The sequence below is a fragment of the Phocoena sinus genome, chromosome X (genome assembly GCF_008692025.1).
Source record: "Phocoena sinus isolate mPhoSin1 chromosome X, mPhoSin1.pri, whole genome shotgun sequence".
Lineage (NCBI taxonomy): Eukaryota > Metazoa > Chordata > Mammalia > Artiodactyla > Phocoenidae > Phocoena > Phocoena sinus.
This window is the reverse complement of record NC_045784.1, coordinates 79,973,242-80,045,330: the sequence shown is the minus strand read 5'-3', so window position 1 is coordinate 80,045,330 and position 72,089 is coordinate 79,973,242. Positions and strand designations below refer to the sequence as shown.

The 72,089-nt window shown below is 35.5% G+C and overlaps 1 pseudogene; it reads left to right on the top strand.

Annotated features, from left to right (window-relative positions):
- Positions 1-42,075: 42,075 nt before the first annotated feature.
- Positions 42,076-51,031, top strand: LOC116747131 (annotated as a pseudogene).
- Positions 51,032-72,089: the final 21,058 nt, after the last annotated feature.

The following is a 72,089-nucleotide window of genomic DNA, read 5'->3' as shown; positions in this document are numbered from 1 at the left end:
AAAGCAATCTACAGATTCAATGCAATCCCTTTCAAATTACCAATGGCATTTTTTACTGAACTAGAACAAATAATCTTCAAATTTGTATGGAGACACAAAAGACCCTGAATAGCCAAAGCAGTCTTGAGGGAAAAAAAATGGAGTTGGAGTAATCAGACTCCCTGGCTTCAGGCTATACTACGAAGCTACAGTAATCAAGACAATATGGTACTGGCAAAAAACAGAAACATAGATCAAAGGAACAAGATATAAAGCCCAGAGATAAACCCATGCACCTATGCTCAACTAATCTATCACAAAGGAGGCAAAGATATACAATGGAGAAAAGACAGTCTCTTCAATAAATGGTGCTGGGAAAACTGGACAGCTACATGTAAAAGAATGAAATTAGAACACTTCCTAACACCATACACAAAAATAAGCTCAAAATGGATTAGAGATCTAAATGTAAGACTGGACACTGTAAAACTCCTAGAGGAAAACATAGGAAGAACACTCTTTGACCTAAATCACAGCAAGATCATTTTTGATCCACCTCCTAGAGTAATGGAAATAAAAACAAATGGGAACTAATGAAACTTCAAAGCTTTTGCACAGCAAAGGAAACTATAAACAAGACAAAAAGACAACCCTCAGAATGGGAGTAAATATTTGTAAATGAATCAATGGACAAAGGATTAATCTCCAAAATATATAAACAGCTCATGCAGCTCAATATTAAAGAAAAAATCAAGCCAATCCAAAAATGGGCAGAAGACCTAAATAGACATTTCTCCAAAGAAGACATACAGATGGCCAAGAAGCACATGAAAATCTGCTCAACATCACTAATTATTAGAGAAATGCAAATCGAAACTACAATGAGGTACCACCTCACACCAGTTAGAATGGGTATCATCAGAAAATCTACAAACAACAAATGCTGGAGAGGGTGTGGAGAAAAGGGAACCCTCTTGCACTGTTTGTGGGAATGTAAATTGATACAGCCACTATGGAGAACAGTATGGAGGTTCCTTAAAAAAATAAAAATAGAATTACCATATGATCCAGCAATCCCACTACTGGGCAGATACCAAGAGAAAAACATAATTCAAAAAGACACATGCACCCCAATGTTCATTGCAGCACTATTTACAATAGCCTAAATGCCCAATGACAGACTAATGGATAAAGAAGTTGTGGTACATATATGCAATGGAATATTACTCAGCCATAAAAGGGAACGAAATAGAGTCATTTGTTGAGATATGGATGGATCTAGAGACTGTCATACATAGTGAAGTAAGTCAGAAAGAGAAAAACAAATATTGTATATTAATGCATGTATGTGGAACCTAGAAAAATGTTACAGATGAACTAGTTTGCAGGGCAGAAGTTGAGACACAGATGTGGGAAACAAATGTATGGACCCCAAGGGGGGAAAGCCATGGGGGGGGTATGGTGGTGTGATGAATTGAGCGATTGGGATTGACATGTATACACTGATGTGTATAAAATTGATGACTAATAAGAGCCTGCTGTAGGAAAAAATAAATTAAATAAAATTTAAAAAATTAAAAAAAAAAGCAGACTCATAGATAAAAAGAACAAACTAGTGGTTACCACTTGTGTGGGTGGGCAGTATAGGGGTGGGGGAAAAAAGGGTTATCATGGGTTTATATGAAGTCACGTGTGTGAAACTTTTGGAAATTGTAAAGCACTATAAAATTTTTAAAATCTTTCATTCAATAAAAAATTATTTACAATTCAATTATTTTAATACCTATAGAGAAGTAAGTCAAAACTGTGATTTTGATATAGAAAATTAAAAAAAAAGATTTTCAAATACTTGTGCATAAAGGTTGCATAGCATCTTTTCAATTTTTTTTAGATGTAATCTCATTGGTTTATTCACTTTTAGAACTAAATTGAATAAACAATTCATGAATCCATTGATTGTTTTACCAAGTTATAATTACTTCATTTACTTGAAGCAACATAGTTGATTCATGAAATTGTTTTGACTATCATATTATTATGGAAAAAATATGAAAAGGGTGAATTCACTTATTCTAAATTAACAAAAACAAATTAATAATTTAGGGCAGCAGAGTGCTTTTAATTTGGTACTTTACACCAATAAGTACTAAAAGACTATGCAATTACTCTGAAATATTAATACACAACACTACAGTTCCAATTTTAGACAACACTTCAAAGTAAAGAAAGGTCCTATACAACATGTATGAAAGAAGCGTACTGGAGAAAGCCTCTGCTCCATCCCTTCACCCTCCATAATTAACAGTACATCAGAAAATATATGCTGTATTTAAAATAAAATATAAACTTAAGATATTATGGATGTAGAAATCAAATATTTTCTGCAATTTGTAACTGTATCTTGTAGCTATCCCAATGGTAGCTACTATGGAACAAGAATAATGTGGAATAGAACAAGAGGATCTGCCAAACTTGAATCTTAGTAGAAAAAAATCCAATGCAAAGAATCATTCCCTGTTTTTTAGCTAAGGAACACACTCTGGTCTTCATAAGAGGTGTTAGGTTTTAATATAATCAAAACTCAACATATTGTAGTTTGTGTAAACTTTCTTAATTACTTCCATAATAAATAGTCCAAGGCTTTGGAAATTTAGAATGTTCTGTGATGGATTTGTATTAAGTGGAGGAGATATGGTGGAAATATATTGATTGTGTTTATTTGCTTTTGCTTTTCTTCCATCAAAGTGCAAATTTGTGTCCTTTAGATGCCTGGATTAAATGGTTTGTCATACTAAAATTAATTAGCATTTAGGAGGTATGAGATTTAAATACAATTGCTTTTAATTTGTTCTCAGACCTAAAAAGGGACATTAGTGGAAAAACTGGTAAAATCCAAATAAAGTTTGAAGTTTAGTTAGTACTAGTGTACCCATATTGATTTCTTAGTTTTACCTGGGCCATATAGATGTGAGATACTAATAATACCATGTCTTAGTCTGTTCCAGCTTCTATAACAAAATGCCATAAACTAGGTGTCTGGTAAATAACAGAAATTTATTTGCACAGTTCTGGAGGCTGAGAAGTCCAGGATCAAGTCACTGGCCGATTCAGTATCTCGTGAAAGCTCACTCCTTGTCAGAGCAAGAAGACAGCCATCTTCTTGCTCTGTTCTCACATGATTTAAGGGGGTGAGGGAGCTCTTTGGAGTCTCTTTTATGAAAGCATTAATCCCATTTAAGTGGGCTCTGTAATCATGACCTAATCACCTGCCAAAGGCCCTGCCTCCAAATGCCACCACATTGGGGATTGTTTCAATATATGAATTTTGGGTTAATGAAATATTCAGTGTATATCTTTCTGTCCCTGTTTCCCCCAAATACATGTCCTTCTCACATGCCAAATGCAATCATTCCATCTCAGTAACCCTGAAAGTCTCAATTTGTTTTAGCATGAACTCAAAAATCTAAATCCAAAGTCTCCTCTAAATATCATCTAAATCAGATATGGGTGAGACTCAATGTTTGATTCACTCTGAGGCAAATTCCCTTCCCACTGGGAAACCAAAAAAGTTTTGCATTTTCAAAATACAATTGTGGAATAAATATAGGATAGATTTTACCTTTCCAAAAGGGAGAAATAGGAAAAGAGGAAAAAGAAGGATAGGTCCCATATAAGTCTTAGAGCTAACAGGGCAAACAACATTAACTTTTAAAGCTCAAGAATAATCCTCTTTGGCTTGATGTTCTGCCTTCCAGGTCCACTGGGGTAGCAACATCACCCGCTTGGCTCAATGAAATCACCCTGAAGTGTCTCTTCTAAGCTGGAGTCCTGGGTCCATGACTTTATCAGGCAGCCATGTCCTTTGAAATCTAGTTAGAGGTAGCCATAACCTCCAGGCCTGTTCATTCTGTGCACCAGCAGAAATGGCACCACATGGAAACCATCAAAGATTGCTACCTGTGCTCTTTGGTGGGGTGGCTCACACCCCACTGGGACCCACTGGAGTTGCACCTGGGGCAGCTAAGGGGCATAGTACCAGCATGTGGGGGAGTGGAGCTTTCAGTGTGATGCAACACTAGGCAGTGCAGTCAAATGTCCCACAGGTGGCCACAGGTGGCCCATCTTATGAAATCTCTGTCCCCTAGCCCTGACACTCTGGGCCTGTCAGGTGATTGGCAGCCCTGATGAACTCGGAATTGCCTTCAGGGTCATTCTTCCATTGTCTTGAAAAATAGCTCTTGGCTTCTATTGAGATGGCTGATTCATCCTAATCTCCTATGGTTGCTTGGCCACATCTTACCATTTTTTACAATATGCTGAGAGTTTTACAAATCTTTAAGTTTTGCTTCTATTTTGCTTAACAGTACCACTTTTATGTCATTTTTCTCTTTTCACATTTTACTGTAAGCAGTCAGGAGGAGCCAAGCCACACCTTCATTACTTTCCATAAAAATAGCTTCAGCTGAATATTCAATTTCATCACTCACAAGTCCTACATTTCAGAAAACACTAGAACATTAACAGAATTCAGCCAGGTTTCTTTGCCACTTTATAACCAAGATCACCTTTCCTGTAGTTTCCAATAACATGTTTCTCATTTCCACCTGGGACCTCATCAGAATAGCCTGTACCATCCATATTTCTACCAACATTCTGTTCGGGATTACTTAGCTATTCTCTAAGAAGTTAGGGGCTTTCTCTACAGCTCTTTTCTTTCGGAGCTCTCATCAGAATAACCTTTAACTATCTGTTCACAGAAATGTATGCTTTTCTAGCATGCACCTCAAAACTCTTACAGCTTCTACCACTACCCAGTTCCAAAGCTGCTTTCACATTTTAGGAATTTGTTACCACAGCATCCCACTTCTCAGTACCAATTCTGTCTCAGTACATTCAGGATGCTATAGCAGAATATAAGATAGATATTTAGATAAATTGTATACCAAGATGTTCCAGGTTTATCATCTACATTTCCTAATCCAGATCTGAAATTATCAATTTCTCCAAGGAATCCCAATTTTTTTTTTAGTGGGAAATGATATTTGCAGATCAGAATTTGGAGGATGTTGGGTAATTACCTCAATATTTTGAGAACTGTTAAATAAAGGGAAAAAATAAAATATTGCAACTTTCTGTGTGACTGGTAAAATTATTTAAGATACTTTCCATATTTATTAAGTAGGCGTACATTTAAAGAATAACTTTGAATATTAAATATGTATATTCTAGTGACTGAAATACAGTATTCACCCAGTAAGCATGAGAAGAAAAATAAAAGTTTGTCATGAGAAATAATATATCTACAGATACATTCTATCTATCTATCTACATCCCTAAAGAAACCACAAGAAAACTGGTAGAATATAAAAAATGAATTCAGTAAAGTTGCAGGTTATAAAACCAATACACTATATCTATATAGATAGATATAAGGAAATATTCAGCCATAAAAAAGAATGAAATTTTGCCATTTGTGACATCATGGAAGAACTCTGAGGGCATTATGCTAAGTTAAATGTGCCAGAAAGAGGAAGGCAAGTACCATATAATCTTACTTATGTGTGAATCTAACAGTGACAACAACAAACAAAGCTTGGAGAAACAGAACTAATTTGTGATTGCCAGAGGTGGGGGTTGTGTGTGGCAAAATGGGTAAAGGAAGTCAAAAGGTACAAACTTCCAGTTCTAATATAAATAAGTCATGAGGATGTATTGTACAGAATGGAGACAACAGTACTCCAATAATAATACTGCATTGTACGTTTTAAAGTTGCTAAGACAGTAGATCTTAAAAATTCTCATCACAAGAAATAAAATTCTGTAACTATGTGTGGTGATGGATATTAACTAGACTTACTGTGGTGATCATTTCACAGTATATAGAAATATCAAATAGTTATATTATACACCTGAAACTAATATAAAATTGTATGCCAATTATACTTCAATAAAAAGTAAGACAGAATATAGACCAATGGAATAGAATAGAGAGCCCAGAAATAAACCATTGTATGTATAGTCAATTGATTTTTGACAAGGGTGCCAATAACATTAAAAGGAGAAAGGACACTCTTTGAAGCAAATGGTGCTGGGAAAATTGGGTATCAACATGCAAAGAATAGAGTTGGACCCTTACTTTAGAGCATATGCGAAAATTAATTAAAATTGGATTCAAGACCTAAACATAAGTACTAAAATTATAAAACTCTTAGAAGAATATGTAGAGCATATCTCCCATGGCATTGTATTTGGCAGTGATTTCATGGATGTGACATTAAGCACAGGCAAAATATGAAAAAATAGATAAATTTGATTCATAAAATTAAAAATTTTGCACATCAATGTGAACTGCCAAAAGAGGGAAAATGCAACTCACAGAAAGGAAAAAATATTTGCAAGTCATATGTATAACAAGGAATTAATATCCAGAATATATAAAGAAGAGTTATGACTCAACCCCCAAAAAACAAACAATCCAATTAAGAATGAGCAAATAACCTGAATAGATATTTCTCCAAAGAAGAAAACAAATGACCAATAAACTCATGGAAAGGTGCTCAACATCACTATTAGGGAAATGCAAGTCAAAATCACAATATGTTACTACTTCACACACATTAGGTTGGCTATTATAATTTTAAAAAAAAAACAACAGAAAATTATAAGTGTTAGCAAGGATTCCTGGGGAATTCCAGGATGGAATGCAGAATGTGACGAAACAATCTAACTGCCTTATAAATGTATGAAATATCCTCAGTGAAGTCTGGAGCAAAAAAGCTGCTGACTTACGTAACTTTAGAAATGAGTTGGGTCTTTAAGTCTAAAGGGAAAAGAAAAATGCACATAAGCACTGAACTTTAGGTGATAAAACTGATTTCTACTGAGGTAGAATGTTAACAATTCTGATATTTCGTCCCTTGCTTATATGTAACCTCCCACTCTAACAAACAGTGAGAAACCTGGATCCCGACATCTGTCATTTATTTATTTAATTGTTCAATTCCAGTATATATGAATAACTTTCATTTGTTAGCCCAGAGATTGTCTCAGCTCTGCAGAGAGCTTCCTGCACACTCAACTCTCAAAGTCTTCTTCCCATGAAACCAAACCTGTAATAAACTTTTACCATTGAAATGATCAACCTTATTAATTTAAAATGTTTTTCTTTTCAAATGTGTCAGTTTCTTCCTTTTATTCTTTAAAAATGATTTTTATTATTTCTGAGCTAGTCTTAAGCAGTGACAAGATTATTTCATTAAACTCTGAGGTGCGGGCTATATACCTTTGCTGTTTCCACATTCTTGAGTATGACTTCTGCTTAGGTTCATCAAAAGTGATGTACATACAGATTATTGTGCATGTCTATATTCATACAGTTAGAGAAAAAACATTAAATGACACTTTTTAAAGCATGGTAGAAAGAAGACTTTTTGTTCAAGGAGGGGAGGACAATGATGTTAAGTATAAGGATCACTGTGATGGTATTTTGCAGTGGAGGAGAGAGATTGGGCTCAACTCTGAATACAGCATGGGCAAGTGAGTATCAATAGCCAGAGAGCAGGGTGGGGTCAGTGGGTGAAAAATTACTAGAAGTACATCAGGGGTAAGAGGGGTATCTGGCTAAACTGACTTAAAGGATTGTTGCTGAAGGCAGGCTGGGGTGATCACACATAACCAGGAAGATAGTGAAGGGTGAGGAACTCAACTGATATCAAGGGTGATCAGATATGGAGGATAGGATATTATGGCTAAACTCAGACAGAATTCTTCATAAAATTGGACAATGCAGAGAAGAACACATAAGCCCAAAAATCAGGCCTAATTGAAAAAGAGTTCAAGGGACCCTGAGAAGAATTTGAACAATGACACAATCTTTGTCACTATCCAGCTGTAGAGATGGTAGTACAACATCTTAGGAGGTATAATGGTGGTTATATATAATGGTTTAACTCAATGAAGATGCCAACTAAAACTGTTCTGTGTAGCAGCCTTCAGATCAAATCACATGTATTTCTTGTTTGAGGATATCCTCCTGTTTGTATTTTAAAATATATCAATATCATGTGCTTCTCACATTGGATCACATCAGCTGAGGGTTTAGGAAATTATCTGGTTAATCAACTACAAAGTAGAGGGCAATTTTGAATTCAGAAATTCTATCTGTTCCCTCAAACATAACCTGGTTATGTTAAGGTATCTCAAGAATACCTTTTCTTTTCTTATTTGGAAAAAGTTTAATCACTAGTTCTGTTATACACGAAAGAGACAGGTATCAGACAAATTGAACACAAATTAATGAAATTAGTTGAAAAATTACCTAATTATATATTTTTCACTGAGTTTCTGAAATAGGAAGTCATCATCCAACTTTTATTTTTTAAAGTTAAGATTAGATATTGAATTAATCTAAAAATTTACAGAATCAAATGTTAAGCTATAATTTTTGAGCATTTACCTTTTGCCAGTAATTTGCTGAACGGTACTTTTACAATATCTCATTTCTTTCCAGAGCAATATGAGAAGTATTTAGCAATATTTAGACTTTATAGATGAGAAAACTGGAGCTTTACCTATTGTTCTTAGACTTAAAGAATGGGTATAAGTTTTGCAAGCAGATATGCATGGAAAGAGCATTCCAGGCAGAACAAATAGTAGTGCAATAACAAGGAGTCACAAGTAGGCATTTCTTTTTAGGGAAACTACATGTAATTTAGCCTGAGTAGAATATAAGTGATGAAAGAGAAGAAAATGAGGTTGGTTATGCAGGCAGAGACCAGAGGGCTATGCATACTATGCTAGGGTGATTTTATATTTATTTAATTGGAAGTCTTGAAAAAATTTGAACCAAGAGGGTTACAACCTCAAGTTTATCTCTTAGATAAAAATAGCCTCATATTTCAATTGGCTGCTGGCAGAATCTAAAGACACAGCAACATAAATGGGCACAAGCACACATTTTGTTGGTAAAGCTACATAACTTTTTTTTTTTTTTAACATCTTTATTGGGGTATAATTGCTTTACAATGGTGTGTTAGTTTCTGCTTTATAACAAAGTGAATCAGTTATACATATACATATGTTCCCATATGTCTTCCCTCTTGCGTCTCCCTCCCTCCCACTCTCCCTATCCCACCCCTCCAGGCTGTCACAAAGCACCGAGCTAATCTCCCTGTGCTTTGCGGCTGCTTCCCACTAGCTATCTACCTTACATTTGGTAGTGTATATACGTCCATGCCTCTCTCGCTTTGTCAGAGCTCACCCTTCCCCCTCCCAATATCCTCAAGTCCGTTCTCTAGTAGGTCTGTGTCTTTATTTCTGTCTCACCCCTAGGTTTTTCATGACAATTTTTTTCTTGAATTCCATATATATGTATTAGCATACGGTATTTGTCTTTCTCTTTCTGACTTATTTCACTCTGTATGACAGACTCTAGGTCTATCTACCTCATTACAAATAGCAGAATTTCGTTTCTTTTTATGGCTGAGTAATATTCCATTGTATATATGTGCCATATCCTCTTAATCCATTCATCCGATGATGGGCACTTAGGTTGTTTCCATCTCTGGGCTATTGTAAACAGAGCTGAAATGAATATTTTGGTACATGTCTCTTTATGAATTATGGTTTTCTCAGGGTATATGCCCAGTAGTGAGATTGCTGGGTCATATGGTAGTTCTATTTGTAGTTATTTTAAGGAATCTCCATACTGTTCCTCATTGTGGCTGTACCAATTCACATTCCCACCAGCAGTGCAAGAGTGTTCCCTTTTATCCACACACTGTCCAGCATTAATTGTTTTTAGATTTGGTGATGATGGCCATTCTGACTGGTGTGAGATGATATCTCATTGTAGTTTTGATTCACATTTCTCTAATGATTAATGATGTTGAGCATTCTTTCATGTGTTTGTTGGCAGTCTGTATATCTTCTTTGGCGAAATGTCTCATTACGTCTTCTGCCCATTTTTGGATTGGGTTGTTTGTTTCTTTGTTATTGAGCTGCACGAGCTGCTTGTAAATTTTGGAAATTAATCCTTTGTCAGTTGCTTCATTTGCAAATATTTTCTCCCATTCTGAGGGTTGTCTTTTGGTCTTGTTTATGGTTTCCTTTGCTGTGCAAAAGCTTTGAAGTTTCATTAGGTCCCATTTGTTTATTTTTGTTTTTATTTCCATTTCTCTAGGAGGTGGGTCAGAAAGCATCTTGCTGTGATTTATGTCATAGAGTGTTCTGCCTATGATTTCCTTTAAGAGTTTGATAGTTTCTGGCCTTACATTTAGGTCTTTAATCCATTTTGAGCTTATTTTTGTGTATGGTGTTAGGGAGTGATCTAATCTCATACTTTTACATGTACCTGTCCAGTTTTCCCAGCACCACTTATTGAAGAGGCTGTCCTTTCTCCACTGTACATTCCTGCCTCCTTTATCAAACATAAGGTGACCAAATGTACGTGGGTTTGTCTCTGGGCTTTCTACCCTGTTCCACTGATCTATGTTCCGTTTTTTGCCAGAACCACACTGTCTTGATTACTGTAGCTTTGTAGTATAGTCTGAGGTCAGGGAGCCTGATTCCTACAGCTCCATTTTTCATTCTCAAGATTGCTTTGGCTATTCGGGGTCTTTTGTGTTTCCATACAAATTGTGAAAAATTTTGTTCTATTTCTGTGAAAAATGCCAGTGGTAGTTTTATAGGGATTGCATTGAACATGTAGATTGCTTTGGGTGGTAGAGTCATTTTCACAAAGTTGATTCTTCCCATCCAAAACGTGGTATATCTCTCCATCTATTTGTATCATCTTTAATTTCTTTCATCAGTGTCTTATAATTTTCTGCATACAGGTCTTTTGTCTCCTTAGGTAGGTTTATTCTTAGATATTTTATTCTTTTTGTTGCAATGGTAAATGGGAGTGTTTTCTTGATTTCACTTTCAGATTTTTCACCAGTAGTGTATAGGAATGCCTGAGATTTCTGTGCATTAATTTTGTATCCTGCAATTTTACCAAATTCATTGATTAGCTCTAGTAGGTTTCTGGTAGCATCTTTAGGATTCTCTATGTATAGTATCATGTCATCTGCAAACAGTGACAGCTTTACTTCTTCTTTTCCAATTTGGATTCATTTTATTTCCTTTTCTTCTCTGATTGCTGTGGCTAAAACGTCCAAAACTATGTTGAATAAGAGTGGTGAGTGTGGGCAATCTTGTCTTCTTCCTGATCTTAGTGGAAATGCTTTCTGTTTTTCACCATTGAGGATGATGTTTGCTGTGGGTTTGTCATATATGGCATTTATTATGTTGAGGAAATTTCCCTCTATGCCTACTTTCTGTAGGGTGTTTATTATAAATGGATGTTGATTTTTGTCCAAAGCTTTCTCTGCATCTATTGAGATGATCACATGGTTTTTGTCCTTCAGTTTGTTAATATGGTGTATAACGTTGATTGATTTGTGTATATTGAAGAATCCTTGCATTCCTGGAATAAACCCCACTTGATCGTGGTGTATGATCCTTTTAATGTGCTGTTGGATTATGGTTGCTAGTGTTTTGTTGAGAAATTTTGCATCTATGTTCATCAGTGATATTGGCCTGTAGTTTTCTTCCTTTGTGACATCCTTGTCTGGTTTTGGTATCAAGGTGACTGTGGCCTCGTTGAATGTATTTGGGAGTGTTCCTCCATCTGCTATATTTTGGATGAGTTTGAGAAGGATAGGTGCTAACTCTTCTCTAAATATTTGATAGAATTCGCCTGTGAAGCCATCTGGGCCTGGGCTTTTGTTTGTGGGAAGATTTTTAATCACAGTTTCAATTTCAGTGCTTGTGATTGGTCTGTTCATATTTTCTATTTCTTACTGATTCAGTCTTGGCAGGTTGTGCATTTCTATGAATTTGTCCATGTCTTGCAGGTTGTCCATTTTATTGGCATAGAGTTGCTTGTAGTAATCTCTCATGATTTTTTGTATTTCTACAGTGTCAGTTGTTACTTCTCCTTTTTCATTTCTAATTCTATTGATTTGAGTCTTCTCCCTTTTTTTCTTGATGAGTCTGGCTAGTGGTTTATCTATTTTGTTTATCTTCTCAAAGAACCAGCTTTTAGTTTTATTGATCTTTGCTATCGTTTCCTTCATGTCTTTTTCATTTATTTCTGATCTGATCTTTATGCTTTCCTTCCGTCTGCTAACTTTTGGGTACTTTTGTTCTTCTTTCTCTAATTGCTTTAGGTGCAAGATTAGGTTGTTTATTCGCGATGTTTCCTGTTTCTTAAGGTAGGATTGTATTGCTATAAACTTCCCTCTTAGAACTGCTTTTGCTGCATCCCATAGGTTTTGGGTCATCGTGTCTCCATTGTCATTTGTTTCTAGGTATTTTTTGATTTCCTCTTTGCTTTCTTCAGTGATCACTTCATTATTAAGTAGTGTATTGCTTAGCCTCCATGTGTTTGTATTTTTTACAGATCTTTTCCTGTCATTGATATCTAGTCTCATAGCATTGTGGCTGTAAAACGTACTTCATACAATTTCAGTTTTCTTAAATTTACCAAGGCTTGATTTGTGACCCAAGATATGATCTATCCTCAAGAATGTTCCATGAGCACTTGAGAAAAATGTGTATTCTGTTGTTTTTGGATGGAATGTCCTATAAATATCAATTAAGTCCATCTTGTTTAAAGTATTATTTAAAGCTTGTGTTTCCTCATTTATTTTCACTTTGGATGATCTGTCCATCGGTGAAAGTGGGGTGTTAAAGTCCCTTACTATGAATGTGTTACTGTCAAATTCCCCTTTTATGGCTGTTACTATTTGCTTATGTATTGAGTTGCTCCTATGTTGGTTGCATAAATATTTACAGTTGTTATATCTTCTTCTTGGATCGATCACTTGATCATTACATAGTGTTCTTCTTTTTCTCTTCTAATAGTCTTTATTTTAAAGTCTATTTTGCCTGATATGAGAATTGCTACTCCAGCTTTCTTTTGGTTTCCATTTGCATGGAATATGTTTTTTTCCATCCCCTTGCTTTCTGTCTGCATGTGTCTCTAGGTCTGAAGTGGGTCACTTGTAGACAGCATATATATGGATCTTGTTTTTGTATCCGTTCATTCAATCTGTGTCTTTTCATGGGAGCATTTAGTCCATTTACATTTAAGGTAATTATCGATATGTATGTTCCTATTTCCATTTTCTAAATTGTTTTGGGGTCGTTATCGTAGTTGTTTTCCTTCTCTTGTGTTTCTTGCCTAGAGAAATTCCTTTAGCTTTTGTTGTAAAGCTGGTTTGGTGGTGCTGAACTCTCTCAGCTTTTGCTTGTCTGTAAAGGTTTTAATTTCTCCATCAAATCTGAATGAGATCCTTGCTGGGTAGAGTAATCTTGATTGCAGGTTTTTCTCCTTCATCACTTTAAGTATGTCCTGCCACCCCCTTCTGGCTTGCAGAGTTTCTGCTGAAATATCAGCTGTTAACCTTATGGGGATTCCCTTGTGTGTTATTTGTTGTTTTTCCCTTGCTGCTTTTAATATGTTTTCTTTGTATTTAATTTTTCACATTTTGATCAATATGTGTCTTGGCATATTTCTCCTTGCATTTATCCTGTATGGGACTCTCTGTGCTTCCTGGACTTGATTAACTATTTTATTTCCCATATTAGGGAACTTTTCAACTATAAGCTCTTCAAATATTTTCTCAGTCCTTTTCTTTTCTCTTCTTCTTCTGGAACCCCTATAATTTGAATGTTGGTGAGTTTAATGTTGTCCCAGAGGTCTCTGAGACTGTCCTCAATTCTTTTCATTCTTTTTTATTTATTCTGCTCTGCAGTAGTTATTTCCAGTATTTTATCTTCCAGGTCACTTATCCGTTTTTCTGCCTCAGTTATTCTGGTATTGATCCAATCTAGAGTATTTTTCATTTCATTTATTGTGTTGTTCATCGTAGTTTGTTTCATCTTTAGTTCTTCTAGGTCTTTGTTAAATGTTTCTTGCATTTTGTCTATTCTATTTCCAAGATTTTATATCATCTTTACTATCATTATTCTGAATTCTTTTTCATGTTGATTGCCTATTTCCTCTTCATTTGTTAGGTCTGGTGGGTTTTATCTTGGTCCTTCATCTGCCGTGTGTTTTTCTGTCTTCTCATTTTGCTTATCTTACTGTGTTTGGGGTCTCCTTTTTGCAGGCTGCAGGTTCGTAGTTCCCATTGTTTTTGGTGTCTGTCCCCAGTTGCTATGGTTGGTTCAGTGGGTTGTGTAGGCTTCCTGGTGGAGGGGACTAGTGCCTGTGTTCTGGTGGATGAGGCTGTATCTTGTCTCTCTGGTGGGCAGGTCCACATCTGGTGGTGTGTTTGGGGGTTTCTGTGGACTTATTATGGTTTTAGGCAGCCTCTGTGCTAATGGGTGGTGTTGTGTTACTGCTTTGCTAGTTGTTTGGCATAGGGTATCCAGCACTATAGCTTGCTGTTCGTTGAGTGAAGCTCAGTGCTGGCATTGAGATGGAGATCTCTGAGAGATTTTCACCATTTGATATTATGTGGAGCTGTGAGGTCTCTTGTTGACCAGTGTCCTGAAGTTGGCTCTCCCACCTCAGAGGCACAGCACTGACTCCTGGTTGGAGCTCCAAGAGCCTTTCATCCACATGGCTCATAATAAAAGGGAGAAAAAGTAGAGAGAATGAAGTAGTAGAAGTAGGAAGAAAGAAAGTATGGAAGGAAGGCAGGAAGGAAGGAAGGAAGGAAGGAGGGAAGGAAGGAAATAAGAAAGAAGATAAAGTAAAATAAAGTTATTAAATTAAAAAAATAATTATTAAGAAAACAAACTAAAAAATTACAATCAAATCCGGACAGATAGAACCTTAGGACAAATGGTGGAAGCAAAGCTATACAAACAAAATCTCATATAGAAGCACACACATACACACTCACGAAAAGAGGAAAAGGGGATAAAGTCATAAATCTTGCTCTCAAAGTCCACCTCCTCAATTTGGGATGATTCTTTGTCTAAAGGAGGGAAGGAAGGAAAGAAAGATAGAAGATAAAGTAAAATAAAACAAAGTTATTAAAATCAAAAATAATTATTAAGAAAAAATTAAAAAAAAACAAAAAAAAAAACGGAAGAATAGAACCGTAGGACAAATGGTGGAAGCAAAGTTATACAGATAAAGTCTGACACAGAAGCATACACATACACACTCACAAAAAGAAGAAAAGTGGAAAAAATCCTAAATCTTGCTCTCAAAGTCCACGTCCTCAATTTGGGATGATTCGTTGTCTATTCATGTATTCCACAGATGCAGGGTACATCAAGTTGATTGTGGAACTTTAATCCGCTGCTTCTGAGGCTGCTGGGAGATATTTCTCTTTCTCTTCTTTGTTCTCACAGCTCCCAGATTTGGCTCCGCCTATGCATGTAGGTCACAGAAGGATGTCTGTTTTTCACTCAGACAGGACGGGGTTAAAGGAGCCGCTGATTCGGGGACTCTGGCTCACTTAGGCCGGGGGTGATGGAGGGGCACGGAGTGCGGGGTGAGCCTGTGGCAGCAGAGGCCAGCGTGATGTTGCACCAGCCTGAGGCTTGCCGTGCGTTCTCCCAGGGAAGTTGTCCCTGGATCCCAGGAACCTGCCAGTGGTGGGCTGCACAGACTCCCCGGAAAGGAGGTGTGGATAGTGACCTGTGCTCGCACACAGGCTTTTTGGTGGTGGCAGCAGCAGCCTTAGTGTCTCGTGCCCGTCTCTGGGGTCCACGCTTTTAGCCAAGGCTCGCGACCATCTCTGGAGCTCCTTTAAGCAGCGCTTTTAATCTCTTCTCCTCACAAACCAGGAAACGAAGAGGGAAGAAAAAGTCTCTTGCCTCTTCAGCAGCTCCAGACCTTTGCCTGGACTCCCTCCCAGGTAGTCGTGGTGCACTAACCCCTTCAGGCTGTGTTCACTCCACCAACCCCAGACCTCTCCCTGCACTCCTACCAAAGCCCGAGCCTCAGCTCCCAGCCCCGCCTGCCCCGGCGGGTGAGAGACAAGCCTCTCAGGCTGGTGAGTGCCGGTCGGCACCGATCCTCTGTGCGTGAATCTCCCCGCTTTGCCCTCCGCACCCCTGTTGCTGTGCTCTCTTCCACAGCTCCGAAGCTCCCTGCCTCCGCCACCCACAGTCTCCACCCGTGAAGGGGCTTCCTAGTGTCTGGAAACCTTTCCTCCTTCACAGCTCCCTCCCACTGGTGCAGATCCCATCCCTATTCTTTTGTCTCTGTTTTTTCTTTTGTTCTTTTGTCCTACCCAGGTATGTGGGGAGTTTCTTGCCTTTTGGGAGGTCTGAGGTCTTCTGCCAGCGTTCAGTAGGTGTTCTGTAAGAGTTGTTCCATGTGTAGATGTATTTCTGATGTATCTGTGGGGAGGAAGGTTATCTCTGTGTCTTACTCTTCCGCCATCTTCCCCTTGTCCCTCTACTTAACTCTTTAGGTAAAAGGAAATTGGAAGTTGGGGCCACTAATGTATTTTTGATTGCCTGCATATATCATATAAATTGTGAATACCATATTAGTGGAATAGTTTTTCTTTTGAACATGGACTTATTATATATTTTATTTCATTGTAGGTTGCCCTCTATGAAAATAGCTAAAGGCCAGGAGTTGTGGCTTTGCCTAAGCCTTTACTTTAGATAGGACCAAAACAAAATAAGCTGGTAGGGATTTCAAACACCTGACATTTGAGTAGTTTAATCTGAATTATCTGTTAATCAGTAAATATCTGGTCTGATCATTCTGTAGTTCAGTTATTGTGGTTGACTTAATTACTAACTGTATTGGATGACTTGAAATCTTTGCTCCCAGAAATACAAATGATATTAGTACTATCACCACTTTTATATAAAATGTCACTAATGTACATCCAATTCTAGTGTGATAATCCCTTCACTAATGCCAAAATTAATTTAAATTACAAGAGACTTGAATTTTTCTCAAAAGCCAAAAACTATCTCAAACTGAGCACAAAATTTAATCCATATCAATTTTTGCTCGAGACACATGAAACTTTAGAAAATGCAGTCTAGTTTCTGTCTAGTCAAATATTAGATAGCAAACATATTCAGGAGATATAGTATTAAAAGACAAACTGGAGCATATTAAAAATTTTAAGTTTATTTGAGCAAAATTTGATTTGGACCGGGCAATGAAAAACCGGAAGTGGTTAGGAGAACTCACCAAACAGGAGCTCAGGGAGAGACTTTTATAGAAAAAAGTCAGAAGTGAAGTAAGAAAATTATTGATTGGCTATAGCATAAAGCCTACTTGGCTGTTTGTGATTGGTTGTCCTCAAGTTTTAATGTTTTAGCTTTTCTTGCTGTCACATTTTGTAAGAGATAACACAAACTTATGACTAGCACACCCAGATAGAATAAAGTTGTATGTCTGCCTTATATTTGATATTAATAATTCTGAAGATATGCCTGTTTTAATTAGACAACAGACAAGCTAGCTTTTATGTAGCAAAGATTATCCTAGATCATGTGAACTTGAAAACATTTGGGTTAGTTTCTATATTTCTGAGAGTATACTTAATTTATCTAAGTGCTTATTTTTCTTTAAACCAATTAAATAAAGCTCTTCACAAATTAATTTTGGCATACCATCTGAAGGTAAAAAATGTCACACATCTATAGCATACATAAACATGCATACAAATGCAAACATAGATCTTACAGCTTTCATTTTTAAATTTTAGCCATGAGACATGTACATCAATGCAAATCTCACTAGTTTGTAAAAGAACAGTTAGGTCCAAATCACGTTTTTGGTAGATGGAATAAGTTAAGTTTACTTCCTCAGATGCCAAACTTTTTACTAATATTTGTGGAAAAGAGTGTTGAGTTTTTATTTCACTAATTTCCAAATAGCTTCTTATTTTCTAAGAATTCCCTATGTGAAGTTTTCATTTTAAGATTTGGCTCTGAGTTCTGAAAGAAGACCAGGTCAGATATATACCTCTCAAAAGCACAGAGTAAGAATGTAAGTTTCTCCAAAAAAAAGCTTTTGTTTCCTAAATCCAGATATTTTACAATATCTGTGAGTTTTTTGAGATGAATAGAGGAAGTTTAGGGATTGATTAAAAATGATAGATGGATGTTGAATTGTCTCTAGAGCTGCATTTCTTTTCTTGCAAATACTTGATTTGTAAGACAAGTACAGTTGTTTTTAATTCCTCATAGAATTGGGTTGCAACCTGAATGATATCATGAAGCTGACCTACCCATTTACTTATATTACCTTCAGGTTACTTCTTTATGAGAGGGAGAAAATGTTCATCTAAACTGAAAAACAAAAAATTCCTAAGTTCTAGATTTGGATCTGTGTGTCTCTGGAATGTTTTAGCAAATCCTTCCACAAGAGCTTCAGAATGTTTTTCTTTCCCTCTCGATACATAGTTTCACTTTAGTTTAAGAGAGAAGACCTTAAAAAAATTCCTCTGACTCTTTTTTGTTTGTTTTCCAGACACTTAATATCAGCTTCCAATTGGGGCAATATCTGACTTAAAAAAAAATCCTTTTAAGTGTCTTGTCAAGTTTCATCTGGGACAAACAGTAAATGTTCCTGGCAATATTTAACAACCACAAGAAGTGTACCAAAAGGATACTACCCTCCCAGAATCCAGGGCTACTCTCAAAAATAACCAAAAGAATGAAAGAGAGCTGGCAATAATTGGTGGTGAGGCAGGAGATAGATGGACCCCAGGCTGAGCAATTGGAGTTTGTCCCCTGTGGATAGATACTCCAAGATGAAGATAATAGCAGGAGCTAGGAGGAGCTGAGCCCTGCCCAGATAAAAGATAAAGAGACCACATGGAATGTAAATTGATACAGCCACTATGGATAACAGCATGGATGTTCCTTAAAAATCTAAAAATAGAATTACCATATGACCTAGCAATCCCACTACTGGGCATACACCCAGAGAAAACCATAATTCAAAAGACACATGCACCCCAATATTCACTGCAGTACTATTTAGCCAGGTCATGGAAGTAACCTAAATGTCCATTAACAGATCATTGAATAAAGAAGAAGTGGTACATATATACAATGGAGTATTACTCAGCCATAAAAAGGAACAAAACTGGGTCATTTGTAGAGACATGGATGGACCTAGAGACTGTTATATAAAGTGAAGTAAGTCAGAAAGAGAAAAACAAATATTGTATATTAACTCATATATGTGGAATCTAGAAAAATGGTACAGATGAACCGGCTTGCAAGGCAAAAATAGAGACACAGATATAGAGAACAAACGTATGGACACTAAGGGGGGAAAGCGGGGGTGGTGGTGGTGGGATGAATTGGGAGATTGGGATTGACATATAGACACTAATATGTATAAAATAGATAATAAGAACCTGCTGTATAGCGCAGGGAACTCCACTTCGCTGTACAGTAGAAACTAACACAACATTGTAAAACAAATATACCTCAACAACAAAACAACAAAGATACCACGTATTTCTTATTCTCGAGGTCAAGGAGACCTTCCTGACTATACATGCACAGAAAGTCTCCTCAGGGGCCAAAAAGGGAGGGTGTGCCACCCCATAGTAAGTGATGTCAACCTACCCATATGTCTCTGCACTAGAATCCATCTTGGTTAAGAGATGCGTACACACACAGGGGAGGACCCTGAGATTAACCAAATATAGACTCAGAGCCAGGCAAAGCAAGATAATTGGCAGAGGAAACCCAGAAGAACTGCCCCATACCATTGATTCAAACTACCACGAGGGTACGACTCTCTCTCTGAGCCTGCCCTGTGTGCCTATTCACACGTACTCTTTTTTCTCCTAATAAACACTTTACTTGTTTCACTACTTTCCACCTCTTTGTGGAAATTCATTTCTACAAAGACGATGGGCAAGGACCTTGTCACAGGCTACTAGCTCTCGTGGTCTAGTGGTTAAGGTTCAGTGCTCTCACTGCTGTGACCTGACTTCAATCTCTGGCTGGGGAATCAAAATCCTGCTTCAAGCCACTGCAGGTCAATGCCACCTGAGATCAGCAGGACCCTAGCTGCAAATGGAGTGCAACCCATATTTCTCTCTAGCCATATTTTGGGGGCTCCCAACCTGACAGTTGCCAAGACAAATTCTTAGAACACAAAATGAGATAGACAAGAAGGCAATAGCTGTCTCTGGGAGAGAAAGGATCAATAACCAATGAGTACCCAAAAGCAAACTCAGGAGTCACAATCAAAGTTCTAATTCTTACAATTTTTTTTTCCCTGCCAATCTTAATTTGGAAAGGAAGGGACAAAATGAAACTTTACCTTCCTCTCTAGACTGTGCACCGCAGATAGAGATCAAGGATAGCTGACTCTGATAAGAATTCTCACTCTTGGCTGGCTTCTGCCAGTTTTCTCAGTATACCATCTGCAGGCTCTGGAGAAAGTGGGGCATCCCAGCAGGTCTCATCCTGATCATTAGAAACTGTAGAGGAGAAAAAATAATTTTTCATCTACCCTTTACATGGGTGAGTGGTTGGCTGAAACCCCTTTTTCTCTAGGGCACCTTGTAAGTGGATAAGCTTAGCTAGGTGACAAGTTTTCCACTGCAGCTACTGTAATTCAAGATTTCCTTTTGTAAGTTTAAGCTATTTGTTCAGCCTTAAAACAAAGTTTTATTCATTTGAAGCTTCACACTGAACCTGGTCCAGTTTGAGACAGACCCAGTCCAACCCTGGACCCAGCACAGTTTCTAAGTGGAATCCAGTCCAACTCTGGCTGGTATCTGGAGCCAGTCCAGAAGAAGAAATGCTCAAATAAAGCCCATAACACAAAAGCTGCAGAACTAGCTTCCTAGAGGGACTTACCAGTGACCTCCAGAGGCAGCAAGAAAGCAGTGAGATCAAGGGGCTCAGTGGGTTACCTTTGCCTGGTTGCTTGTTGCTCCTTGGGATCACAGGGGGTCTCCTTCAGTTCTCTTTTCTGACACCAAGACTGTTGAAAGATAAACTGAGGCATATTAAAATCTTTAAGAGCTTAGTTGAGCAAAAATCTATTTGAGTTGGGCAGCACCAAACCGGAACTGATTAGGAGTGTCCCTGGACAGGAACTCAGGGAAATACTTTTACAGAGAAAATATGGAAGCAAGGTAAGGAAATTATTGTTTGGCTATAGTTTAAAGCCTAATTGGTTGTCCCTAAGTTTCAATTTTTAACCTTTAATTGTTTACAGGCTTAGATTTTGGTTTGCTTACATAGGCTGACACAGCATCAGGACCACAGTCTAATGGCCTCCTTGTTTAATTAATCACATATATATATATAATTTTAAGTATATATGCTAAATATTGTTTTATATTAAATTTATAAGGGTTTTCATTTCTACCAGTAATTTTTTGCAATAGATTTCTGAAAACTTAGAAATGAAAAAGAAAGTTGAGATGACTCAAAATAGCCTTTAGATGGAGCTGTTTCTCCTTAGAAATCACTACACAGACACATATTTTATTTGGCAGATCAGAAAAATAGGAATAGCTTAAATAATGCCATAGCACAAAAATGGATTTTTAAAAAACATTTAGCATGCCTAAAAGAGAATATAATAAAAACTCACTTTAAACCTGCTCAAGTTCTCACTAAACTCTAAAGAAACTTAAATTGAAACCAACTCACAGTGCTGTTTGGTACACACTCAAGTCAGTTTCAGTGCTGATAAAGTTCTGAAGGTTTTATAAACAATAGAAAGTGTTAGTATAAAGTTATCTGCTTAAATTTCTTAGTTTAAAAGAATACTCAAGGGAAAATACCATAATTTTAATGAGACAAAAACACACCCCTGAGTAATCATATTTCAAAGGCAGAAGCGTACATTTGGGGCATAGCGTGATCTCTGGTAAACTGATTATTAGATAAAGCAGACAAAACTTGTACCTAAATAAGGAAGAAAAACATTAGAAAAAATATAGGCAAATTATGAACAGTTATCTAAATATTCAAGGCTGATTTTATATTAATCATCTTGAGACTTCTTAAAAAGATTGACATTCTGGAACAGGTTACATTAGGAACAATAATGTGAATATTTCCTTAGTTTATTCCCCACCGTACAGTGGACAAAGAAGGACCTTAACTGCAGTTTTGTGCTTGGAAGTTTTTTTCAGAGAATAAGTGTTTTCAACCAAAGCATGATAAAAATTCCTAAAAATATTCAATCTTTTCCTTCCCTCCAAAATGGACATGTATGCATGTGTATATACACACATGCACACACAGGAAGGTAAGGAGAAAGCTACTGAATATTTTTGAGAAATATGATTTGATTGTTGTTTTGGAAGCATACGTTGGTGGCACTGTATAGATTTATTGGACTGAGGAAATCCTATAAACAACAAGATTACTTAAGATACTCTTCTATAGTCTTAAGTGAGTGGTTGTGAATGCCTGATTTAGTGAATAGAGAGTGTAAATGAGAAAAAAAGGAGATCAGAGGCATTATTGAGGTAAGAATTGTTATGAATATACTGAGCTAGTAGGTGATCATCTGCAAGTAGAATTCGTACTGACAAAAATAATTTATTATTGTTTGAGGTGAGTAATGCATCAAAGAAAGAACACATTGCAGAAAATAAATTTTGAGGAAAATATTTTATGTTAATAATGTAAAGGGCTGAAAACAAACAAGAATAAATAGTGTTATATTGTGCTGCTTATTATAGGCTTCTATCACAATTGAATAAAGCTAGAACCAAATAAACTGGTTCTGAGGCACTCACAGTTCAAGCCAAAACCAGAAGCATTTGAATTTAACTAAGAAAATATTTCTTATTCAAAGAAGCCTCAGCATTTTAACTAAAAGGAAATTAACAAGCTTCAGGTAACCATTCTACCATTTCCATGCTTATCATATCTCTTTAGTTATGTATCTCTTCATATATGCACACATGTATGAGGGTAAAATCACCTGATTCTAATGGATTTTGAACTTTATATGACAATAATTTCTCATTTTAAATGTCTCATATTTACTTTTTCTTTCTAAATCTGCTTTTAAAATAAGGATCCATCATTTCTGACTCATTCAGCCCAGAATGAAGTTATTTATTATTAACATCTTGATTAAAAGATATTTATATGGTGATAATCATATATTATTAAACACTACTTCATAATAAGATCTGCTTTATTTTAAAAAATACAAAGTGATTTTTCTGTTGAATTTATATTTTAAAATATATACATTTTATAAACTGAAAATTTTCTCATACAAATTTTAGTCTACAGTCATATGATATTATATTATCGTGGTAATGGGTAAAATAAAAATCAGTGATCTGTATATTATATCTACATCTTGCTAGCTGTGACAATTTACGGTAATGTTGTGAGAGTATTAAAATGTGATGACAGTCATGTGAAAAACTGTGCTCAAATAATCCTGCTTCTCTGAGAGATCTCTGAATATATATGTTAAAATGTGGCATAGGGCCAATGAGAAATAAGGTACATTGTCATTCTTACCTGGGGCAGTCCACAGTATCACCCATCACCCAACCCAAAGCAGTTTAGGCTTAAGATTGCAGTAGGAATTCTATTCTGTTTAAGTGTAAATCAAAAGCTTGGACTCTTGTTATCTTCTGGTGAGCCATATTATACAGGAGCACAAAATAATGGTGAGCACACTTAAGCGGGCAGAGAGAGAGAGAGGGAAAGAGTGAGAGAGAGAGAGAGAGAGAGAGAGAGAGAGACTGATTGATTATAGATCCTCTTGACAGAAAACCCTGCCTGGGTTTGTTTCAGTACAATGCCTCTGCCCATTTGTAAGTACATTCTAATAATGATGCAATCAAATGTGTACCCTTTCTTCTTGTGGAGAAGCAGACACTTTTGTTTTCCTCTCAATAAACATCTGCAAAAATATAATCAGAGCATCTGGGTTTTTGACTGAATATTAGCAACTGTCATCCAAATGTTTTGGTATCTTAAAAAGAAAGGCACAAAGGCTAAAGCAGCCTGAGCAGCTTTAGAATAAGGAATGTTTGAGGGATGGAAGATGAGAAGGGACCAGTTATAATAGAGCCTGTTATTTGGGAAAATAAATGCTAACCAATTACTGACTACTAAAAATAATTCAATTTAAAGTATAAATAAATTTCAAAGAAATACAGTTTATACATGTCAAGAAAGCCCAACCAGATTTCATTAGTCAGTAATTTAAACTAAAACAAAATTAATGCTTTGTGAGGAAAGTTCAAAAATTTCGAAGTTAGCATACTGATATTCATTTCTAAAAGCTATTTGGGTTTGTTATTTTTATTTTAGTAAAACTGCTTCTTTTCTTTCATTTTGGTTAAAAGGAATGACAATTATAAGTGATGGGAGCATGTACCCACTTCAGTTTTCCTAGGTGGTAGATTATTCAGCACTTTTAATATTCATGATGGCAATAAAACACGATTCTTCCTTCCTATGAGAATTAAATAGATTTGTCACTGTTACAGAAAGTACTTTCTTTTCATTTCAATGAAGAAAGCACCTGCCATTTGATGCTGAGATCTAAGATGAAAAATTGAAAGATGCACATATATATAAATTATCCAAATTTCTTTCACACACTCTCTAGCCCTAACTTTTCATGAACTTAACCTGCAAAAATATAGGTTTTACCACTACTTAAAGGCCTTTTCCTTTTATTTTTCTGCTACATGAAACAAAAGTACTGTTTTTTAAAAAGTAACTGGTAACTTTTTAACTTTTTATGTGACTTAATCCATGTATTTAAAATTGACAATTATTCAATCAGATGCAAGTTATAGCACAAACACACACATACACATAATACTCAATATTTTGGATCAAGTGAGGCAATGATTAATAATATGAGATTGCCTAAGTAAATTGTGATACATTTATGAAAAGAAATACTTAGCTACTAAGAAAGCTGCTAGGAAAGTATAATTCTTCTCATAAAAAGCATTAAGTAATTAAAAATATATAGCCCATTATAAGAAAAAATATATAAGTACATGCATGAAAAATAGTCTGAAATGATATGTATTCAAATTTTAATGGTGAATTTCTTTGAGTCATGAAATTTGTGTATTTTTGGTATTTTCTTCTTTATAAATATGTGCATTTTCTAATTTTTCCGTACTGAATATGCATTAATTCTGTAATTTTGAAAAACATGTTTGAATGAATACAATTTTTAAAAAAATGAACATACTGATTCATTCTGAGAGTAGCATAATGGTGCTATTTACCAATTAAACTTGCAATGTCTAATTGCATCAGATCATTGGGTTAGTTAGAAGATGAATGTGGTAAGCTGCAAATAAACTCTATGTAGGCAACGTTAGACTTGCTAATAGGGAGCTGCTAATGTAATATTATTTCAGGAACTAAAATCTGCATACACACACACACTTAAACAAAAAAAATCTTTCCACCCACCTTTTGTGGTCTGCCACCTAAACAGAAAGAGTTTAATTGGAAATGCCTCTAAAATGCAAATAGCTTTTTCTCATACAGACTGAAGGGCACCAACTGCCTGAAGTGCAATGGTAGCCCCTGAAAAAGGGGCAAAGGAGGCCAAAATAGCAGACAAGCAAAATGCTACTACAACTACTACTATTACTAGTACTACTACTTCTACAACTACTACTATTACTACAATTTCTAGTTACTACAACTAATGCTCATAATAACAATGGCTATAAGCTGCCATGTGTTTTCCATGTACAAAGCACTTCAAAAAATTATATAATTCAATTTTAATAATTCTATAAATTGTAAACGTTATTATTCTCATTTCACAATGGGGAACTCAGAAAGGGTCAATGAATTGCTCTAGGCAACAGCTAATTCACAGTATAGCTTACACTTGAACCCAGGTTCAGCTTAAAACTGAAATCATAGCTCTTTCCATTTTGCAACATTGCCTCTTATAGAACTGTTCATTATTCCCAATGCCAAAACTGCATATGATTTTCATAAAACTTTCCCTTTGCAATAGATTTTTACACCCCCATGGAGTCTGATAGAGAACTTCTTTGGATATATTAATATATCATCAGTGTCTACCTTGTCCTGTAATCATTTTATTGCTTCTGAATTATTATGTTATTTGTAAATAAATACTTATTCATTTATAGTAAACAATTTTGAGTGATCACACTTCATGTTATCTATACTCTGCACTCCATGTCATACTAGATGGAAAATCAGGAAGGACCAAGCTTAAAGTATACTTGCACTATAAATAAAGTAAAGTTTTATTAGTATTAGATGCTACTGGGGTATAAAAATAATCAATTATACATTCTGATTTTAAGAAATGTATAGTGTAAGAATAGTCTTAATTTAATAAACACAATATATACTCCTTATATGTGTCAGAGACTTTTAAAAATAAAATATTATTATAATTAAATTATAAATAATTTTATAAATTATATATTTTAAAATAATTTAATTATAAAAATTAATTAACATAATTATGTTATATTTGTTAACATATTAATTCCCCAGAATAACCCTATACAGAATGTACTATTTGTATCTATATTTTACACATAAAGAAACTGGTACATAGAGAGGAAAGTAATTTGCCCACAGTCACATAGTCAGTAAGTGGTTGGCTGGAAGTCAAACCCATGAAGTTTGGATTAATAATTGTGTGCTTAATTGGTGGGATTATATTTCTATCCAGAGTGCTGATTAAACTGTAATGCCTACTATGCTATATAGGGCTAATAGAAAACACGTGAGAAGTTTAGAATTTCCACAAATTTAGGAAAAGTCAGATTATTCTGTAGTCATGTAAACAAGTAAGTAACAGAGCTGGTTTTACATATGTTCAAAAGTTAACATAAACTCTACCTCAGTGGTGTCAGGACAATATAATTACAAACAAAACCTTCTCCCAACAGTTTTATTATTGGATAAGCATTGAACCAGAATGTGATGTGCAACACAGACAATCCCTAAGGGATTGCAAAGACAGAAATGAACCTCATTGCTTGTTTATACAGCCAAGCGCGTACAACCTATTACATACATGTTTTCAAAATACTGTAGACAGTAACTAGTTCTCAAGTAAGAGGACTTGAAGACATCTTGTGTCACACATAGTTTTGCTTAACTTTATCATGGTAAATGGGGAGATCCCCTGTGCTGGATTTATCCAGAGGAGAAACAAACTTACCATTGCAAATTGGAGGAAGGCACCCACTAAAGACAGGCTCTTAGTCTTCCCCAGGAACTGAGAGATAGGTGCACTATTCCCTTGATGCTTGCATTTCAAAAAGATGATTCCCAGGTCCTTGAGGAAATATTCCTGAGATGAAAGACAGGCATGAGGCTTATTTAATCATTATGAAGATTTACATACATTTGAAAAGGATGGAGAAATAACTTCTGAAAAAAAAGGAAGGGGGCTGAAGTCTTTCTCTACTTTCAACAGGGAGAATTAAGCCTCTTATTTTTAATTTGTATCTGTGCTTAGAGTGGACACACTTCTCTAAGGCAAATAATCAGTATGTTTTTTTCTTCTGAAAGTCAGTCAATCAGGGACAGCTTCATTCTGATAAATACGTCTTGGAATGTCAAACAATCAATAACAGTTTCACCCGAGTAAGCACATTTCTACAGATGATGACAAGTTAATCACATCTCTGATTTTCCATCAATTTTTGTACTCCATGCTTTCCAAAAGCTCTATATAATATCAAATATCTGCTCTGCTTGGAGAGATATGATGAGCATATCTCTCCCTTGCCACAGTAAGCAATAAATTCAGCTTTGTTTCATTTTCAGATAGTGAGTGATGATCTCTTCATTCTTTAACATATGATATAGGAAGTAGGAATGATAAGATTTTAACTTATATTTTAATTTTGTTCGAAGTGACTGACCTGAATCAGCAGATCCAAGAAGACTGATACATGTAGTAGTACCACAGAGTTTCAAGAACTAATGGAAATCATGCAAAAATTACCAATGGTCATATCCTCATCATTCTTGGAAACCAACTGTGAAAAGGAGGAAATTTTTTAAAAAGAGTATTTTAGTCTCTAGTATGTGCCAGGTATTTTGTTATATGTTTCACATGTAATCTTCAGGGCAACCTTCTGAAGTTTTTGATTAAATTGTATCTATCTATCTATATGAAATCTTGTCTAAGGTCTCTTAACAAGTTAGTAACTGAGCCAAGATTATATAACGTTTGTCTGAATCTGATTCCAATACATTACATTCCTTTACTGGTAATACAAAAATGACTTAGTGGTATTATTTGACCCTAAACTTGAAATTTATCAATCTTACAAAATAGCAGTCAAAAAGGAAAAGTCAATTTATCTTAGGATTCACTAAGAGACATGTTAAGAAAAGAAATTATCACATCTTTGAAAGAGTTTTTGGTTGTTAGGTCTTATCCAAGTTTCTAAATCCTAGATATACTAAGCACTCCCTTGTGAAGAAATAAGCAAACTTCCCTTCTCATAACTACAATTGCTATACATGGGACTTCATTTAATTGAATTTTTTAGTAATATTTTTCTTGAAACTATTTTAAAAGAACAAAATTTAGAAATCAAATATTTTCCTTTAGAATTTGAAATGGTTTAAAATATTATGTGAGCTGACAAAAGATTGGTTAATTCTTTGCTTTCCATTTATTTATCACTATTATTTCTTTGTGTTTGACAAATTGTTTAGTAATAACTGCATACTACATAATCCGTTGATTCCTGATATGCTCAGTTTCTTTTTGTAAACCTGTTATAGTTTCGAAGGAGAAGAAGACAATACCTTCAATATTTCTAATAGATACTCATATAAAGTTAAGAGAAAGTGGGAAAAAAAGGCTTCCAATAAGAACTTCTCATGAAAACTATGTAGTTCTAAGTATGGAATCAGACATTTTATTTTCCCTCTTACGATATTCCCAGTTATTACACATTGGAGCTAATTTGGCAGCTTTGACAACTGGAATTATTACTTTTCTGGGTGTCAATTGTGATGAGATATCTTCTAGATGAGAGGGAATACTCATTCATCCATTTAAAAATACAGTTGAATACCTTATGATCCTGATTGAGGGAAAAAGAGAGCAAAACATATAAGAGTGAGCAATAAAAAAAATCCATAACACATTTACCTGGAAAGACAGAAACAATGACAAGAAAATACCACATGCTACTATGATGAATAAGTAAATTAGGAAATCTAGAGAAAACAGAATATTTCCTAGCTGAATATAAATTTCCAAAATTTAGCCAAGGAGATGTGAAACATTTCTTTCTCTGTTTTATATTTTAATTTTTTCCCAGCTTTATTGAGATATATTTAACATATAACATTGTGTAAATTTAAGGTGTACAGTGTGATGATTTGATATACATATATATTAAAAAATGATTACTACAATAATGTTAGTTAATACATAAATTACCTGACATAGTTAACATTTGTGCGTGTCTGTGGGTATGTGCAGTGAGAACATTTAAGATTTACTGTCTTAGCAACTTTCAAGTATACATTATAGTATTGTGAATCATTTGTTTATACACATTACCATAAAATAAGTTTAAAAGTAATTTTAATATCTGCCACTGAAAAATACATGAAAATCAAATGAGTTCCATGTATAGTGTTACCTAATCTTTAAAGATAAAATAACCCCAATGTTGTTAACAGTGTTCTGGCAAAAGGACAAAAAATATGACAGAAAGCTCTCCCATTCAGTGTAAGAAGCCTGAATAACATTAAAATAACAAAAACATTAAGATAGTTTAAAAGCTTGTAAGTATATTTTATTTTTGAATGTAGAATGTATACAACAGTGGCAAATAGACCCAACAATCTCATGTTTTGGAAACCAGCAAATGGAAATAAAATAATAAAATAAAAATATAAAATAATAATATAAAATAATAATATAAAAATAATAAAATAAAATAATAGCATGTATGGATGTATGTATAAATATATTTATTGCAGTATTGTTCATGGTGGCAAAAAAAACAAAAGAAAACAAGTGCTCAAGAACAAATGAATAACTGAATATATTATTTTATATTTATATTGTGCAATATTATACTTTAAAAATAATGAATTAGAATTCCACCTGTTGGGTTGGGTGGAGTTACTATAGATTAATAGAGAGGAATGGAAGGGAGGTGCCCAGCAAAAGATAAAATAAAACAATAAAATAAAATGTAGATTTATTTAAAAGAAAAGAAGGCATATATAATTATACTTTGTATTTTGTAAATTATATATCTCTATATATCTATATATGTATAAGATTCAATCTTGTAAATATTTATTATGACATTAATATGACATTATATCAGTTTTTTGGTGCAGTCTAACATATTACCACAAATTTAGCATAGAGAGCCCAGAAATAAACCCACGCACTTATGATCAATCAATCTATGACAAAAGAAGCAAAAATATAAAATAAAATGAGGAAAACCAGTCTCTTCAATAAGTGGTACAGGGAAAGCTGGACAGCCACAAGTTAAAAAATGAAATTAGAACATTTTCTCACGCAATATACAAAAATAAACTCAAAATGGATTAAAGGCCTTAATGTAATACCAGAAACAATAAAATTTGTAGAAGAAAATATATGCAGAATACATAAATTATAACAATATTTTTGATATGTCTCTTAAGGCAAAGTAAACAAAAGCAAAAGTAAACAGAATGGACTTAATTAAACTTAAAAGCTTTTGCACAACAAAGGAAACTATTGACAAAATGAAAAACCAACCTACTGAATGGGAGAAAATATTTGCAAATCGTATGATGAATAGGGGTTACTATCCAAAATATATAAACAGCTTGTACAACTCAGTATCAAAATAACAAACAGCCTAGTTAAAAATGAGCAGAAGCCCTGAATAGACATTTTTCCAAAGAAGACATACAGATGCTCAACAACACTAATCATGAGGGAAATACAAATCAGAATCACAGTGAGATATCACCTCATACTTGTCAGAATGGCTATCATCAAAAAGACCACAAATAGCAAATGTTGGCAATGATGTGGAGAAAAAGGAACACTTGTACACTCTTGGTAGGAGTGTAAATTGGTGCAGGCATTATGGAAAATAGTAAGGCGATTCTTCAAAAAACTGAAAATAGAACTAGCATATGATCCAGAAATTCCACTCCTGGGAATATATGCAAAGAAAATGAAAACACTAATTCAAAAAGATACATGTACCCTAATATCCATAGCAGCATTATTTACAATAGTCAAGATAATGGAGGCGACCTAACTGTCCATCAACAGATAAATGGATGAAGAAGATATGATGGATATACATGTAATACTATATATATATATATATATATATATATATATATACACACATATATATACATACACATATACATATATATGTGGACTACTATATACATATATATGGAATACTACTCAGCCATAAAAAGAATAAAATTTTGCCATTTGCAACAACATGATGCACCTTAAGGGTATTATGCTTAGCAAAGTAATTTAGATAGATAAAGACATACACTGCATATTGTCCTTTATATCTAAATATAAAGGAATATAAACTCTAAAATGTAAAACAAATGAATGAATACAGAAAAACAGACTCACACAGAGAGAGAACAAACTAGTGGTTACCAGTGGGACGAAGGAAGGAAGGAGAGGCAAGATAGGACTAGGGGATTAAGAGGTACAAACTACTATGTTTAAAATAAATAAGTTATATATTATACAGAACAGGGAATATAAGCAATATTTTATAATAACTTTAAATGGAGTACAATGTATAAAATGTTAAGCACTTTGTTATACACATGGAACTAATATAATATTATGTAAATCAACTATACTTCAATAAAAATTAATTAATTACCAAATAATGAAATTAAGAAAAGGAATACTGGCTGATAGTTCATAAATATAGCTTGGGAAATGAAATCCAGTGCCATGAATTTCAAAAGGCCAATAAGATGAATGTAAGGTAATCTACACTGAGATACATTGTAATCAAATTGCCAAAAGCCAAAGACAAAAGGACACTGTTGATATTTGAAACTTTCACTATAAACACTCTCAGTCTTGGAGTCTTTAATATTATTCATTTAAATTGTGAGATTATTTTAAAATTCAGATATTCTTTCAGCTATGAAAAATTTTTCTTTTTTATCACACTTATCTGTATGGTGACTATATTATACGTTCATATAATTTATATTTTTTCATCTCTTTCACCATCAATCCTTTTATAAAAATAATTCTCATATTTTTAATTTTAAAAATGTTCATTTATTAGGTGAGTGGAGTATATCTTTCAGTATGCTAATATAACTTGGTTGGGTATTACACTTTTATGTCACAGAATTGTTCAAAATTCTCCATAAATTCCCAGATAGTTTTGGGATTACACTTTCAAAGAAATTGCCAACCCATCTGACAATTCATCCTCTACAGGTTGTATTTTTTCCTTTTCTGGGTATGGGTGTGTCTCTTTATCTTTGCCACCAAATATTTTGCCTGACTTTCTGTAGATGTTGCCCTGCTTTCATTATTACTCATAATGGTAATTATCAATTTTTTATATGGTAAAATTTTAAGTTGTTTCATGTGTTCAGCTTTGACAAAAATGATTTTCTGAGTATTTTCCTAATCTATTTGTAATAATCCAATTTTTAGCAACATCACTGTGAATTTTGACTATATTATCAGTCCTGTTAATATTTTCTGATATCCTTCAACATCAAAACTTTTATGCCATAAACCTGCATTTTTTTAATGTTCAATTTTCAACCTGCAGTTGAGTGGAGTGTACCTTTAATGTCCTAGTTTAGGCCCATCCAACATTGAGTGGATGTGACCAAGTTGGTTGTTTTTTAAAACTGTGATGTCACAAAGTCCCTCATAATGCTGTCTGTGCTGTCCTGGTAACCTTCATGTACAGAGTGTTTCAGAGCCATCATAGAACAGTCTGATAATTCAGGCTTCTCAAGTAATATATATTTTACCTTCTCTAGAGTTTTTGGATCTTACTTTATCTTTGACTTTCAAAAGTTCAATCAGATTATACATAGATATTGACATCTTTCCTTTATGATTACTCTGATATGTGGTTGTAATTTTTGTTTGACTTACATTTTCTGGAATTTTTTTTTTCTTATTTTAAAAATGTGAAATTGTACTGGTCTTCCTCAGATATCTCCCTCCCATGTATGTGTTTGTTATTCTGTTGTCACTCCTCCCAAATTATTAATTTTGTATCTCTTTAATCACCATATATTTTATAGCACAATGTCTGAGTACTTTTTTTTTCTTTTCAGGTTTTGTCCTTGAATTTATATCTATCACTTGTGTATACCTTTGATATTCTAGCCTAGGTCAAACCTAGCACTGTGAACATGTGGCTATCTTGACTGGCTTTTTTATTGTGAGATAAGAAACTCCCTCAAAATTCTAAGTCATCATGGCAACCCTTGTGTACATAATATTTCAGAGCCAAATTAGACTAGTCTGATAATTTACCTTTTCCAGGTAATTTATTTTTTATCTTTTTGGATTTTGTTTCTAACTTTACCTTTGATCTTTTCAAGTTCTACTAGATTATGTCTAGATATTGGCTTCCTTTATTATTATATAGCGTGATAATTGTTTGATTTACATTTCTGGGATTTTAAAAAATGTAGTTGTAATGGTCTATTTTTCAGCAACCTTCCTTATATTTGTTTGTCATTCTATTATTGCTCCTTCTAAATCATTCATTTTTTTATCTCTTTAATCACATATTTTATACCATAATGTTTATGTGCCTTGCTTTCTCTTTTCTCTTTTTGTTTTTATATTTTTACTTATACCATATATGTACCATATTTACATATATTTAATATCCTAGCGTAGGCCAATCCTAGTACTGTGAGCATGTGGATATCTTGGTTAGTATTTTCATTGTGGTGTCTGTCCCTCAAAGTTCTAGATAGCTTTGGCAGCCTTCTTGTGCACAGTGTTATAGAGCCAACATAGATCAGTCTGATTATTCACCCTTTCCAGGTAATAGTTTTACCTTTCCTGGATTTTTTTTTTTGATTTCTAACTCTATTCTTGTCCTTTGAAAGTTCTACAAAACTATTTGTAAATATTGGTTTATTTCTTTTAATATTATTCTGATATATCATGTGATGTTTGGTTTATATTTTTAGTTCTGGATGTTTTATTTTTCTATCTTTAAAATTCTAATTGTAATGATCTATTTTTCAGCACCCTCCGTTATTAGCCATTGTCACTCTATTATCACTCTTTGCAAATTATTCTCTTCTTATCCCTTTAATCACCATATATTTTAAACCATAATGTCTGTATACTTTATCCTCTCTTTGGTTATGTCGTTGAATTTATATCTATCACTTGTATATATATTTAATATATTAGCTTCACAATAGTACTCATAATATCTAGTACTCTAGGCGTATGGCCAAACTGGTTGATTTTTTCAATGTAAGGTCATAGAGTCCCTCAAAATTCAAAGCCACCCAGGTAAATTTCTGATGCAAAATGAGAGTGCTATCTCACATAAGTCTGGCAATTCAGCCTTGGCAGGTCACACTTTTTTCTTCATTCCTGATTTTTGAAAGTGTGTCAGATGCATCTATATATTGCCATGTTCTAACTAGCCTTCTTCTGGTACATATTTATAATCTATTCTCACAACTTATTTATGAATTTAGGATCACCATACCTTTAAACCTATAATTACTAATTATACTAATATTATGTATTTTTAAATTTTAATATCATGTATATATCAATGTATATAAATATAAATTATATGTCTACATATATAGTTATTTAACTTTCATCTATTACTTGAGTGCAGTGTAACTTTAATATGCTAGTATGGACATTATCACCACTATGGACATGTTTCCACCTTGGTTGAACTTTATGTTAGATCACAAAGTCCATCAAAATTCTGTCTAAGTTGCCTTGGCACCCCTTGCATGTATAGTGGTTTAATGCCTGCTCAGACCAGTCTGCTAATTCACCCTCTGCAGTTATATTTGTTCCTTTTTGGATTTTTGCAGGAAACTTCTACTGGATTGTGTTTTAATATTTGTCTGATGATGATGGATGACAATATTTTTTTTAGCCACTTCTGTTTATGCCAACTTCTTTTTATCTCTCCTCATAATTCATCTTTTATATGGTCTATTTTCCCACAAGCATTTTATAACCTATTTTCTCTTTCTTTTAGAGTTACAATTTTTATTTACAAGTTGAGTAGAGTATATCTTAAGTTAACTTGGTTGGGTTTAATATTTTCTGTCACACAGTTGCCTAACATTTAGCACAGATTGCCTGAATAGCGTTCAGATGCATAGTGCTTTAGCAATAACTTACAGCAGTCTAATAATTCACCATTTACAGGTAAAAGATATACAAATACACACACTCTCACACACACATGCACACATGAGGGTGTTTGTAGTAATGTACAGCAATATATTGATGGTGAAATTTAAAATTCAACAGACAGACCAATGTCTTTTCATTATAAAATCACTTAAAACAACAATCCATATTTATTCAGCACTTTCCGATGCAATCATTAAGCCATTTTTGTAACTGTCAGATTGCCATGTTTTAAAATATTTGTAAGGCTTTCTGAGGGTATTGTGTGTGTGGTATGAGTGTGTGTATCTTTTATTCTTAGTGCCAAAACCCATCAATAAAAACTAAAAAGCTCTTACTTTTCACATTTCAACATGTTTATGGTCAGAGCAGAATATTAAAAAAAAAAAAGGCTGCTGAATTTGAGAGTAAATAAACCTTTCATTAAACAATTCAAATTCTATTTAGAAATACTAATGATAATATACATTAGTCTCTGATTGGACACATATTGTACTATAATTTCTTTTGTACTGTAATTTTTTATTAAGGTATTTATCAATTCTTAGTAACAGTTGATCCAGTTATTTTGAGAACATATCAAAGAAAATCCTTTTGAACTTTTCTGACAATACTATTGCATGAAAGAGTCTGAGTATCTAAATTTCTAATTTGGAGGAGAGATCTTTTCTTTGGTCTTAAAATCTCATATAAATAAACTACATTCCAATGTCCAGTCAGTTATGGCTTTTAATAGGGAATGCTGTATTTTAAGTACAGATCATTGCAGGTTTTGAGAAATGGAAGTCTAAAATTTTTGCCCTCAACTTTTTCATTCATAACCAGACAACTTAGCAGTTGAAAGAAATTGTCATCTCAAATTACTTAGGCAAACTACCATATGACCCAGCAACCCCACTCCTAGGCATATACCCTGAGAAAACCATAATTCAAAAAGAGTCATGTACCACAATGTTCATTGCAGCACTATTTACAATAGCCAGGATATGGAAGCAACCTAAGTGTCCATCGACAGATGAATAGATAAAGAAGATGTGGCACATATATACAATGGAATATTACTTCACCATAAAAAGAAACGAAATTGAGTTATTTGTTGTGAGGTGGATGGACCTAGATACTGTCATACAGAGTGAAGTAAGTCAGAAAGAGAAAAATACCGTATGCTAACACATATATATAGAATCTAAAAAAAGAAGAAAAAAAGGTTCTGAAGAACCTAGGGGCAGGACAGGAATAAAGACGCAGATGTAGAGAATGGACTTGAGGATACAGGGAGGGGGAAGGGTAAGCTGGGACGAAGTGAGAGAGTGACATGGACATATATACACTACCAAATGTAAAATAGATAGCTAGTGGGAAGCAGCTGCATAGCACAGGGAGATCAGCTCCATGCTTTGTGACCACCTAGAGGGGTGGGATAGGGAGGGTAGGAGGGAGACGCAAGAGAGAGGAGATATGGGGATATATGTATATCTATAGCTGATTCACTTTGTTATAAAGCAGAAACTACCACACCATTGTGAAGCAATTATACTCCAATAAAGATGTTAAAAATATTATTTAGGCAACTTGTAAGGTAAGTTTCTACTTTTAGAAATTTATCAACCGAAGAGACAGTGAAGATTACTGGATTTGTAGAGAACATAAGATAAGAGACTATATTAAACATATTTTAAAGATATCTTTTTGTTTTTGTTGTTCTTCTCAAAACTTATTTTTGCATGAAAGCATGTTTAGAAAAATCTTGATTACTCTTGGGAGAATGATTCAAACATGGGTAATGTTTACAAAATTGAATAGAAATACCTCTCTCCACTTAATGGCTTTCTAAAAAACTATATCATGTTTATAGTCAGTGCTTTAACTATGAGAAAATATTTATTATATGGAGGTATATTTTCTGTTAAGGAAAATACAGAACTTGGAGTAGCCTCCTCCCCTCCACTCACATATATTTTCATTCATGGTAATTTCTTAAAATAATTATTTTCTAACTCTTTTCAATGTGATTTTAGATAACTTACAGTATAATGTGTCCAATAAGTTGGGAAATTGTGTTCACTATATACTTTTCTTGTATGAAAAAATCTGAAGAAAACACTACTTGTTTAATTTTGTTAACCTATTTATTTTCTAAATTTATCTAGTCAATGATTTGTTTTCTGGTAGTACTAGGAACATCTTGTGGAAGTATTCTTCCAGGTATATTTTAAATATCATTGCCTTAAAAAGGAGAGTTTTAAAATATTATCTTGTTACTTTTTTAACTAATGAAGATTCTCTTGTGATGTCCTCTTTTTCATGGTTGATATTAGTAATTTGTATTTTTTTTAAGAATGATCAGTATGACTAGAGGTTAATAAGTTTTGTTGATTTTTTTACAAACTCTTGATTTTGTTGATTTTCAGTATTGTTTTTCTGTTTTCTCTTTAAAGTATTTGTACCCTTTATTGTTTGCTTTTTTCCCTATAGTTTATGTATTTTTTCTTTTTTAGTTTCTTAAGGTGGAAGCCATATCACTGATTTGGATTTTCTTTTCTATTTTAGGCATTTATGGGTATAAATTTACTTTTACATTTTTAACTGCATCCAGTATATTTTGATATCCTATCATTTCATTCATTTCAAAACATTTATATTTATATTAAAACCTAAACTGTACATTTTTTGATATGGGATTTTAGAGACTCTGTATGAAAGGAGGGCAGCCTGAGACACATATCAGGAAAGTCACACTAACAGAGAGATTATTCTTCTAACTGAAAATTTTTAATGAATAACATTTTACAATCCTGGGTAAGTCCATTAGTTATAGCTCACTTTTTATGAACATATATAATGAAATGTAAGAGACTTATTAAAAAAAGGTATGAACCGCAGTCATTTATTATCAATATTTACATCTGCTTCATAAGTTCTGAGTGCAAAAACTCCTAATAAAGTATTTATATAGACAGAAACTTCAATTGATTAAAGCACAATTTGATATATTAAAAGTGTAGTACCATTGAATCCTATCCCTGAGCCTAAATCCATTAGTTAAACGTATCCTTATACATATATTCTAAAGACTTTACTATGCACATGCAAAATACACATACCTAATATTCACAATATATAGCATCATTAAAGATTTAGATGTGATTTTAAATATAGAGACAGTATGATGCCATAAAAATATTAAACATATTTAACTTATTTTTGTTATTGATGTCTATATATATGAGTACATGTTAATTTCTTTTATCTAATCACATATTCAATATTCCACTGAATGGATTAATATATCACAAATATGTAAGCATCTTTTTAATTTATGGTTATGGTTTCGGTCTTAAATTGTTTATTAATGGGACAGTTCTGTTATGAGGATCCTGAAAAATGTTCCCTGATAGGTATAGGCATGTGTTTCTCTTAGAAATTTGACTCTGGAGTAAAGGGTGTGTACAATTTATAAATGATATATATTGACAAATGCTCCAAAAGCTGCTTCTAACAATTGACATTTGCATTAGTAGCATGCCCATCCCCCACATCCTAGTCCAGCGCTAATTAAAGTGTGGTTCATTGACCAGTACAGTTCCAAGAATTGTTTGGTACAGGTCAGCAGCAAAATAAATACACTAATTGAGAGTAAGAATTGTCCTAGTCCAAACTTACTGTGGTTAAACTTTTTAATATTTGCTAATATTATGAAAATGGTAATATTATGGATAGTTTATTTGTGTTTTCATAAATATTAGAGAAACTGAATTGATTTTTCTCTTGTTCATTCACATTTTCTCTTTTGTTTACATAAGGCACTTATTTTCCTGCTGTATTGTTGTATTGATTTCTTTTTTTATCTATATCATTCTTTATTTATTGTCCAAGATGCCGGGATAAAGCATAACATGAGGTCATAATTTCAGTTTTTCTTTTTGTAAAATTTTTATTGGAGTATAGTTGATTTACAATGTTCTGTTAGTTTCTCCTGTACAGCAAAGTGAATTGGTTATATATATATATATATATCCACTTGTTTAGATTCTTTTCCCATATAGGTCATTACAGAGTATTGAGAAGAGTTCCCTGTTGTCTACAGTAGGTCCTTATTAGATATCTATTATATATATAGTAGTGTGTATTTGCCTCTATTGAGATTTTTTATATTTTCAACCACTCATCTAATTTCACCAGCACTCGTAAATATGATTCACTTCTGTCTGAGAAATCCAATCCCTCTATTTTTTTTTTAACATCTTTATTGGAGTATAGTTGCTTTAAAATGGTGTGTTAGTTTGGGCTAAAAAAGTGGATCAGCTATATGTATACATATATCCTCATATACCCTTCCCTCATATATCCTCATATATCCTCATATACCCTTCCTCTTGCATCTCCCTCCCACCCTCCCTATCCCAGCCCTCTAGGTTGTCACAAAGCACCGAACTGATCTCCCTGTGCTATGTGGCTGCTTCCCACCAGCTATCTATTTTACATTGGGTAGTATATATAAGTCCATGCCATTCTCTCACTTCATCCCACCTTACCCTTCCCCCTCCCTGTGTCCTCAACTGCATTCTCTACGTCTGCATTTTCATTCCTGTCCTGCCCCTAGGTTCTTCATAACCTTTTTTTTTTTTTTTTAGATTCTATATATATATGTATTAGCATATGTTATTTATCTCTTTCTGACTTACTTCACTCTGTATGACAGACTCTAGGTCCATCCACCTTACTACAAATAGCTCAAATATATTTCTTTTTATGGCTGAGTAATATTCCATTGTATATATGGGCTACATATTCTTTATCCATTCAAACCACCACTGGTTTGGTGGTGTTGAATTCTCTTAGCTTTTGCTTGTCTGTAAAGGTTTTAATTTCTCCATCAAATCTGATTGAGATGCTTGCTGGCTAGAGTAATCTTGGTTGTAGGTTTTTCCCTTTCATCACTTTAAATATGCCCTGCCACTCCCTTCTGCCTTGCAGAGTTTCTGCTGAAAGATCAGCTGCTAACCTTATGGGCATTCCCTTGTATGTTATTTGTTGTTTTTCCCTTGCTGCTTTTAATATTTTTTCTTTGTATTTAATTTTTGATAGTTCGAGTAATATGTATCTTGGCGTGTTTCTCCTTGGTTTTATCCTGTATGGGGATAAATTGATTGACTATTTCCTCACTTTTTATGAACATATATAATGAAATGTAAGAGACTTATTAAAAAAAGGTATGAACCCCAGTCATTTATTATCAATATTTACATAACAGAACAGTTCTGTTCTGTTGACTTGATTGACTATTTCCTTACCCATATTAGGGAAGTTTTCAACTGTAATCTCTTTAGATATTTTCCCAGTCCCTTTCTTTTTCTCTTCTTCTTCTGGGACCCCTATAATTCGAATGTTGGTTCATTTAATGTTGTCCTAGAAGTCTCTGAGACTGTCCTCAATTCTTTTCATTCTTTTTTCTTTATTCTGCTCTGCAGTAGTTATTTCCACTATTTTATCTTCCAGGTCACTTATCCATTCTTCTGCCTCAGTTATTCTGCTATTGATTCCTTCTAGAGAATTTTTAATTCCATTTATCATTTGTTTATTTAATGTTTAATTTCATCATTGTTTGTTTGCTCTTTATTTCTTCTAGGTCCTTGTTAAACATTTCTTGTATTTTCTCCATTCTATTTCCAAGATTTTGGATCATCTTTACTCTCATTACTCTGAATTCTTTTTCAGGTAGACTGCTTATTTCCTCTTCATTTGTTTTGTCTGTTGGGTTTTTACCTTGCTCCTTCATCTGCTGTTTATTTCTCTGTCTACTCGTTTTGCTTAACTTACTGTGCTTGGGGTCTTCTTTTTGCAGGCTGCAGGTTCGTAGTTCCTGTTGTTTATGGTGTCTGCCTCCAGTAGGTTAGATTGGTTCAGTGGGTTGTGTAGGCTTCCTGGTAGAGGGGGCTGGTGCCTGTGTTCTAGTGGATGAGGCTGGATCTTTTCTTTCTGGTGGGCAGGACCGCATTCATTGGTGTGTTTTCAGGTGTCTGTGACCTTATTATGATTTTAGGCAGCCTCTCTGCTAATGGGTGGTGTTGTGTTCCTGTCTTGCTAGTTGTTTGGCATAGGGTGTCCAGCACTGTAGCTTGCTGGCTGTTGAGTGGAACTGGGTCTTAGCATTGAGATGGAGATCTCTGGAAGAGTTCTCATCAATTAATATTATGAAGGGCTGGGAGGTCTCTGGTGGACCAATGCCCTGAACTCAGCTCTCCCACCTTAGAGACTTGGGCCTGACACCTGGCCAGAGCACCAAGACCCTGTCAGCCACATGGCTCAGTAGAAAAGGGAGAAAGAACAGAAAGAAAGAAAATAAATAAAATAGTTATTAAAATAAAAAATTTAAAAATTATTCGATTAAAAAATAAATGTAATAAAAAGAGAGCAACCAAACCACTAAACAAATCCGCCAATGATAACATGTGCTAAAAACTATACTAAGATAAACATAAAAATCAGAAACTAGTCAGTTGCATACAGCAAACCCAAATTCTACAGTGGTTCCCAAAGTGCACAGACTCAGTTTTGGCATGATTCGTTGTCTATTCAGGTGTTCCACAGATGCAGGGTACCTCAAGCTGATTGTGGGGATTTAATCCACTGCTCCTGAGGCTTCATGGAGAAATTTCCCTTTCTCTTCTTTGTTCACACAGCTCCTAGGGTTCAGCTTTGAGGGGATGGAGAGGTACGGAATGCTGGGCGAGCCTGTGGTGGCAGATGCTCCTATGATGTTGCAACAGCCTGAGGTGTGCTGTGTGTTCTCCCGGAGAAGTTGTCCCTGGATCGCAGTATGCTGGCAGTGGCAGGCTGCACAGGCTCTCAGGAGGGTAAGTGTGGATAGTGATCTGCGCTTGCACACAGGATTCTTCGTGGCTGCAGCAGCAGTGTTAGCATTTCACGCCTGTCTCTGGTGTTCGGGTTGATAACCATGACTCGTGCCTGTCTCTGAAGCTCGTTTTGGTGGTGCTCTGAATCTCCTCTCCTCACATGGGAGGAAGTGATCTCCATGTCTTACTCCTCTGTCATCTTGAAGGCACTCCTGTATTGATTTTTCAGTGCCTTTTTATGTTCAATAGAATATGCTTTTGCTGTATTTTATTTTTTCTGCTTGTCATTTGAATTATTAGCCATAAAACATAATTTTTAGTTCTTGGAGCGTGCCACACCCTACTAGGCAATGAAAATACAGCAATGAACAAACAAATTCTTGAAATCAAGAAACTTACATCCTAATGTGTGTGTATGTGTGTATGTGTGTGTGTGTGTGTGTGTGTGTGTGTGTATTAGGAAGCATAGTGATAGACCCTAACTGTGTCACTGAAGTAAATAAAATAGTAAGGAAAAGAGCAAAGTGATAGAGTGAAGAGTTTATTTAGTTAGGTCAGGCAGAGAAGTCATCTTTTAAGAGATATTTGAGTTAAGATGACATTTGAAGTGAATGATAAGAGGAGGAAAGTACAGGAGACTTGGAAATAGGAGATTTGCAAATGGATGAACTAGCAAATGGTAAGGCTTTGAAGAATAATTGCACAAGACATGGCCAAACAACAGATGGACCAATGTACCAGTAACATAATAGAAACATGACTGGTAGATGAGACAATTGAGGTTGAAAGGGATTGTGTCCTAAAGGATTTAAAAGGTCAAAAAGAATTAGATAAAATGTCTTTTCATAGATAAAAATAATCAAGAATTGGTAATTTTGTATAGTTTTACTTAATAGTTTTATTTTATTCTAATTGCAGTGGGAACCCACCCAACAGTATTAAGGACAAGAGTATGAGTTTATTCATGCTTTATCAACTTTTTGACTGTTATTTATCATTTTTTAAACATTTTTATTGAGATATAATTGATATATAACATTATGTATCATTTGGGTGATAAACATGTTGATTTGATACATTTGTATATTGCAATATAATTACCACAGTGATGTTAGCTAACACCTCTAACATGTCATGTAATTATCATTTTTTTGTGCTGAGAACAAGTAAGATATAGTCTCTTAGGAACTATGGAGTTTATAATACAGTATTGCCTATATCACTATGCTGTGCATTAGACTCCAGGGTTTATTTATCTAGTAGTTCCAAGTTTGTACCCTTAAACAACAGATCCCCAATTCCTCCACCCCCAGCCTCTGGTAACAAGTATTGTACTCTGTTTTTACAAGTTCAGCTTAAGTTTCCACATATAAGTGAGACCATATAGTATTTGTCTTTCTCTGTCTGACTTGTCTCACATAGCATCTTTAGAGTCAAAGTGAGTACCTGGTAAGCAGCATACAATGTGCTATTGCTTTAAAAAATAAATCCAGCCAGCCATTCTGTGGCTTTTGATTGTTAAATTATACCCATTTACACTAAGAGAAATTATTGATATGTAAGGACTTACCAATGCCATCAATTGCTTTCTGGATGTTTTGTATCCATTGTTTCTTTTTCCTTCTGTTTCTGCCCACCTCTGTAAAATGGTGATTTTCATATTAGTATGCTCTGTTTCCCTTTTCTTTATCATTTGTTCATTTACTCTAAGATTTTGCTTTGTAGTTACCATGAGGCTTACATAAAATATTTCATAGAGAAAACAGTCAATTTCAAGGTGATAGCAACTTAATCTTGATCACTTACACAAACTTCGTTCTTTTACTCCCTGTCTTTTATTTTTGACGTCACAATTTATCTCCTTTTATATTGTATATTTGTTAACAAATTATAGTAGCTATAATTATTTTTAATAGTCTTCTCCTTTAACTTTTATATTATAGTTAAGTGGTTAACACACAATCCTATTAAAAGTTGCAGTTTTCTAAGTGTGACTGTATATTTAACTTTACCAATGTTTTATATACTTTCAAGTGTTTTCATGTCACTGAGTAGTGTCATTTCGTTTAAGCTTATAGAAATCCTTTTAACATTTCTTCAAAGGCAGGTCTTGTAGTAATAAATGCTGTCAGATTTTTGGCAAGAAAAGTCTTCATTTTTCCTTCAGATCTGAAGGATAATTTTACTAGATAGAATATTCTTGGTTTTCAAATTTTCCATTCAACACTTTAAATATGTTATTACACTCTTCCCTGGCCTGTAGGGTTTCTGCTGAGAAATCTGCTGATTGCCTAATGGAGGTTTCTTTTTAAACAGTTACAATTTCCCCCCACTTGGCTCCTTTTAGGATTCTCTATCTTTGATTTTTCACAGTTTTGTCTAATGTGTCTTGGAGAACGTACTATTGCACTGAGATAATAGAATTATCTATTGACTTTGTCAACTTGGACTTTCAAGTCTCACTCTGGGTTTGGGAAGTTCTCAGCTATTATTTCTTTAAATAAAGTTTCTGCCCCTTTCTCCCTCTCTTCTCCTTTTGGGATCCTGATTATTCTAATTATTGTCTCTTGATGGAATCACATAAATCACTTAGGCTTTTATTGTTGTTCTTTCCCCATTCATTTTGGTTGTTGCTCAACTTTGACTGGGTTGTTTCAAAATTCCTGTCCTTTAGCTCACTTCCATTCTTTCAATTCTTTCTTCCATTTGCTTTACTCTGATACAGATACTCTCTATTACATTTCTCATTTAATTCATTGAATTCTTCAGCTCCACAATTTCTGTTTGGTTCTTATTACATTTTCTATGTCTTCAGTAAATATTTTGTTTATGTATTTTTTTTCCTGATTTCATTGAATTGTATTTCTTAGTTTTCTTGTAGCTCACTGGGTTTCTTCAAAACAGCTATTTTGAATTCTTTATAAGCTAAATTGCAAAAATGTGCCATTGAGATCAGTTTTTGGAGATTTATTGTTATCTTTCGGTGATGATATGTGTCCTTTATTTTCTTGTTCCTGAGAAACCTCTCTTATTTCCCAGAAGGTGGTGTTATAGCTCAAGTTTGTGGTTTCTCCCTTGCCCACAATCCTGGTCTGTTTTTCTGATAGCACTTTTTACCAGACTTGCTTTCACCATTGCACTTGGGAGCATGTGGCCAGAGTGGGAAGAGGTGTGAGTTTAGCATTTGTAGTATTAGGGATGCCTGCAAACCTGTTGAGGAGATCTTCAGGACAGGTACTCCCAGAGTCTCCTGGGTGGACCTCCTGTTAAAGTCCTGAGCACAGTCAGCAGGAACTATGCCAATTTAATGCACTTTGATATTCATTGACTTTTTCCCAATCTTCTTCCTCCTCCCAACCATGGAGCTTCTGCCTTAGTACTCTGAGTTCTGCTGGAAAGAAATGTGTTTCTCAGGCAGCATCCTGCACTAGTGGGATAGCTGAGCAATGTGTGCTCTCCTTTCTTCTCACAGAAGAGGTTAAAGTTGCCAGATATTTCAGCCCTGTGCAGTGTTGCCTTGGGGGAGGGTGACACTGGGAAAATTCCTGATACCATCTCCACTGTGACCAAACAGGATTTTTTTTTGTTTTTTGCTCCAGTGACATGTTGGAATTTCCACCCCAGGAAGCCTGGACTTTTGCAAAATCTCTCTCGTCTGTGGGTATCTGACCAGGTCAGCACTCTCCATGGTTTGTTTGTTTGTTTGTTTGTTTGTTTTTGACTGTGGTGAGAGGGGTTGAGGCAGGTTTGCTGGCTCTTCTAGTTCTGCAGCCCATACCGATATCTGTCTACCTCCTACCAGATGCACAGGTGGGTGAGACTCCTTCCATATCCCTTGGTATACTGTGCTGGATCCCACAACTTCCACAAAGGTGTTTTTGTCCATGGATGGATATTTAATTCATTGTTTAAAAAGGGAGACAAAAAGGAAGAATGTTTTATACCACAATGATGCTGACATCACCTCTTATTTGAATGTTTTGTAGAAAATAGGTCATAAGAAGCCAAGAGTAGGAGTGGTATAGCAATTCAATTCTTTTTACAGTATTGACATGCTGGCTTAAACTAAGAATGTAGAATGGAAATGATGAGAATAGGTCAGACTTAGATTAACAGGGATGTTCTTACTTTACATGTGTTATGTGAGAGAAAGTGAGAAGTCAAAGATGATGCCAAGTACTTGGCCTGAGAAATAGGAGAAAACCCTGGGGACATTTTCTGAGTTTCAGAATATTCCAAGAAGAGAAAATCTGGGGACAAAATCAAGAGTTCACTTGATATGTTACATTTGAAAGGACTATTAGACATTCAAGTGATGATATGAAGAAGGTTTATGCATATACACATTGCATTTCAGAGTTGGAGTAGTAGATTTGAGGATCATCAGTCTGTCAATGATATTCAATGTTATGAGTGTAAATTACATCACATATGGAAAAATATAGACAAAGAAAGGAGTCCAAAAGAGCATCGGGTGATGGAAATGTTCTTAGCCTGGGTTGTTGTGATGGCTGTACAGCACTGTAAATTAACTAAAAATCATTAAATTGTATGCATAGACTATGTGAATTTTATAGTATATAAATTATTCTTCAAAAAGCTATTAAGAAAATAAGGAAACCCTGTAAATATGGTATTATTGAAGACTAGAGAATTAGATTTTTCCAAAAATAATTTGCAGTCAATAGTGCCAAAGATCAAAAAATGATGGCACTGGGTAAGGCAAAATGAGGTTTGAGATGACTCTGATAAGAATAATCAAAAGATATAATTCTCTTCTTTAACAAAATGGTGGCTGTTTCCTCACAGTCCCTATAATTTGAACCTTATCTTGGTACTCTCATAACAGTAGAATAGATGAACCTTGGACATTTTTATGAGTTCTATAAATATTAGGATTTCAATTTTTATTGATTTGAGTTTATAGATTAATTTGGAAAGGAATTATGTCTTTAAAATATTTATTTTTCCCACACAGTAATATGCAAAAAGGCAGATACAGGATGAATTTTCTGGCTACTGACCATGTAGCTGCAACACCTCTAAATAATTAAATATCAACTATGAATTACAAAGAAAATTTAACAGCACCTAAGTAGATACATTCAAAAAGATAATGATGTTACTGCTTTAAATTCAGAAGAGGATCTTGACACTCCAACCTCCAAAGATAAATTCACTGAACTTCTAGAGAAAACAAGTTGGTTGGAAAATGCTCAGGAGCCTGCTGCATCCTCAAACAATAATAGTCAACTTATCATGACATCAGTCATCACTCAAGGTTTTATGTGCCTCTGGAGGAGAAACACTATGTGAATCTGTTTGAGGAAGGTACACAAGCAAAATTCTATCTAGACTTCATGCAAAGAACTGGTGCCAACCTAGAAATAACTTTTGTCAAAAACCAATGCCTCTACATTATAGTCTCTGGTAAGCCAGAATCTGTCACGAAAGCTCAGAAGGAGTTTTTTCCATGTTTTAAGAAACAAGTTTTAACTACAGTTTCCATTCCCAAAGAACATCTTTGCTTTGCTAGTCTTGCTAGGCAAGACTGGTGAAAAACTGCAAGACCTAGAACAAAAAGCTGCAACCAACATTCAGACCTTATGCCCAGTTAACCACAGCACCTGGATCAATACTATTGGCACCAAAGAGATCATGAAAAAGGCTCCACATGAAGTCTTACTTATGTCTACTGAACAAGACAAGTGTGCTGAAGAAAGGTTAGATGTGGGAAAAGCATTTCATCCTTTCATTGCTGGACCATCCAATAAAACTTTTGACAGAATCTACAGGAAATGGAGGACCACATCCACATCTCACCATCTAGTGCCAATCAGATACAAATAAGCTTTCCTGGAAAAAAGCAACAACTAGATCAGGATCAGGCTTGTGTAAAGAAGATTTTTGACAATACTACAGAGAAAACCACATCCATAGATGTGGAGAGGAAGTTGCAGCACAACTGTGCATAGGTCCCCAAAATAATTCCATCCAGGAGATCCTGGAAAGAACTGGAGTTTCAATAGAGATCTCACCCTCACAGAGCATGTCAGATTCTGTGACATATCAATGTAAGCCTGAAAGTTTAAGGAAGACATTTACTGAAGCCTACTCAAATACCAAAGTTTACACTCTTTCCTCTATCTCTGTACCTTCCTGGCTTCACAGATGGTAAGAAAGGTTATAATATATCTACAATTACTTAGAACATGCCAAAAGTTCACATAAATTTTACTGGAGAAGATAAAATTACAATAGAAGGGCTGACAGAAGATGTTAATTATGCTAAAGAACAAATTGAGGTCATAGTAAAAGATCTAATTAACAGGATGGATTATGCAGAGACTAATGTTGACTATAAGTTTCACAAACTCCTGACAAGGAAGAAAGGTGTTATCATAAATGGGATTAAAGAAAGGAATAAAGTTTCTGTGCTAATCTCACCTGAAAATGCAAAGAATAACTAGATCAGCATTGAGAGGGAATCTCAGGGTGCCCAACAGGCCAAGAAAGAACTTCTTGAACTTGCTTCTCATTTAGAAAATGAGCACAAGGACTTAATCATTGAGCAAAGATTTCACCACACAATCATTGGGCAGAAAGGTGAATGGATACATGACATCCGTAAGAAGTTTCCAGAGGTTCTAATTACTTTTCCTGACCCAGCACAAAAAAAAGTGACATTGTCCAAATTAGAGGACCAAGAAATGAATTAGAAAAATGCACATAATATTTGGAGAATGTGGTGACAGACATTGTAGAAAGTACCTATTCCATAACTATTCTCATCTTCAAAAGGCTTCACAAAAATATCATTGGAAAAGGAGATGCAAACATCAAAGAAATCTGTGCAGCAAGCAACACCAAAATTAATCTTTCATTAGCAAATAGCGACTCAGAAAATATTGTAATCAGTGGAAAGCCAGCAAACTGTGAAGTGGCTCGTGATTTGATTCTTTCAATTCAGAAAGATATAGCCAATATTTCAGAACTAGAAATTTCTATTCCTTCCAATCTACACAAATCCTTTATTGACTCTAAAGACGGTTTGATTGGTGCAGTCACGGGAGAATGTGGAAGTATCCATATCCACTTTCCAAAAAACAACTCAGGACTTCAAAGAGTCATTATTAGGGGACCTGACCAAAATGTGGAGGTGGCCAAGAAAAATCTGCTGCAACTAGTAGAAGAGCAAACCAAGAGTTATTCTGTGGTCCTCCATGTCAAGCCAGAGTATCATAAATTCCTCATGAGTAAAAATGGAGGCAATGTTCCCAAAGTCTGTGAAGAGACTAGAGCATGTATCATTTTCCCTATCCCTGAGGACAAGGATCAAGACTTGTTAACTATTATAGGGACAGAGAAGTCTGTCAAAGATGCACAAAAGAAACTAGAGGGTTTAATTACAAATTTAGATAATGTGGTAGAGGACAACATACTGATAAATCCCATGTATCACCAGCACTTTTTTATGCAAAGGGGCCAGGTATTACAGGAGATGACTGAGGAGTATGGTGATGTGATTATTAACTTTTCATGTTCAGGAAAACAGAGTAACAAAGTCACAATCAAAGGAGCAAAGCCTTGTGTAGAAGCAGTCAATAAACATATTCAAGAGATTAATAGGGATTTGGACAATGAAGTAGCAACAGAATGTGTTATTCCCCAGAAGCTCCCTCAGTTTTTCATGGGACCAATGTGTTCTCGGATCAGACAAGTCACTAGAGATTATAGCGTTCAAATCAAATTCCCAGAGAGAGAGGAGATTTCACTTACCAATAAACAGCCAGCTGTTCTAGAAAATAAGGAAAGGGAAAAGAGCACTACAGGAGCTGCTTCTATTTCCCCAACAAAATGTGACACCATATTTATCTCAGGCCAAAAGGAAAAGTGTGAAGCAGCCATGGAAGCCCTTAAGGCTTTAATTCCTGTCACTGCTGAAGTAGATGCGCCCTTTGATCTACATCATTACATCATTGGTCAGAAAGGAAGTAGGATACACAAGATAATGGATGAGTTTGAAGTTAATATACAGGTATCAGCACTTGAATTAGAGTCTGATATCATTTCCATCACTGGCCTTACTGAAAATGTAGAGCAAGCCAAGGCTAGATTACAAGAACAAGTCAAGGCTTTACAAACTGAAATAGATGATCGATCATTAAGAAATTTCAGACTCAAGTTCACAGTAGACCCCAAATAGTACCCCAAGATCATTGGTCGTAAGGGCTTAGTTATTGCTCAAATTGGTTTAGAGCATAAAGTTACTATACATTTTCCAAGTAAAGGGAGCAATGAGATACAAGACGAAATCACAAACATTGGATATAAAAATAACACCATAGCCACTCGGGATACAATAATGGAAATGGTGCAAAAGTTTGAAAAAACAGTTACTAAGCAAATTTCACTAAACTATCGTGTTCATGGCCACATTATTGGATCCCGTGGAAAAACCATTCATAAAATCATGTATCAATTTCAGGTTGACATCTCTTTCCCTCCTAGAGGAGTCCAAGATGCAAACATCGTCACTGTGACTGGACTCCCTAATAAAGTCACAAAAGCAATTAATCACATCCTCAGTCTTGAGGAATATTTTCTAGCTGTTGTTCCAAAGCATGAGTTACAGAAAGAGCATATGAAGAAGGTCACTCTGTGTGATTTAGTCTATATTCCATCTAAGAGTTTTGCAGAAAAAGATGTTCCCTGTACTGCAAACACCATTCAAAAGATCCCTGACATGAACAGCTCTGAATATTTTCCAAGCTTGGATCCTCAAGTGGACCCTAAGACTCACCCTTGGAGATGCAAATAATGACCAAAACCCAGAAATTTTTTCCAGCAAGCTTACTGAAAGATGTCAAAAATTATCTCTAAAGAGACCCAGCTTCTGGATCATTTGTACATTTCTTATACTTTGACTCCAATACATCTCTCCTAAAATCCTCCAAAATACGTTATAGTGAAAGTGAAGTGCTCAATTCTGTATGAGTCCAGTAATTACCAATGTAGTATCTAATTTCCACTCAGGACCTGCCTTTGAAATTTCATTTATGGGACAAACTTTCCATTGTTTTAAAGTTTTAAGAGTATTTCATTAAAATATTAAACAAATACCACATGCTTCCTGAATTTCATGATCTGCTTAGCATGTCATTGTTCACTTAACTTTCATTATGAGAACTCAATAATGTGGCAAGGAGATTACATCTGTGTCATCGTCCCAAGGCATAAAGTTTGACTTCACAAAAGCTAAAACTGATTGTTTTAGGTTTTAGCACTGATTAGTGGTAAAAAATAGCACTGATTATGCTATTTTTACCCTTTTTTCATGTATTCTTATTTGCCTTACTCCTGATCTTCTCTTTTGTAGAGTGCAAACAGATTCTTTGCCAACAACCAAAATGTTCATTTAATGTGGCTTATAGAATAGAAAGAAAAATAAACTTTGGATATCATGATTAGGTGCTCGCTGTGGTGTTGAAGTGATTGCATATCAAAATTAACATAGCAGTGATGTTAGAAGGGATATGAAAGGCCAAGGCATGTAAAAAATATTATCAGGTTACTTAGAATTGCTTTGGTTTTTCAGATGATGTTTCTAATTGCAATTTGGTAAATTAAGATTTCCATGATTTTTTTGTTCATTCCCCGGACATACTTTACAAAAGGCTTCCTTGGGGAAAAATGTCAAACCCAAGCAGAGACTGTATTTTCATCTATTTTCCAGTGATCTATTAAGTCTGGTAAAACCTTAGGGTGATGGTAACAGTGTTATTTTAGTGAATTCTGTGGGTCACCAATAAGATCCTCCCTGTAGGATAGAAGCACTTACTACTCATTCAGATGCTGCTGTAAACAGCTGATGTCTAGTGTTTACATCTACTCACCACCAGCATTTTCCTCATCTGAAGTGAGCCACCTTGCCCAAGGCATGTCTCCTTCCCAGGGGTAGCATCAATCCAATGAGTAGTCAACCCAGCCCTTTTCTCCTCATTTTAGGACAACTCTGCTTGGCCATCTTAAGTGTAGCGCCCTCTGTGAGCTCAGATGTCTCCATTGTTGGGACTGCATCAACATTAAACTTTCTGCCCAATTCTGCTTTGTTCATTCCCCAACAGGTGTTCATTCTAAGATGATTTTCCAGTAAACTTTCTACATCCAAATGCTCTCTGGGTCTGATGAAGCTATAGTTAGATGAATTAATCTGAAAAACACCCTTATATGGGATATGAGGGTTTGTCAAGGGAGGGGAAATGGAGACAGACCTTAATATTAATGATGATGACCAAATTTTAAGGAGTGGCTCACTTTCTTTTAAATAGTCTCAAGCTTCTGTATACATGCATATAGCCTTTCCAAAACACCGCAAATGTCTAGTGTTACCGAATATTTAATATCTCTTAATTTTGTTTTGTTTTGTTTTTGCTTTGGCATTTAGAACTAAAGGCTTTGCATGACAATGTGAAAATTCTGATACCATCACTTGCTTCATCATGCCAAGCTGCTCTTCTTACAAAGGTGGGCCTGGATAGCAGGTTGGGGAGGAAGGATGCTTGGGTCAAGGTCACGGACATACACACCTAGGTTAGGATATATGTATACGCAATTTAACTAAGCTTTACCAAATTTTCTTTGAACAAGAAGTACATGAGTTCCTGGTGGTCCACATCTTCATCAACAACTGGTGTTACTAGTCTGACCTGATAGACATTATTTTAGCATAATATTGATTTTATGCCACTGAGTCAATGTCTTTTATGATTATAGATAGACATGTACCCTAGCTTTTTGTCCTAACACATTAAGCTTAACCATTATTCTTCAGGTGAATCTGAGTTATGGTTATCCATCCTTGGAAAACATTACTAGCAGCATACCAGATATTTATGTTTTACCCTCATGAGCTCCATCCCCAATATCAGCAATTGCTCACTAGAACCGCTGGATGTTATTTTAGATTTTGCCACTATTGGGCACTGAAATGAGTCAGATTGATGCATTAATTAAATTTTCCCCAAGGCTAAATAAATAATTTCCTCTTCTATATTTTATTTTTAAATATGTTTAGCCATGTTATTCAACAAAACGATCAGAGTATCTGCAATGAGATTAGATGGAATATTAAGAGAGGGAAGAGATATGGGGATATATGTATATGTATAGATGATTCACTTTGTTATAAAGCAGAAACTAACACACCATTTTAAAGCAATTATACTCCAATAAAGATGTTGAAAAAAAAGGCCAGTGAGTTTTAAGGGGGAAAAAATTTAAATAAGTTATGTAAAGACAATAGCAATAACAATAAAAACAAAACCAGCATTATAGAAATAAACACAAATTTTAAAATATACTACTCAAAAATTTCCAAAAAGAAATAAAACTCCAAAGATTAAATATACTTGAAAGTTAAATTTGGACGTTTTGCCTCTTTTTCTATGTTCTGAAATATTTTAAGTAGAATTGGATTATTTACACTTTAGACGTTCATAGAATGAACTCTCTGAAACCATCTAGGCCTCATAGATTCTTAAGGGAAAGTTCTGTATTTTCTATCATGGTCATTTGGTCTATTGAGATATTTTTTCCTACTTGGGTCAAATTTGATGTTTTATGTTTCTGGAAATTATCTCATTTATTTGTAGTTTTATATTTTCCCAGGGCTTCTGTAAAAAAAGTACTACAAACTTCGTGGTCTGAAATAACAAATTTATTCTCTCACAGTTCTAGATGCTAGAAGTCTGGAATCAATGTGTTGGCAGGCCTATATTCTCTCAAAATGCTCTAGGGGATACTTTGTTCCTTGCCTTTTCTAGATTTTGGTAATGGTTGGCAATCCTTAATGTTCTTTGGCTTTTAGACCCATCATTCCAAGCTCTGACTCCATCTTCACATCTTTTTTCTATTGTATGTGTCTGTCTTCCCCCCTTTTTTTATTATAAGGACACTAGTCATTGGATTTAAGCACACCAAGGTAATTGAGGATAATCTTATCTTGAGAACCTCTGTTATATCTGCAAAGATCCTTTTGCCAAATAAGGTTATATTCACAAACTCCAAGGGTGAGAATGAAAGGATGCCTTACAGGGGGTGGTGGTCACCATTCAACCCACTACAGCTTGGATGTCTGGAAAGTCATATGGAAAACAGTAAAATTATCTTTTCCTCATTCCAAACAATTGTAGAAACTTTAAGTTGATCATAAAATCAAACGTGAAAGTTCCAGAAGAAAGCATGGATGAAATCATATAATTTCACAAGATTAGTAGTTAATAAAGTCAAATTCTATAACAGATGCTCAGTAATACTTGAGTAATAGAAAGTAGAGAGAGAAAAATCTTGGTTGTAGCCTCTCCATAAGTAAGTGTGAGGAAAGCTTTGACATTATAAAATCACCATATCTTGGGAAATATATTTATCTTAGCAAATTGTGTACACCCCAGATTTTGTCATTTGAGACATTTTTTACTTCAGGTGCAGTTCATATAGTTGCAGTGATTGTAGCCCAAGTCTAATTTGAACAAGTTTCCTTATACAAACTTTCTTGTTCCTTTTCAGCCCAACATATCTGCCACTCCAGTACTATAGGAATATAGTCTCAGCTTAGTGACATAGCCTTCACTATCTCCTCTGAGCAGATATTTTCAGTTTTATGTTTGAGTCCATTGCCACATGCTAAGGAAAATCATAGGTCTGTGAAATCACTAGGAAGCATTCCCCCTATTTCAAATTTGTTTCATCTGGAGAATCACAATTAACAGTTTCCTGAACTGGAGATAATGATGTTTCTATATCTTGAGCCCCAAAGGACTTTATGAAAACGAATAATTCTTCCTTTTCTTTATTTTTTGAACATTTTTGACGTTTCACCAAGAGCCAGACAAGATCAGCAAGCGCACGTTGTGACATATCTTTGAAGCTCATATTCTAATTACTTGATTATTTTCGATCCAAGAGATAGTGGACAAGCAAAATGAATTCAAAACTTGTCCCCTTTGTTCCCTTCTTGGTCCTTGAAATATTTCACAGGATAAGATTATCAACTCAGCCTTACTTGAATAAGCACGCTTATGTAATATGAAGCTTTATGAATAATTTCAAGGATCCCAGCAATCAACAGGCCCATAAAAAGAGGAGAATAGTCTGGAACATTGAGATAAATTCCTGAGATATTTGCTTCTCACAACAGATGTGTTTTGGGTCTGAGTTCAAAGGAAAGTGCTATAAGTAAGGTTATCAGTGACCTCACACAGCCCAGAGCATTTTAGGTTATGAACCATCTGCATTTTATACTCAGATAGTTAGAGAGATTATATATTATTTTACAAGGATTAATTCCTCAAAAATTCATACATTCTGGGATTATTTACCATTAATTGTTTTTCAAACCAAGGACATCCTGCTAATAACATTTCATTGATAAGGACACGCCTCTCTACTGGTATCAATCCATTGACCAACATGTTTAAAAGTGAGTTCTAATGACTAGATTCCTTTGCTTCTTGGACCTTTCTTTGATATAGGAGAGAAATGGATCATAGTAGATTTTTTAGATCCTCTTCTAACCTAGAAGTGAGTACTAACAGTTTAATGCTAGAATATCACTAGTATGCCATAGTACAGAGGAATTGACTATTTTTCATTTAGAGATAGAATATTGTTTTATACACTGATGGGCAGAAAAATAAATAATAAATAGCTTTTATTCATTTTCTTCTATAAGATTGTGTCTTCAAATGACCACTCATAAGAGCAACAACAACAGCAGTAACAGCAACAAACTCCAGAAGGAATAGAATCTAATTTCCATAGTTGGAACTATATTACTTAAAACATCTAGTTTTTAACAAAATGATAAGACAAGAAAAGAAATAGGAAAGTATGGCCCATACACAGAAAATAAAGTCATTAATATAAGGTGACTCTGAGGAAACACAGATGTTGAACTTACTAGCTAAGATGTGGAGAAAAAGGAACACTTGTGCACCATTTGTGAGAGTGCTATTTGGTACAGCTACTATGGAAAACAGTATGGAGATTCCTCAAAAAACTAAAATTAGAACTATCATATCATCCAGTGATTCCACTTATGGGTATTTATCCCAAGAAAACAAAAACACAAACATGAAATGATATATGTACGCCTAAGTTTATTGAAGCATTATTTACAATAGCCAAGATATGGAAACAACCCAAGTGCCTATCAGTGTATAAATGGATAAAGAAAATTTGAGATCTGTATATTATTCAGCCATAACAAATAATGATATACATGATTCCTGGGATATAACTTTTATCTTGCTAGTAAGAAAGGAGTAGGAGAAGGGAACCTCAAACCTCTTGGCTGCACTCACCAGGAATTTAACTGCTTCAACTCACATTTGGAGGGAATAAGAAATGCCTGTGGCCTGCTTCTCCTGGTGAGATACCAACTACCTTTGTTGAGAGCTGAGGGTAAAGGAAGCCCTATCTTCTTAACCTCAGCAACCTGGAGTTCAGCTTCCATCAAACTGATAGAAGAGAAGGGAGTGTTTTGTGGCTCAAGTGCCATAGATTCCTCCTGATCTTGCTGAGATTAAGTGATTTTCTTGAATAAATGTTTTCTTTTATTTTCTGTATGTGTTTACAATAATTTCAAGATGCTTTGTGTTTCTACTTTTGTTTTAGTTTTGTTTTTATTTTTGCTAATTTTCAGCAGTTATGCTTATTTAATTGGTGAGTGGGTTTACTGAGCTCCTTATGCTCTCATTATGGATGTAAACTCTCTATGTCTTTTTAGGCTTTTTTACTAATTCATTTTTATTGTATTTTCCAAAATTATTGGTTTGTGACATATTGGGGAAAAGAAAGAAACTTATCCTTAACTATAGATAATTTGAAAAGCACTGTCCTAAAGACCCTGTTTTGTGACTCGTCCATAGACAGCTCTTTTCACTTGGCAAGGATCTTTCAAGACAAAGAGACTGCTCATATACGCACACACAGCAACACACACACACTACTCCATATACTAGATTATACTCTGGGTACCCAACACCTCAGAGTTCATTTGTTCACTTCATAGGGTCTATGTTCCCAAATATGGATTGTGTAGTTGGTGTTAATTCTTCTTGACTATAGAGGCGATATGGATAGAAATGTGGATGCAGCTTGAAATTGGAGGTTGGGATATGTACACAAATATGTTTGAGACTATGGGCTAAGACCATCTGTCCCCCAAAAGACCTACTTAATCACAGAATTCTAAAGATTTTGAAATTATAAGGTCAAGCATAGCCTTTCAGTGGTTTATTTGTAGAAAATAAATAAGGAAATGTCAGTAGGTGGAAATATGTGGGTAACTTGTGGACAAAGGATAGCCACCTTGGGTGATTTGTTGCTGTACTCAGGTGCTTCAACAGGTGGGAGCTGGGAGTAGATTCGATAGGCAAGCAAGTAAAGAATCCCCAGGCATGAGATGTAAAATCACCCTCCCCCCAAAAAAGAAGGGAAAGTGGATATTTATCCTGGGAGTTTCTGAGCCATTGGAAAAATAGGCTTACAGCTTTGATTTGCTGCTGTTGCATCTCCCCAAAGCAAATCATGATCTTTGTTGATTCTGACCTTGTACTTGCCACAGTTATTTAACATAAACTTCTGATTGACAAACATTTTGTCTAAGACATTTTTGGTAAGTCTTTTGAATATTTAGCTTAATAAAAGACAGGTGGATTTTCATACCTGATTCTGTATTCTGTAATCTATTCTGATATGCTATTACAATGCACTGATATGAAGAAAACTTGGCCTCATACAGAAATATAGTGGAAACGGAGAAGAATATTTAATTGTCTAATTGTGGATAATCTTAGATGCAATATCACAACTCAACAAGTGATCATTTCTTAAAGTTAGTTGCGAGAGGGGTTGGAAGATGGCGGAAGAGTAAGACACGGAGATCGCCTTCCTCCCCACGGATACACCAGAAATACATCTACACGTGGAACAACTCCTACAGAACACCTACTGAAGGCTGGCAGAAGACCTCAGACCTCCCAAAAGGCAAGAAACTCCCCACATACCTGGGTAGGGCAAAAGAAAAAAAGAAAAAACAGAGACAAAAGAATAAGGACGGCACCTGCACCAGTGGGAGGGAGCTGTGAAGGAGGAAAAGTTTCCACACACTAGGAAGCCCCTCCGCGGGCGGAGACTGCGGGAGGCGGAGGGGGGAGCTTCGGGACCACGGAGTGGTGCACAGCGACGGGTGCGGAGGGCAAAGCGGGGAGATTACTGCACAGAGGATGGGTGCCGAGGGCAAAGCGGGGAGATTACTGCACAGAGGATGGGTGCCGACCGGCACTCACCAACCCGAGAGGCTTGTCTGCTCACCGCCGGGGCGGGCGGGGCTGCGAGCTGAGGCTCGAGTTTCGGTTTTGGACGGAGCGCAGGGAGAGGACTGGGGTTGGCGGCTTGAACATAGCCTAAAGGGGTTAGTGCACCACGACTAGCCAGGAGGGAGTTCGGGAAAAGCCTGCACCTGCCGAAGAGGCAAGAGACTTTTTCTTCCCTCTTTGTTTCCTGGTGCGCGAGGAGAGGGGTTTAAGACCGCTGCTTAAAGGAACTCCAGAGACGGGCGCGAGCCGCGGCTAAAAGCGCGAACCCCAGAGACAGGCACGAGCCGCGGCTAAAAGCGCGAACCCCAGAGACGGGCGCGAGCCGCGGCTAAAACTGCGGGCCCCAGAGATGGGCGGGAGACGCTAAGGCTGCTGCTGCCGCCAACAAGAGGCCTGTGTGCGAGCACAGGTCACTCTCCACACCCCTCTTCCGTGGAGCCTGTGCAGGCCGCCACTGCCAGGTTCCCGGGATCCAGGGACAACTTCCCCGGGAGTACTCACGGCGGGTCTCAGGCTGGTGCAACGTCACGCCGGCCTCTGCCGCAACGTCGCGGCGCCTCTGCCGCCGCAGGCCCGCCCCACACGCAGTGCCCCTCCTTCCCCCATCCCCCAACCCCCGGCCTGAGCGAGCCAGAGCCCCCGAATCAGCGGCTCCTTTAACCCCGTCCTGTCTGAGCAAAAAACAGACGCCCTCCAGCGACCTACACGCAGAGGCAGGGCCAAATCCAAAGCTGAGCTCCCGTGAGCTGTGAGAACAAAGAAGAGAAAGGGAAACCTCTCCCAGCAGCCACAGAAGCAGCGGATTAAAGCTCCACAATCAACTTGATATACCCTGCATCTGTGGAATACCTGAATAGACAAGGAATGATCCCAAACTGAAGAGGTGGACTTTAGGAGCTAGATCTATGATTTTTTTCCCTTTTCCTCTTTTTGTGAATGTGTACGTGTATGCTTCTGTGTGAGATCTTGTCTGTATACTCTTGCTTCCACCATTTGTCCTAGGGCTCTATCCGTCCATGGTTTTTTTAAAAAAATTTTTCTTAATAATTAATTTTAATTGTAATAACTTTATTATACTTTACCTTCATTCTTTCTTTCCTTCCTTCCTTCCCTCCTTTAGACAACGAATCACCCCAAATTGAGGAGGTGGTCTCTGAGAGCAAGATTTATGATTTTTCCCCCTTTACCTCTTTTTGTGAATGTGTATGTGTATGCTTCTGTGTAAGATTTTCTCTGTATAGCTTTGCTTCTAACATTTGTCCTAAGGTTCTATCCAGCCCTTTTTTTTTTTTCTAAATATTTTTTAATTCAATAACTATATTATACCTTATTTTATTTTTACTATATCTTCTTTCTTTCTTTTTTCCTTCTTTCCCTCCTTCCTTCCTTCCTTTCTCCCTCCCTCCCTCCCACCTTTCTTTCCTTCTTTGATTCTTTCTTCCTTCCTTCCTTTCCTCCTTTCCTTCTTTCTTTCCTCATACTTCTACTAATTCTCTCTACATTTTCTCCTTCTTTCCCTCCTTCCTTCTTCCCTCCCACCCTCCTTTCTTTCCTTCTTTGCTTCTTTCTTCCTTCCTTCCTTTCCTCCTTTCTTTCCTCATAATTCTACTAATTCTCTCTACTTTTTCTCCCTTTTATTCTGAGCCGTGTGGATGAAAGGCTCTTGGTGCTCCAGCCCAGGAGTCAGGGCTCTGCCTCTGAGGTAGGAGAGCCAACTTCAGGACACTGGTCAACAAGAGACCTCCCAGCTCCACATAATATTAAACGGTGGAAATCTCCCAGAGACCTCCATCTTAACACCAGCACCCAGCTTCACTCAACAACCAGCAAGCCACAGTGCTGGACAACCTATGCCAAGAAACTAGCAAAATAGGAACACAACCCCACCCATTAGCAGAGAGGCTGCCTAAAATCATAATAAGGCCACAGACACCCGAAAACACACCACCAGACGTGAACCTGCCCACTAGAGAGACAAGATCCAGCCTCATCCAGCACAACACAGGCACTAGTCCCCTCCACCAGGAAGCCTACACAACCCACTGAAACAACCTTAGCCACTGGAGACAGACATCAAAAACAACGGGAACAACGAACGTGCAGCCTGCAAAAAGGAGATCCCAAACACAGTAAGATAAGCAAAATGAGAAGACAGAAAAACACACGGCAGATGAAGGACCAAGATAAAAACCCACCAGACCTAACAAATGAAGAGGAAATAGGCAATCTACCTGAAAAAGAATTCAGAATAATGATAGTAAGGATGATCCGAAATCTTGGAAGTAGAATGGACAAAATGCAAGAAACAGTTAACAAGGACCTAGAAGACATAAAGATGAAACAAGCAACAATGAACAACGCAATAAATGAAATTAAAAGTACTCTAGATAGGATCAATAGCAGAATAACTGAGGCAGAAGAACGGATAATTGACCTGGAAGATAAAGTAGTGGAAATAACTACTGCAGAGCAGAATAAAGAAAAAAGAATGAAAAGAACTGAGGACAGTCTCAGAGACTTCTGGGACAACATTAAACGCACCAACATTCGAATTATAGGGGTTCCAGAAGAAGAAGACAAAAAGAAAGGGACTGAGAAAATATTTGAAGAGATTATAGTTGAAAACTTCCTTAATATCGGAAAGGAAATAGTTAATCAAGTCCAGGAAGCACAGAGAGTCCCATACAGGATAAATACAAGGAGAAATACACCAAGACACATATTAATCAAACTGTCAAAAATTAAATACAAAGAAAGCATATTAAAAGCAGCAAGGGAAAAACAACAAATAACACACAAGGGAATCCCCATAAGCTTAACAGCTGATCTCTCAGCAGAAACCCTACAAGCCAGAAGGGAGTGGCAGGACATACTGAAAGTGATGAAGGAGAAAAACCTGCAACCAAGACTACTCTAACCAGCAAGGATCTCATTCAGATTTGATGGAGAAATTAAAACCTTTACAGACAAGCAAAAGCTGAGAAAGTTTAGCACCACCAAACCAGCTTTACAACAAATGCTAAAGGAACTTCTCTAGACAAGAAACACAAGAGAAGGAAACGACCTATAATAACGAATCCAAAACAATATAGAAAATGGGAATAGGAAGATACATATCGATAATTACCTTAAATGTAAATGGACTAAGTGCTCCCACCAAAAGACACAGATTGGCTGAATGGATCCAAAAACAAGACCCTTATATATGCTGTCTACAAGAGACCCACTTCAGACCTAGAGACACATACAGACTGAAAGTAAGGGGATGGAAAAAGATATTCCATGCAAATGGAAACCAAAAGAATGCTGGAGTAGCAATTCTCATATCAGACAAAATAGACTGTAAAATAAGAACTATTAAAAGAGACAAAGAAGGACACTACATAATGATCAAGGGATCGATCCAAGAAGAAGATATAACAATTGTAAATATTTATGCAACCAACATAGGAGCACCTCAATACATAAGGCAAATACTAACAGCCATAAAAGGGGAGATTGACAGTAACACATTCATAGTAGGGGACTTTAACACCCCACTTTCACCCATGGACAGATCATCCAAAATGAAAATAAATAAGGAAACACAAGCTTTAAATGATACATTAAACAAGGTGGACTTAATTGATATTTATAGGACACTCCATCCAAAAACAACAGAATACACATTTTTCTCACGTGCTCATGGAACATTCTCCAGGATAGATCATATCTTGGGTCACAAATCAAGCCTTGGTAAATTTAAGAAAATTGAAATTGTATCAAGTATCTTTTCTGACCACAACGCCATGAGACTAGATATCATTACAGGAAAAGATCTGTAAAAAATACAAACACATGGAGGCTAAACAATACACTACTTAATAATGAAGTGATCACTGAAGAAATCAAAGAGGAAATAAAAAAAATACCTAGAAACAAATGACAATGGAGACACAACGACCCAAAACCTATGGGATGCAGCAAAAGCAGTTCTAAGGGGGAAGTTTATAGCAATACAAGCCCACCTTTAGAAGCAGGAAACATCTCGAATAAACAACCTAACCTTGCACCTCAAGCAATTAGAGAAAGAAGAACAAAAATACCCAAAAGCTAGCAGAAGGAAAGAAATCATAAAAATCAGATCAGAAATAAATGAAAAAGAAATGAAGGAAACGATAGCAAAGATCAATAAAACTAAAAGCTGGTTCTTTGAGAAGATAAACGAAATAGATAAACCGCTAGCCAGACTCATCAAGAAAAAAAAGGAGAAGACTCAAATCAATAGAATTAGAAATGAAAAAGGAGAAGTAACAACTGACACTGCAGAAATAAAAAAAATCATGAGAGATTACTACAAGCAACTCTATGCCAATAAAATGGACAATCTGGAAGAAATGGACAAATTCTTAGAAATGCACAACCTGCCAAGACTGAATCAGGAAGAAATAGAAAATATGAACAGATCAATCACAAGCACTGAAATTGAAACTGTGATTTAAAATCTTCCAACAAACAAAAGCCCAGGACCAGATGGCTTCACAGGTGAATTCTATCAAACGTTTAGAGAACGTTTAGAGAAGAGCTAACACCTATCCTTCTTGAACTCTTCCAAAATATAGCAGAGGGAGGAACACTCCCAAATTCCTTCTACGAGGCCACCATCACCTTGATACCAAAACCAGACAAGGATGTCACAAAGAAAGAAAACTACAGGCCAATATCACTGATGAACATAGATGCAAAAATCCTCAACAAAATACTAGCAAACAGAATCCAACAGCACATTAAAAGGATCATACACCATGATCAAGTGGGGTTTATTCCAGGAAAGCAAGGATTCTTCAATATACGCAAATCTATCAATGTGATAAACCATATTAACAAATTGAAGGAGAAAAACCATATGATCATCTCAATAGATGCAGAGAAAGCTTTCGACAAAATTCAACACCCATTTATGATAAAAACCCTGCAGAAAGTAGGCATAGAGGGAACTTTCCTCAACATAATAAAGGCCATATATGACAAGCCCACAGCAAACATCATCCTCAATAGTGAAAAATTGAAAGCATTTCCACTAACATCAGGAACAAGACAAGGTTGCCCACTCTCACCACTCTTATTCAACATAGTTTTGGACGTTTTAGCCACAGCAATCAGAGAAGAAAAGGAAATAAAAGGAATCCACATCGGAAAAGAAGAAGTAAAGCTGTAACTGTTTGCAGATGACATGATACTATACATAGAGAATCCTAAAGATGCTACCAGAAAACTACTAGAGCTAATCAATGAATTTGGTAAAGTAGCAGGATACAAAATTAATGCACAGAAATCTCTGGCATTCCTATATACTAATGATGAAAAATCTGAAAGTGAAATCAAGAAAACACTCTCATTTACCATTGCAACATAAAGAATAAAATATCTAGGAATAAACCTACCTAAGGAGACAAAAGACCTGTATGCAGAAAATTATAAGACACTGATGAAAGAAATTAAAGATGATACAAATAGATGGAGAGATATACCATGTTCTTGGATGGGAAGAATCAATATTGTGAAAATGACTCTACTACCCAAAGCAATCTACAGATTCAATGCAATCCCTATCAAACTACCACTGGCATTTTTCACAGAACTAGAACAAAAAATTTCGCAATTTGTATGGAAACACAAAAGACCCCGAATAGCCAAAGCAATCTTGAGAACGAAAAAAGGAGCTGGAGGAATCAGGCTCCCGGACTTCAGACTATACTACAAAGCAACAGTAATCAAGACAATATGGTACTGGCACAAAAACAGAAAGATAGATCAGTGGAACAGGATAGAAAGCCCAGAGATAAACCCACGCACATATGGACACCTTATCTTTGATAAAGGAGGCAGGAATGTACAGTGGAGAAAGGACAGCCTCTTCAATAAATGGTGCTGGGAAAACTGGACAGATATATGTAAAAGTATGAGATTAGATCACTCCCTAACACCATACACAAAAATAAGCTCAAAATGGATTAAAGACCTAAATGTAAGGCCAGAAACTATCAAACTCTTAGAGGAAAACATAGGAAGAACACTCTATGACATAAATCACAGCAAGATCCTTTCTGACCCACCTCCTAGAGTAATGGAAATAAAAACAAAAATAAACAAATGGGACCTAATGAAACTTCAAAGCTTTTGCACAGCAAAGGAAACCATAATCAAGACCAAAAGACAACCCTCAGAATGGGAGAAAACATTTGCAAATGAAGCACCTGACAAAGGATTAATCTCCAAAATTTACAAGCAGCTCATGCAGCTCAATAACAAAAAAACAAACAACCCCATCCAAAAATGGGCAGAAGACCTAATTAGACATTTCTCCAAAGAAGATATACAGAATGCCAACAAACACATGAAAGAATGCTCAACATCATTAATCATTAGAGAAATGCAAATCAAAACTACAATGAGATATCATCTCACACCAGTCAGAATGGCCATCATCAAAAAATCTAGAAACAATAAATGCTGGAGAGGGTGTGGAGAAAAGGGGACACTCTTGCACTGCTGGTGGGAATGTGAATTGGTTCAGCCACTATGGAGAACAGTATGGAGGTTCCTTAGAAAACTACAAATAGAATTACCATATGACCCAGCAATCCCACTACTGGGCATATACCCTGAGAAAACCAAAATTCAAAAAGAGTCATGTACCATAATGTTCATTGCAGCTCTATTTACAATAGCCCGGAGATGGAAACAACCTAAGCGCCCATCATCGGATGAATGGATAAAGAAGATGTGGCACATATATTCAATGGAATATTACACAGCCTTAAAAAGAAATGAAATTGAGCTATTTGTAATGAGATGCATAGACCTAGAGTCTGTCATACAGAGTGAAGTAAGTCAGAAAGAAAAAGACAAATACCGTATGCTAACACATATATATGGAATTTAAGGGAAAAAAGTGTTATGAAGAACCTAGGGGTAAGACAGGAATAAAGACGCAGACCTACTGGAGAACGGACTTGAGGATATGGGGAGGGGGAAGGTTGAGTTTTGACAGGGCGAGAGAGAGTCATGGACATATACACACTATCAAACATATTAAGGTAGGTAGCTAGGGGGAAGCATTCCGCAAGGCACAGGGATATTAGCTCGGTGCTTTGTGACAGCCTGGAGGGGTGGGATGGGGAGAGTGGGAGGGAGGGAGATGCAAGAGGGAAGACATATGGGAACATATGTATATGTATAGCTGATTCACTTTGTTATAACGCAGAAACTAACACACTATTGTAAATCAATTATACCCCAATAAAGATGTTTAAAAAAAAAAAGTTAGTTGCAATGTGAGACTATCAATAAACTCTTCTTACTTTGTTAAATTAAAGTATATTGGACCCTCTTGCACTTTGAATAAAATTTTTACCATGCAAGAATTCATAACATCATTCATTAGTAATTTGGATAATATTCCTCTAAGTCATGAAGGATTTCCATTTATTGACACATTTAAGTGTATATTTTTAACTGTATTTATTGATATCACCATTGATCTCATCATTAAAACAACTTTAGTAATAGAGAGATGTCAAGCTCCTACTGGCAGGTATACATTTTCCAAAACTCCAATTTTTACTTAAAAGCTGAAATCTTTCATTATTAGTAACAAATGATGCATGTTGTTTTCTTTGATTGGCAGGCTCCCTTCATTAATTTTTAAGAAATTTTATACTACATACCAAAGTACCAATAAATGTAGCTTGTCACTCATTTTTTCAAGTAAAATTTGTAGCCATGAAAGAAATGGCTTATTCAGGTTGCAACTAAAACAATCACACAAGTGCTGTTCCTTGAAATAAGCATTGTACTTCAGTGTGCAGCAGAATTATTTTATGCATACTTCATGTTTCATCATATAAACTATATCATATATAAACATATCATATATCTTGGACCGCATACTGCAGAAATCTGTAACCCAAACCATCAATAATCACAGACAAGAAACACTAAGAGAAAAGCCTATTCTCCCTAACCAAAAGATAGGGGAATGTGTGGTCTAACAGAACATAAAAGCTTTTAAATGATACCCATCATACTCCAGCTGAACACCAATTGAAAATCTGTTCCCTAAATAGCTCCTTATGTTTTCCAGGATTCAGAGAGGTTAGCATATTTTCCTCATCACCTGACTCCAGCACAGCAGAAAAAGGTAGTGGCTTTCTAATTTCCTAATACAATCGTTTTCACCAGAAAGCATAAAGGACATTCTCAGACAAAGGAAAATTGAGAAAATGTACTACTGGTAAACTTAATCTTAAAGAAAAACTAAAAGGAATTCCCTGGCAGTCCAGTGGTTAGGACTCTGCACTTCCATTGCAGGGGGCACGGATTTGATGCCTGGCTGGGGAACTAAGATCTCACATACCGCAAGGCCAAAAAAAAAGAAAAAAAAAAAAAACAATAACTAGTAGGTAAAGTTATCTAAACAAAAAGTATTGACAAAATGAAACTTAAGAAGTCTTGGAACTTTAGAAAGGAAAGAAGAATGCTGGGATGTTTAAAAGCAGGAGCAATATAATAAAGTATCCTTCTCATGAGTTCATTAAATCTTATTTGATGGTTGAGGTAAAAATAATAACACCATGTAATGTAGTGCTTAATGTACACACAGGAAATAAGACAATTATATTTAAAATGTGATAAGAACAAAGGTAATTAATTAAAGCAAAGTATTTAGATTTGGTTCAAAGTGATAAAATGTTGATACCAGTAAACTGTGATGTTATATATTGATGCTGTAATAACTAGAACAACCACTAATAAAAATATAAATAACATGATGTACTCAAAAATACTACATATTATCAAAAATACTACATATAAATCAAGATGGAATCACAAAAACAGTACAAGCAATCCACAGGAAGGCAAGAAATGAGAAACAGAGGAAAGAGAAGGGGAAGACTGAAATAGAAAAGAAATAATTAGATGGCATATTTAAGCCATAATATAACAATAATGACCTTAAATGTAATAGTCTCAATACACCAATTAAAGACAAATATTGACAGAATAAATATTTTAAAAATGATCCCTCAAAAAGCTGTCTACAAAAAACTCACTTCAAATACAATGGTATAGGTAGGTTGAAAGTAAAAAGATGAAAACAGATGTGTTATACAAACATTAACTGAAACTTATCAGAAATGGCTCTGTTAATAATAGATACAGTAGACCTCAGAAAAAAAGAGAAAAATACACAATTATACTTGTTGAATTCAAAAGTAACTTGTAGAATTCCTAGACAGAAAATGGACAAGAATGTAAAACAACAGAACAAAATCAAGCAATATGAGGTAAGTAGCATACATAGAATACCGCACCCAATCAGAGTAGAATATTTTTTTCAGTTGCCCATGGAACATTCACTAAGATCTAACTTATCTTGGGCCAGAAAACATAGCTCAATATTTTTTTTGAAAATGATGTCATACAGCACATATTTTCTGACCACATTGGAATCAATATAGAAATAAATAACAGAAGGATAACAAGAAAGTCTACAAACAATTGGAAATTAAACAGTGCACTTCGAAACAATATATGGGTCAAAGAGAATGTTTCAGAGGAGAAAAAAAAGAATATAGAACAAAATGAAATGGAAATGCAACATATCAAAATATGGAGGATGACAACATGTATTGAGAAGGAAATTTATAGTCCAAAATACTTGCTTTAGGAAGAGGAATGTTCTGAAATCAATCATCTAAATTCCTTCATCAAGAAACTATAAACATAAGAGCAAGATAAATGAAAGCAAGATGATAAATTAAAAAATAATGCTAAGAATAAACATAAATGAAAATAAAAACAGGAAAATGATAGAGAAAGTTAATGAAACAAAGGCTGGCTCTTCAAAACATGAACACAGTTTAGCCAAGTTCTTTGCCACTTTAAAACAGGGATTATGTTTTCTCATGTTTCCAATAACATGTTTCTTATCTCCATCTGAGACCTCATCAGAATGGCCTTTGCCATTCATATTCTTACCAACATTGTATTCACAACAACTTAGGTATTGTTTTGTTTTGGGGATGGCAAATATGCTCAGACACTGAGATTGTCTTTGCCAATAGTTTATTTAACATAGGTTCACTGTGGAAATTTCACAAGCCAATAACATACAGGGTAATGTATTTTAATGAACCAATAAACAAATAAACATACTCCAAACAATGACAAATTGACTACACTATTGTTCCAGGCAACGGGAGATGATGGAAATAAGGTCCAAATTAAGTTCAAGGTATACCTTTTTCACAAGCTTTAGATTCTCAGGAAAGACAGCTTTGCCAACGACAGCTGACATTTACCTGCCAGAGCAAAAATAAAAGCCCCTTATTCTGAGGGTTATCGCTCCAAGGACCATTGCCTGGCTTTCTCCACTGCCTGCATGGAGTGCCTATCCAAGACAGGAATAGATGTTCCTTCTCTTCCTGAGACTGCTGCATGGTTTATCACCACTACCAATCAAGTGTAGCCTGGCCATGGCTGGAACAAGTTCCTCAAGAGCTTCAGAGAGCTAGATCAGCAAAGGGTATCTTTTGCCCAGACCAATACTCTCAGATATTACTAACAAATTCTCAGTATTTATTCTAATGTCTCCTTACAATAACTATTGCTTCTCCACATGTTCTTATCAATAAGCCCCTAGCTGGGCCCCTCAGCAACTGAGCTACTAAGTTTTTATCGAGAAGACATGAGATGCAGACATCCTGACACAACTTACTTCATTCTTATATCAGTACAACTTTACTTCTAAAAATGACCATTTTTTGTCTTTGTCATAAACAAGTAAATTAAAACAACTTCACTTAAGTCATAACAAATGGATCTGAAATCATATCACAGCAATAAACAACATGTATTCTCAAAGAAGCTTGAGGTTTTCTCTATAGCTCTCCTCTTTACTTTCTCAACTCTCATCAAAATTGCCCTTACAGGCCATTCACAGCGAAGTAGGCCTTTTCTAGCATTCACCTCAAAATTCTTCCAGCCTCTACCCATTACCCAGTTCCAAAGCCACTTTCCCATTTTAGGTGTTTGTTACAATAGTACCATACTTCTTGGTACCAATTTCTGTCTTAATACATTTGGGTTGCTATAACAAAAATACCATAAATTAGGTAGCTTATAAACAACAGAAATTTATTTCTCAAAGTTCTGAAGGCTGAGAAGTCCAATATCAGGGTGCTGACAGATTTGGGATTTGATGAGGGTCTGCTACCTCATAGATGGCCATCTTCTCACTGTAACCTCCCATGGTGGAAGGATAGGGAGTTCTGTGGGATTTCTTTTATAAGATTACTAATCCCATTTATTAGAACTCTACCTTCATGACCTAAGCACCTCCCAAAGGCCTTGCCTCCTAATACCATCACTAGGTTTCAACATATGAATTTGGGTGGTGGAGGAACAAATATTAAGTCTATAGCATGAAACATTGCTCTGCATACCAAAATTTATGACTTGGTGAGATGGATAACACCTACTACAAGATGGAAGCTCAGATTGCATGGTAAATTGATGTCCCATTGTTAAGCATTTAGTCTCTACTAAGGCCCAGTAGAAAACCGAAGGCTGTTTCTCAAAAGTAGAGTAGTTACTTGGAGAGGATTGGAGGACTTTTCTTCAAAATCCCAAGGACCTGTTGTGTGACGCCAGTAGGGACCTGCCAAAGGCTAAAAAGAGCATATCTATCTGCTACCGAAATATCAAGCAACTTTAAGTCTCATAAATCATATGGCACAAGTGGCACAGCAGCTTGCACAACATCCTGTACCAGTTGCAGAGCTTTCTCTTATTTTGGGGACCCACTCGAAACTAATAACTTCTCGGAAAGCACACCCTAATTAGGAATATATTGTCCCCAAATCCAGAAAGGCCCATATGTCATTGTACCTTTTTTTGATTGTAACAAGAACCAGATGCAACACCTTATCCTTTACCTTAGAAGGGATATCTCAACATGCCCCATACTTCTAGACCACTAGAAATTTTACTGATGCAGAAGAGTCTGAGTTTTTGTCAGATTAATGTCTTATCATCTGACATGCAAATTTCTTATCAGTAAGTCCTGGGTAGTTGCTATTTCTTCCCCATGAGATCCAATCAGCTTAATATCATTAATGTAGTAGGTCAATGTGATTTCTTATGGAAGGAAAAGGTAATCAAGATGTCACCAGACCCCTCCCAGACCTCAGACAATAGTCAAATCTACAGTAATCAAAACAGCATGGCACTGGCACAAAAATAGACATATAGATCAATGGAACAGAATAGAAAGCCCAGAAATAACCCCATACAGCTATGGTCAATTAATCTTTAACAAAACAGGTAAAAATATACAAAGAAGAAAAGAGAGTCTCTTCAGCAAGTGGTGTTGGGAAAGCTGGAGAGCCTCATGTAAATCAGTGAAATTAGAACAATCTTAAACATCATATGCAAAAATGAATTCAAAATAGTTTAAGACCTAAATATAAGACATGACACCATAAAACCCCTAGAAGAGAACATTTTCTGAAATGAATCATAGCAATATTTTCTTAGACCAATCTCAGGCAAAAGAAATAAAAACAAAATTTTAAAAATAGGACCTAATCAAACTTAAAAGCTTTTGCACAGCAAAGGAAACCATAAACAAAACAAAAAGTCCATCTATGGACTGGGAGAAAATATTTGCAAACAATGCAACCAACAATGGGCTAATTTCTAAAATATACAAACAGCTCATACAACTCAATATCAAAACAACAAACAACCCTCTCAAAAATGGACAGAAGACTTAAATAGACATTTCTTCAAAGAAGACATACAGATGGCCAACAGACACATGAAAAGATGCTCAACATTGCTATTTATTAGAAAATTGCAAGTCAAAGCTACAATGAGATATCACCTCACATCAGTCAGGATGGCTATCATCAAAATGTCTACAGATAATAAATGCTGGAGAGGGTGTGGAGAAAGGGGACCCTCCTATACTGTTGATGGAAATGTAAATTGGTAGAGCCACTATGGAAAACAGTATTGAAGCTCCTTAAAAAACTAAACATAAAGCTACTATATGATCCAGCAATCTCATTCCTAGGCATATATCTGGAAAAAACAAAAACTGTCAATTGAAAAGGCACATGCACTCCAATGCCCCAATATTCATAGCAGCACTACTTATAATGGCCAAGACATGGAAGCAAATCAAAGTGTCCATCAACAGGTGAATGGATAAAGAAAATGTGTTATATATGTGTGTGTATGTATACACACACACAAACACACACACACACACACACACACACATATATATATATATATAAAATGGGATATTACTCATCCATAAAAAAAGAATGAAATATTGCCATTTTCAGCAAAATAGATGGACACAGAGAATATCATACTAAGTGAAGTAAGACAGAGAAAGACAAATATTATATGATATCACTTATACGTGGAATCTAAAAAATA